Raw genomic sequence first — 72089 nt, forward strand, 5'->3', positions numbered from 1 at the left:
CAGTGATTGGTGTAGCCCCATCGTGCTTGTCAACAAGCCAGATGGGGCTATACGGTTCTGTGTGGATTATAGACGGGTTAATGCGGTCTCCAAGTTCGATGCATATCCGATGCCCCGGGTCGACGAGCTCTTGGACCGGCTTGGTACGGCCAGGTACTTCACGACATTGGATTGCACGAAGGGATACTGGCAGATTCCACTCTCGCCGGTGTCCCGGGAGAAAACGGCATTCTCCACTCCGCTCGGGTTATTCCAGTTCACCGTGCTCCCTTTCGGGTTGTTCGGAGCCCCAGCCACTTTTCAGCGCCTCATGGACCGTATTCTGCGGCCGCACGCCGTCTATGCTGCGGCCTACCTAGATGACATTGTCATTCACAGTGACACCTGGCCGCAGCATGTGCGGAGTGTGGCTGCTGTTCTGCGGTCCCTGAGGCAGGCGGGGCTAACGGCCAACCCGAAAAAGTGCGTGATCGGGCGGAGGGAGATCCGGTATCTGGGGTACCACTTGGGACGGGGGGAGGTGCGACCGCAGATTGAAAAGACTGCGGCCATCGCCGCCTCTCCCCGGCCCAAGACAAAGAAGGAGGTGAGGGCCTTCCTGGGGCTGGCGGGATATTACCGCCAGTTCGTACCAGGGTTTTCAGAGATGGCCAGTCCCTTGACGGACCTCACCCGGAAGGGTGCCCCGGATCCGGTCCAATGGTCGGGCCAGTGCCAGGGGTCGTTCGAGGCCCTTAAGGGGGCTCTTTGTGGAGAAACGGTCCTGTATGCGCCTGATTTTAACCTCCCTTTCTCCCTACAGACGGACGCGTCGGATAGAGGGCTGGGAGCAGTGCTGACCCAGCGCGTGGAGGGGGCCGACCGGCCGGTGCTGTACCTGAGCCGCAAGCTGTCGGAGAGGGAGGGCCGGTACAGCACCGTGGAGAAGGAGTGCCTGGCCATCAAGTGGGCGGTCGGCACCCTCCGCTACTACCTGCTGGGTCGCGCCTTCACCCTCTACTCCGACCATGCCCCCCTCCAGTGGCTCCACCGCATGAAGGATGTAAACGCGAGGATCATCCGGTGGTACCTCGCGTTGCAGCCCTTCAACTTTTCCGTCGTGCACAGACCGGGGGCGCAGATGGTCGTGGCAGACTTCCTCTCCCGTGCAGGGGGGGGGGGAGTAGGTCGTCGGCCGTCGGTTCCCCGGCCTGTGTCGGGCGGTGGGGGTATGTGGGGGGACATGCAGCGTTCGGCCTGTGGAGGGAGCTACAGGACCGTGGCCGGGGTTGTGTCGGCGAGACTTTTGTTGCACACCTGCTGCGAATTAAGTCTCGTCGGCGAATGTTTAAGATGTGTGTGCTTCTGCCATTTCAGTAGGGGAGCTAAGCTGGAGAAGGCGAGGCGAGGAGAGCAGAGCCGAGAACCGAGACAGGAGAGAGAGAGACTTTGAACGAGGCTGGAAAGCCAAACAGTGCCAGCGGAACCCTTTATGAATAAACGGGACCAATTCCCTTATCGATATCCTGCGTCTGCCTCTGTGTATAAACGGACTTTGTTACAGTCTGACTCAAGGAAACTGTTTGCCACATTCTCCTCACTCAACCCACCTTCCCCTCCCTCCTCCCTCTCTGCAGATGACTTTGTCACCTACTTTGTAAAGAAGGCTGTTGACATCATGTGCTCTTTCACACAACCCTGTGCTTTCACTATTACCACTAGTAGATTGTGGTTTATGATCCCTTTCCCCTGATGCCCTAAAACTTGTTTCATCCAATCGGGCAATCATCTGCCCTCTCGATCCCATCCCTTTCACCTCTTCTCCAATCCATCTCGAATGACATCCGTCCTTTCCTTACCACCCTCATCAATTCCTCCCTGACCACTGGCTCTGTCCCGGCTGCCTTTAAGACAGCCAGAGTCAAACCCCTTCTCAAGAAGCCATCACTTGACCTATCTGTTGTCCAAAAATACAGACCGGTATCCCTTCTTTCATTCTTATCTAAAACTCTTGAACGTGCTGTTTGTAACCAACTCTCGCATCTCTTTCAGGACAATCTCCTTGACCCACATCAATACGGCTTCAAAGCAGCTCACTCTACTGAGACTGCTTTCCTTGCTGTCACGAAAGGCCCTCTACACTGCTAGAGCTTCCTCCCTCTCCTCTGTACTCATTCTTCTGGACTTGTCTGCTGTGTTTGACACAGTAAACCACCAGATCCTTCTCTCCACCCTCTCAGAGCTGGGCATCTCAGGCTCTGCACTCTTGTATCTTACCTGGCCAATCCCGCATACCAGGTAACATGGAGAGGGTCGCTGTCCACATCACGCACCCTCACCACTGGTGTCCAGGGCTCTGTCCTAGGACCCTTATTGTTTTCTCTGTATACCAAATTCTTGGCTCTCTTACCACTGCTATGCTGACGACACTCAACTTTTTATCTTACCCCCCCTCCCCCGACACACAGGTGGCGACACGTGTCTCACACATCTCTGCCTGGATGTCCTCTGCGTTCCTGGGAAAGCCTGCCCTCTCCAAGACTTCTCCATTACGGTGGAGAACTTCACTGTGTCCCCCTCCCAGACAGCAAAGAATCTTGGGTTGATCCCAACCAACTGTCCTGTGCGGCTAACATCACAGCGATGGCCGCTCCTGGAGATTCTTCCTCTACAACATTTGAAGGAGATACGCCCATTCTTTGTCATCTCCCGCCTAAACTACTGCAACTCACTTCACCATCAGACCTCTGCAACTCATCCACAACGCTGCAGCCCGCCTGGTGTTCAATCTCCCCATATTCTACCATGTCACCTCCCTCCTACGCACCCTTCACTGGCTCCCAGTAACAGCTTGCATCAGATTCAAGACCCTGGTGCTCGCCTACAGAGCGGCAAAGGGAAAAGCCCCTCCCTATCTGCAAACGATGGTCAGTCCCCAAACCCTGGCCCGATCACACTGTTCTTTCACCTCTGCTGGCCGCTTGGCACTGCTATCTCTACGAGGACGTAGTGGTCGCTCTGCTAGGTCAAGGTTCTTCTCTGTCTTGGCGCCCCAGTGGTGGAATGAGCTTCCCACCACTGTCAGGACGGCAGAGTCACTACCTATAGACGTAGACTAAAGACCCATCTCTTTAAGGTACACCTGGGCTCCTCCTCCTCAGACCTCTGCACCCCCTAACACCCTACATTACCAGAACTTGGAATAAAAAAAGAACTTTCTTCCTTTCTCTAGCACTGTGACTGCCGATGGCACTTGTTCTTATCGTAGGTTTTACTTACGATGACTCTTATATAGTTGATTCGCATGTACAAATGTACTTATTGTAAGTCTCTTTGGATAAAAGCATCTGCTCAATGACTTAATTTATAGTATTACATCTACATTTATCACCCTCGCACTCAAGGAGATCACAACTATTATGGATGCATTAGAACGAGTGGATATATGGAGACTTAAAAACCCTGACTTAGGATATAAATGGAGGATGCTAAATCAAGCTCCTCGACTATTTCCTTGTGTCTTTCTCTTTCGTACCAAAAGTTCAAAAAGTATTGATAGGTGACAGAATGCGGTCGGACCATCATTTAGTTCCCATGTAGATGGGGATACTGGAAATTGAATCAAAACATTTTAAATATATTCCTTTTTTTTTTTTAATATACCTTTTCAGTATATTCTTAACTAAGACAAAATCATTGATAACTGACTTTTTCTTCCATAATATAGGAACAGCTGATCCTGGGACACTTTCAAATGTGCCTTCAGAGGTCATTCAGTTCAATACTCATCATTAAAACAAAAACAATTCCGGTTCAAAGAGATTAGGCTAACAACAGAAATAGAGAAACTGACAGGACAAGTGGATGCAGATGAAAACTGTACTATAGAAAAACAGAACAACTTAGAAAACAAACATAAAGCGAATTGGATGGAAAATTGTGAAACATTTGTATTTTTTTTCTTCAACCTTCAATACAGAAATGCGACCAAAAATAATATACACAAAGTCATTACAAATGACAAAACAATCCATGTACCACCGATTGATATTCTGAAAGAGGAAGCACAATATTTTAAGCATATGTTTTCTTTTCAGTCTCCTCAATCTCCACTCAATGATGATTATTGCAATGTTAAATTATCATCAGTACAAAAACATGTGTGAAGGTCAAATTACAGAAGACACAACAAGTGCCTCACTACAACAAGAGGGTTTGATCTTGCTATTACTAAAACAGGATCCGGGTGGTCAGTATAAAGACCCAGTCTATTTAAAGAACTGGAGGTCCGTCCCTTACCCTACAGTGTTATGATGCAAAAATGTATCACGAACAGAATTAAGAAAGTCTTACCAGATATTATTCATGATGATCAGACAGGATTTTTGTATGGACGATACATTGGAGATATGACAATTAGTTATATAAATAATAGAACATTATGAAACATCAGAGAAATCAGGCCTGGTCTTCATAGCGTATTTCGAAAGGGCTTTTGATAAAGTGCGATTAGAATTTATTGATAAATTCCAATTCCATGACTTTAATTTTGGAGAATCTCTTATAAAATGGGGTAAAGTTATGTATAGCAACCCCAGGTGTAAAATAATTAATAACGGATACTTCTCTGAGAGTATTGAACTGTCGAGGTGTTAAACAAGGTTGTCCGTTGTCCATTCCTCCAGAACAGTCAGATCAAATAGTACAGAAAATAATCTGGTTAAACTAAAATATACTTATTGAAAATCATCAATGAAATTATGAAGGATGGAAATATTATGTCACAAACAACTTTTAAAATAATATGGGGACTGTATGTTCAATCCAAAATTACAATGAACTGATTTGCAGCCTTGCCACAAAATTGGAAGAGGAAAATTGGAAAAGGAGAAGGTAAGGATTTAGTTTGTCTGCCTCATATTCAAAATCACAATGGGCTTTTGACTGGGCTAATAAAAATGAGGAAACATTTATTTTGGTGGCTCACTTTTGGATTCAGGTCCAGGAATGGTTGTTAAGGCATAATCAGTATGCGGATAGGCCTGCAAACTATATTGTTGGGGGATCTGAGGGACGAGGCCCACTCATTGGGAAATATGATTTTATTCTTTGGTCAAATATGTATTTTTAGGGAAATTGCGACAGAATTTATACTAATGGAGAGGTTCAAGGCCTTTGTGAAATACCACAGTAGAACAGAGGGTTTTATTGCAAGGGGGAAATAGTGAAATGGTAATATACAGGGAAAGGTGTGACCTGTGGACATCGAAATGTTGGAATTAGATATGGAATGGATAGTTGATTGGCCGATTCACTTGTGAACCCAGTACAGCCAGTGAATGGGAATTTGTGAGTGTGTGGGTATTATACAGTGCCTACAGAAAGTCATCATCACCTGTGAAATCTTTACCTTTTGTCACATTACACCCTGGAAATTAAAATAAATCAAATCTAACTTTTTTGAGCTGTATGTACACATTATAACCCTCATCATCAGAGTCAAAATAAACATTTTAAAAATTCTGGACAATTATTAAAAATGAATTAGTGAAATACCTGGTTTGGTTAAGTGATCAGCCCCTGAGAGTATACCATTATAAACTTGCTCAGGTGCAACCAATCAACTTCCAGATCAAACACCAGGCTAATTGCCCCCCACCTGACATCAATTGTAGTGGTTTTGATTCCTTCAGAATAAAACCAGCTGTTTCTTGAGGATTCCACTACTAGAAGTGCATGGTTCTGCAAAGAATTCACCATGGTTGGAAAAGTACTTTCAAAAGGCCTCTGGGATAAAGTTGTAGGAAGGCACAAGTTAGGTGAAGGCTACAAAAAGATTTAGAAGGCTTTAGCTATCCCTCTGAGTACCGTTAAGAGCATCATTAAGAAGTGGAAGGTGTATGGCACCACCAACACCTTGCCTAGATCAGGCTGTCCGTCCAAACTAGATGACTGAGCCAGGAGGACATTGATCAGAGAAGCTACCAAGAGGCCAAAGGCAACTTTGAAGGACTTACAAGTCGTTATGGCTGGGACTGGTCTGTCTGTGCATGTGACAACAAGCTCACAAGCTTTACACAAAGCTGGCCTGTATGGCAGGGTAGCAAGAAAGAAGCCTTTTCTGAAAAAGTGCCACAGTCAGTCTCGTTTGTGCTATGCAAAAACACACCTGGAAGATTCTGTTGCCATGTGGAAAAAGGTTTTATGATCAGACGAGACTAAGATTGAACTTTTTGGACTGAACTCCAAGCGCTCCAGCACACCACCCAAAACACACCATACCTACTGTGAAGCATGGTGGTGGCAACATTATGTTGTGGGGATGTTTCTCTTCAGCGGGGACTGGGCAGTTGGTCAGGATTGAAGGGAAAATGGATGCTGTCAAGTACGCCCAAATTCTTGAGGACAACCTGCGTCCCTCTGCTAGACAGCTGAAGATGGGCAGGTCATTCACCTTCCAACATGACAACGATCCTAAACGTACCGCCAAAAGAACAACGCAGTGGCTTAAGGATAGAAAGGTGAATGTCCTTGAGTGGCCAAGTCAGAGCCCTGACTTAAATCCGATCTGTGGATGGACTTGAAGAGAGCAGGCCATCGCCGCTCACCACGGAATTTGACTGAACTCGAACAATTCTGCAAGGAAGAATGGGCAAATACTCTCCAATCTAGGTGTGCAAAGCTCGTAGAGACATATCCAAACAGATTGATGGCTGTAATTGCAGCAAAAGGTGGCTCTACAAAGTATTAAATCAGGGGACTGATGACTTTTCCAACCCTGTTTTTAAGTTTTTATAAATTTTCAGAACTGTCGCCTTTTTTTTCATTAGTTTGATGTTGTATGGCTAAATTTGTCCATTAAGCTGGAAAAAGTTATTTTTTAATGGGTTTTGATTTCAGGCTGTACGACAAATATAGTAACTATTTCAAAGGGGTATGATGACTTTCTATAGGCACTGTATGTACCATACCAAGTGAATAGCTGTACATTAAGTAGAATTGTGGGTGTTATTTTATTTTCATGTCCTCCATGGGATGGGGCAGGGGGAAAAAATAACAAAAGAACATGTCCACTTGCTCCATCTACTGGAGAAAGTCTTAAATTCAAGTCACAGGGAAAAACTACTGACAATCATCCCTCTCCTTATTTAGATGGATAGGTACTTTATTGATCCCAGAAGGGAAATTAAGGCGTTACAGCAGCTCACATCACAAACAACAACAGAATAAAGTGACAATAGAATAATAAAATAAAATAGACATCTGAAACATTATATACAGTCAGAACAGTCCAGTGTGATTTAACATCGAGCCAGCCGGAGGAGGAGTTGTACAGTCTTATTGCGGCAGGCAGAAAAGATCTCCGATAGCGGTCCTTAGTGCAATATGGTTGTAGTAATCTGTTGCTAAAGGAGCTTCTCTGCTCTGTCACAGTGTCATGTAGGGGATGGGAGGGATTGTCCATGATGGCCAGGAGTTTGGTCCTCATTCTCCTATTGGCCACCTCCTCCACACTGTCCAAGGTGACACCGAGGACAGAACCAGCTTTCCTAATAAGCTTGTTCAGCCTCCTGGTGTCCTTGATCAGCCTTCCTTGATGCTGCCCCCCCCACACCCCCCCCCCCCCCCCCCCCCCAGCATACCACCGCGTACAGCACTGCGCTGGCCACCACTGACTGGTAGAACATGTTCAGCAGTCCTGCACACGCCAAAGGACCTGAGCCTCCTCAGGAAATAAAGCCGGCTGTGGCCCCTCTTGTACAGGACGTCTGTGTTACCAGTCCAGTCCAGTTTATTGTCAGAGGTATCTTGCACGTTTGAAATTTGAAAGTCTCCATGCTGACAGTGCAAACGGAGTCGCACTATTTGCCATAAAACACCACTGAAGATGAAGATCTGATTTATCTGATCTGTGTTCTCTGAGCTCAAATAAGGTCCATCTAGCTCCATTAAGACTTCCGGTTTCGCCTTTCGCGACGTCAAAATAAAAGTTAAGACATGAATGAAAAGTGATGTGATCGCAATAATTTCTCTTTGAAAATGAGGACAAATTACCCAACAGAAAGTGTACACAATTTCAAAAAAGTTATTTTGATCTTTACAACTTAAATATTGGTCCAATTACATGTAATTTTACACTATTATATCTGTATAAACTGGACTGTACAGAAACATATAACATACATAATGGATTATACATAAATATGTTTTTAGACCTAAACTCACCTGATCTGCATTGTAGAAGTGGTAGTGAGTAACTTGCAAACAAGAAGATGCACGGATGTCAAAGGAACAGGGACCTGGTTTTAAAGGGTCAGACAGGGTTATAGGGGAATATAACCCTTCACAAGACGTTGGATAGCGACAGTCTGGATTAGTGATACAAATACCAATTTTGCCCTTTAATCAGTTCGGATCTCCAAACCTTTTATTTTCTAATATGTTAAAATGTTATCTTATTCAATGGTGTGCCTTAGCCTATCCCTTGCAAGCATTTTATTTTTCGGTAGGGAAGGCCTAATGGCAACTTCCAATTCCAAAATTCAATCCTCTGCCTCTGACCCAAGGAAACTGTTCTCCACATTTTCCTCACTCCTCAACCCACCTCCTCCCTCTTCCCTGTCTGCGGATGACTTTGTCACCTACTTTGAAAAGAAGGTTGATGACATTAGCAGCTCCTTCCCTCTACCTCTCACCAACAATGCTACCTTTCCTCCCAGACCCACTGTGCAACACCCAGTCTCTGGTTTATCAGATTTCTCCCCCCTCTCCCCTGATGATGTTCTAAAACTGGTCACATCCAAGTGGGCAGCCCCCTTGATCCTATCCCCTCCTCCCTTCTCCAATCCATCTCCAAAGACCTCCTTCCATTCCTTACCACCATAATCAATTCCTCTCTATCCACAGGATCTGTCCCAGCTGACAGCCAAAGTCAAGCCTCTTTTCAAGAAACCAACTCTTTACCCGTCTGCTGTCCACAACTACAGACCGGTATCCCTTCTCTCCTTCTTATCTAAAACCCTTAAACGTGCTGTCTCTCACCAACTGTCTCACTATCTCCTTCAAAACAACCTCCTTGACCCTCACCAATCCGGCTTTAAGGCTGGGCACTCTACTGAGACTGCTCTCCTTGCTGTCACAGAGGCCCTCCACTCTGCTCGAGCTTCCTCCCTCTCCTCTGTTCTCATTCTTCTGGACCTGTCTGCTGCATTCGACACAGTAAAACACCCGATCCTTCTCTCCACCCTCTCAGAACTGGGCATCTCTGGCTCTGTACTCTCCTGGTTTGCATCCTACCTGGCCGATATCTCTTACCAGGTGACGTGGAGAGGATGCTCTCCATGAGCCCTCACCACTGGGGTCCCCCAGGGCTCTGTCCTAGGGCCCTTACTGTTCTCCCTCTATGCCAAATCTCTTGGCTCTGTAATTTCCTCACATGGTTTCTCCTACCACTGCTACGCAGATGACACTCAACTCTTTCTCTCTTTCTCCCCCTCTGACTCACAGGTGGCAACACGTGTCTCTGCGTGTCTTGCAGACATTTCCGCTTGGATGTCAGCCCACCACCTCAAGCTCAACCTTAACAAGACTGAGCTGCTCTTCCTCCCAGTCAAAGCCTGCCCTCTCCAAGACTTCTCCATCACAGTCGAGAACTCCACTGTGACCTCCTCCCAGACAGCCAAGAACCTTGGGGTGATCCTTGACAACCACTTGTGGTGAACATCACAGCGACAGCAAACTCCTGTAGATTTTTCCTCTACAACATCAGAAGGATACGTCCATTCCTCACCAGAGAAGCACAACTCTTGGTCCAGACACTTGTGATCTCTCGCCTTGACTACTGCAACGCACTCTTGGCTGTTGTAAGTTACTTTGGATAAAGGCGTCTGCTAAATGCCATAAATGTAATGTAATGTAACTTCAACATTAGTAGTGACAGAAGTGGCGCCAAATGATGGCTTTGTGTTTAGCCATCAATAGTAAATCTTGTTTTCAAACTACGGGATACTGTAGATCGACTAAATCGTTTGGGAGTGCATTCTTAATGGTGTAATTTCAAAATTTTGAAGAATGTTGCTTTTGTGTGTACTGCATAATCTTGTCAAACAAATTGTAATGTTTAACTTGTGAAATACTTAGATCAATAGTTGGTTTTGATCATGAAATCCATAAAAAGCTGTTTGAAAGAAAAAAATCTGATTTATTCAATTTTGTCATATTATTTATGGGGTTTGTTAAACGTCCATAATACATTGTTTTAAATGCTATAGCCTATGGAAAACTACAAATTGATGTGCATTTAGTTGTAGCTAAATAAGCCAAATAGCCTAACATGGATTTAGAGTCACACTTTTTCCTGTTTATTCCCAAATCAATGTGTGAATTATCAACATATTTTCGAGTAATGTGTCTTCATTGTTAAAAGGATCTAATAACCACTCCCCAAAAGGATCAGCATTAATTCTAAATACCTACTTTCGATCTGTAATTAATTAGGAAGACATTTAGCACATGACTTAAGTCAAATGATGATCAATGTGACATAAGAAAAAGCTGCATCTTATGTTGGATTGTTTAGGTGTGTAAATGTAATTCTTGTTAGACAATTTCATTTCATTTCTCATTGTTTTATTTTTCCAAAATTAATTAAAAGTATTGCGGCCTAGATAAAAAAGGCAAATGGGCTAAATATGCGAGAAAACAAAAAACAATGGCCTATGCATGCTTCTACAATGAATCTCAAACATTAGGGTTTAAATGTGTTAAGGGATAAACATTGATTCAACCTGTTAAGCAACCAAAGTCCTAGTTACATTTCATGTTTGCTTCCAGGAGATAATGCTGACCCATGATAACTTTTCATGGCTGAAACTTTGATTTTAGTCATTCCTTAAGCACGCGGATGGAGAGGGCTCTTCCCAGCTATTTGTCAGCACAAGGCCCAGGGTGCCCTTTTGATAATTTCAATCTCTCCTTGGTCCACTTGTTCTGATTGGCCAAGGGGAAAATCTTTAATTCAGCAGATAATCTCTTGATGAGAGTGGCTCCATTTCAGAGCCCTCCTCGAATCCCACGAGACTCTTAGCAGACCGAGTTAAATTCTGTATGCAGGTAGCTCTGTAGCCTATCCTCCCGACCGCCAGACTCTGTGGCTTTGCTTCGCAACATAGAGCTGCTGCCATTCCTACTCTCCTGTCAGGATGTTGATGCATTTGGAGGTCTTCTATTACATTTTAATTGTGATGGCTCATATGAGGACCTGTTGCAGTTCGAACTTTAAATTTTGATCCTGTTCAATTGCCTCAGTCAATGCATTGGGATGGCAAAAAAAAATAGATTTCTGGAGCATTAATTGGAATAGGAAAATGATAATCCAATGATAATAACAATTTAATTTACTTTCTATTTAATCAATTATTTGAGGATTTTTTTTTGGTCCTCATATATTATTGATACATTGTTTGGAATGTGGATCGCCTGCTGTGAATTTAGCCATGAGAAATGTGATGATGAAGAGATACATTTTTCTTCTTGTTCTTATTTATGACTTGTTAGTTCTCAGTTCTTAATTATTATTATTTTTAAATCAACTTGCAACTCTATCTTTTTCATTGTGTGTTTTGGAGCATGACTAATTTAAGTAGGAATTTTGACAATACAAATGAAATCAGAAGAAAACCACACATACTTTGGTCTTTTTTTCCTCACACAAATTGCAATGTGTGTTTTTCTTTTACAAATGTCTCAAGAAAGGTCACTGTAATGTCATGCTTATTAACCAGACCCTGGGTTTTGTGTAGAAAACATGTACGATTACTGTTGATGACATTATAATATAAGTGTTCTAATGACAGATGAGCAGATTGCGAGGGGCAGGGGTGAGAGAGAGGAATTCCTCTGCCCTGTGAAGGACACATTGGGCCGGTTTCACAGACAAAGCTTAAGCCTAGTCCTAGACTAAAAAGCATCCTCAGTGGCAATTTGCCATTGAAAGTGTGAATTAGTCCAGGACTAGGCTTAAGCCTTGTCTGTGAAACCGGCCCTTAGTTTCTCTGAGTTAATAAACTGTCACCTCTTCCAGGTCAGTGATTAATTTCCTGATGACTGGACCCAAGGTAAGCCAACAGTCTTTTGATCTTGTATCCAGATTCCTTCGCAAAAAAGAGAGCAAAAACCTCCTTTGAAGATGACAAACACGGTCTGAGGGCATGATTCCTATCTCTTCTTACCTAGATCTTCTGTTTTACCCCACTGATTGAAGTATGGCTCCAGGACTCTATATTGTGATTGTTAGGGCTGATTTAGAAGTTATTAGGACTCAAATTGTCATATAATAAGATCGATTTCTGGGACCAGGATTTTGTCATATATCCTTTTGACATGATCCAGCTCATAGAAAATCTATCTTATCAATTACATCTGTTTGCAACAATTTCACTCCTAAATCAGTGCGATTCTGGCCTTCTGGAAATATTCTCACACACTTGACCCCATTCAGAGGCTGTGAATATTCCCGGGACGGGGTTGAGTCTGTATAGAGGCAGGATGAGAGGCAGTGCTGTGGTGGGTGGTCATCATTAGCGAGCCAGACCCCTGTTAGAGAGTGGTGGTAGCTCAATCTCTCCAAAGACCACTTGAGACATACAGTGCATTCGGAAAGTATTCAGACCCCTTAACTTTTTCCACATTTTGTTATGTTACAGCCTTATTCTAAAATGGATTCAATTCATTTTTTCCCTCATCAATCTACACACCCCATAATGGCAAAGCGAAAACAGGTTTTTAAAAATGTTTGCTAATTTATTAAAAATAAAAAACTGAAATATCACATTTACATAAGTATTTAGACCCTTTGCTATGACACTCAAAATTGAGCTTTCATTATGGACAGTATGCACTGTACAGTGGCTTCGGAAAGTATTCAGACCCCTTCACTTTTTCCAAATGTTGTGTTATTGACTCAGTTTAAAATGGATAGCAAGATGGCGCCTCCTACGGCTGCCACGGTGTTGTTGGTGCACACTTGTTTGTTTGTTTTTTGTCTATTGTGATTTCACTCTGAGGGACGAGATACCTAACATCGGGGACTCAACACCATCTGATTTATGTCCCAGCTTTCTCGCCTCATCTGTGGATTTACTGGACATTCTGGTCCTTGGCCAAGCAGTGAGACGGAGACGGAGAGGTAAACGCGCCGGGGCTCTGGTACGCTTCAGGGAGAGAGAAAACGCTCGCCTCTACCGGGAATACTCCTCTCAAATGTCCGCTCACTGTGCAACAAAATGGAAGAATTGCGTCTTCTTATCAGGACAAATAGAGACTTTTCTCTCTCTTCTGTTTCGTGTATCACGGAATCGTGGCTGATTGAATCTATACCGGACTCCGCTGGACAACTGCCCAGCTTCCAGCTGTTACGTGCGGATCGCGACCCGATACTTTCACGCAAAACAAAAGGTGGAGGGATTTGTTTCTATATAAATCAAGGCTGGTGCAACGACGTGAAAGTGATTTTACAAACGTGTTCTCCTGACCTGGAATCATTTTTCATCACCTGCAGACCGTTTTACTCTCCACGTGAATTCACTTCTTTTATTTTGGCTGGCCTTTACATCCCACCGCAAGCTGACGTGCAAGAGGCTCAACGTCAACTCGCCGACCAAATATTAGGAGTGGAGAGAAGGCGATAGAGAACACATATTCCCCAGTTATTGTCCTTGGGGACTTTAACAAGGGCAACTTAACTCACAAACTCCCTAAATATAAACAGTTAATCAAATGCCTGACCAGGGAGGAGAAGATTGTGGATCATTGTTACAGCACCATCAGCAAAGCTTATCACGCAGTTCCCCGCGCGGCTCTGGGACTATCTGACCACGCTCTTATTCATCTGATCCCGGCATACAGGCAGAAACTAAAACTTTCTAAACCTGCTGTGCGGAGATCTAAGAATTGGAGCAGCAGAGAAGCAGTGGAGGAACTGCGTGACTGCCTGGATAACACAGACTGGGACATTCTTAAGACTGCTTCCAACAGCCTGGACGAATACACAGAGAGTCTGTGACGTCATACATCAGCTTCTGTGAGGACAGATGTATTCCAACACGCACCAGGGTGAGTTACAACAATGACAAGCCCTGGTTCACAGCAAGACTCAAACAGCTTTGTTTGGAGAAGGAGAGGGCTTTCAGGAGTGGAGACAAAGAAAGGTTTAGACTGGCTAAGTACACGTTTGGCAAGGAGATTAAGGAGGCTAGACGACAGTACTCAAAGAAGCTGGCACAACAATTTGCAGCCAACGACTCCTCGTCAGTCTGGAAAGGCCTTCGGGAGATCACAGACTGCAAAACCGAATCCCCCCCACTCTATGGATGACCTCAGACTTGCAAATGACCCGAATGACTTCTACTGTAGATGCGACAGACAATGGACCAGTCCTGACTCTGACCCACATTCCCAAACCACAGCTATCACACCTCTTCCGCCTACGCCTACAGGATTATGAAGGACCCTCACCACCCGAAACATGGACTGTTCCAGCCGCTGCGGTCAGGAAAACGCCTCCGCTGTCATGCAGCAAGAACAGAGAGGCTAAGGCTGAGTTTCTTCCCCCACGCCATCAGAATCGTCAACGATGACCCCACCAGTGCCCCCCTCAAGTCACTCACACATGCACTGTCATCTTAACACATATGCACACACATAATCATCCATCTGCTATTTATATTGCATTTACAGTCATGAGAAAAAGTTAGGACACCCCCCAAAATATTAAGTTATTCTCTTAAAAATATGGACATATCAATATGTTATCTTCTTTCTAACAATGTCTATAGATAAAGGGGATGTAATTGAACAAAAAACTATGAAAATGTAACTTTGTAATCATTTATTTAACGAAAAATTAACAATAATGCCAATTCCTACTGAGGAAAAAGTTAGGACACCCTATGCCCTAATAGCTAGTATTGCCCCCCTTGGCTGAAATAACCTCAATTAGACGTTTCTTATAACTGTCTACAGGTCTCTGACATCAATTGGGAGAAAGTTTTTCCCACTCCTCCTTGCAGAATTCTTTCAGCTGTGTGATGTTCGAGGGGTGTCTTGCATGCACAGCCAGTTTCAAATCAATCCACAGCATCTCAATAAGATTAAGATCCGGGCTTTGACTTGACCATTCCAGAACTCTCAATTTATTTTTCTTGAGCCATTCCTTGGTAGATTTACTGAAATGTTTTGGGTCATTGTCATGTTGCATGGTCCACATCTGCTTCAGCTTCAACTTTCGAACAGATGGTCTCACATTTTCCTCAAGCACCCTCTGATACAATACAAAATTCATAGTGGATTCTATGATGGTGAGCTGACCAGGCCCTGCTGCAGAAAAGCAGCCCCAAACCATGACATTTCCACCCCCATGCTTCACAGTTGGTATGTCTTGGTTTTGCGCCAAACATGTCTACTCTTACTGTGCCCAAATAGTTCAACTTTGGATTCATCTGTCCAAAGCACATTGTTCCAGAAGTTCTGGTCTTTCTCTAGGTGTTCTCTGGCAAACTTTAGTCTTGCCCTGATGTTTTTTTTTGACAGCAGGGGTTTCCTCCTTGCACACCTCCCATGTAATGCAAACTTGTTCAGTCTCTTTCTTATGGTGGATGCATGTACTTTGACATCAATTGTGGCAAGAGATACCTGTAGGTCTCGTGATGACATTCTGGGATTGTTGGAGACTTCTTTAAGCATCTTTCGGTCAGCTCTTATGCTGAACTTGCTTGGGCGGCCTGACCTGGCCATGTTGGTGGTGGTTTTAAATGTTCTCCACTTGTAAATTATTTTCCGGACAGTGGAATGGCCAATTTCGAATAGTTTGGAGATCTTTTTATATCCCTTCCCAGACTCATATGCATCTACAATTTTTCTTCTGAAGGCCTCAGAGAGCTCTTTTGATCTCGCCATGGTGATGCAACTCACTTCAACAATCAAGAGCAAACCAAACTAAATATCTGAGGCTTAAATAGGACAGGCTCCTCCAAAATCCTCTGTAACGATGTTCTAATCATTTGCACCTGATGTGGTGCTCTTTATTATTTTAGGCATTTTAAGTGGAACTAAATGTGGGGGTGTCCTAACTTTTTCCTCACAAGAAGATTGCATTTCTATTAATTACATTTTACCAATCATTTTTTAAATAATTAGTTTCAGTTGTATTTGTTTAGTTATATTACCTCAATTTTTCAATATTGTTCAAATGAATATCAAATGTCCATATGTTTGAATATGTTGAAGAAGACAAAGGTTTTCATAGGGTGTCCTAATTTTTTCTCATGACTGTATACTGTGCAGACCAGCTGTCTCCAATGTTCACGGACATCTTTAACACCTCACTGGTTGAATGCATGGTACCTGCCTGCTTCAAAATATCCACTATCATCCCCGTTCCCAAAAATCAGAGGATCACAGGCCTTAATGACTACAGACCAGTCGCCCTGACCTCTGTGGTAATGAAGACCTTTGATCTCCTCGACCCACTGCAGTTCACACTGTGGAGTCATTCAGATTCCTAGGGACAATAATTTCACAGGACCTCAGGTGGGCGGAGAACATCACCTCCACCATCAAGAAGGCCCAGCAGAGGATGTTCTTCCTGCGGCAGCTGAAGAAATTCAACATGCCACAGAAAGTGATGGTCGAGTTTTACACGGCTATCATTGAGTCCATCCTCAGCTCATCAATCACCATCTGGTTCTCACTGCCTCCACTGCCAAGGACAAAGGCAGACTGCAGCGGACCATTCGGTCAGCCGAGAAGGTCATCGGCTGCAACCTGCCGTCTCTCCTGGACCTGTTCCACTCCAGGACCAGTAAGAGAGCAGGAAAGTTAATCGCTGATCCTTCCCATCCTGGTCACCACCTTTTCCATAGACTTCCATCCGGCAAAAGGTTCCGGCCTATCAAGACCAAAACCTTGGCCACCTGAACTGTTTCTTCCCCATGGCAGTGGGGCTCACAAACAAGCTCCCTGCCTCTCACTGAATCTGGGACTTCCACTACCCCACACTGTCTCTCACACACACACAATGCACTGACAGTGTCATTTATATTTATTTAAATGTATTCTAATTTATAGTGTACATGCCCCATACCCATTTCATAACATTACATAAGAATTCAGACCCTTTGCTATGATACTCTTAAAATTTTGCAAATTATGCAGAAAATGTCTTCAACAAGTCACTCAACAAGTTGAATTGAGTGCAAGGATAATAGTTCATGTGATTTTGGAATGAATATCTTTTGTTTTTATTGTCTCTGGTTTGCATAGGAATCAATTACACACTGTGTGGATTAGGCTGTCACTATCAACTCAGCAAATGTCATAATTTTCTCTTAATCCTGACACTCCGCAATCCCTGCGGTGACAAACATAACCATAACATGATGCAGCTACCACTATTCTTCACACGAGGGATGGTGCAGAAACTGCATTGCATGTGCTGGATTTGCACCAAACTTAATGCTTTGTAGTAAAACCAAATAAACACATTTCCAGCCACTTTATTTTCTGTATCACTTGAATTCATTGTTGCAAACACAATTATGGATGGAGATCCCTTCATTTTCCATTAAGGGATTATTTTTGTCCACTTGGTTATAGACCAATTTTGTAGAGTGACTGAGATGATGTTGTCCCATCGACTGTGCTTTTTCCTCTCCGCCATTAAACTTTGTGGATTTTTGTCTCCCCAGGGTAGCATTCCTGAGCAGTTTTGTTCCTCTCGATTTGCTCAGCTTGTAATGACAACCTGATCCACACAGTGTGTAATTGATTCTTATGCAAATCAGAGACCTTATAAAAACAAAGATATTAATTCCAAAATCACATGAACTACGTATTATTCTTGCATTAAGATGGACTCAATTTTTCAATTCAAAGGTTTGAATTCTTGTGTAAATTAGGTATTTCTGTATTTCAATAAATTTGTAAAAATGTGCTTTCGCTTTGTCATTGTGGGGTATTGTGTGTGAATTGATGGTAAAAAAATGCACTTAATCCATTTTAAATTGAGTCTATAACACAACAAATTTGGAAAAAGTGAAGGGAAGTGAACTTGTAAAGAGGGCTTGGGATTTAGATCCAGCATTGTGAATCAGGTTCAGAAAGTGGAACAGTGTTTTGTCTAATGCTCTCAATCATGGTTTAGACTGTCTTTGTCCTTGATTTAATAGTCCATGCAAGTGTAGTTTGATCAGCATTTTCTGGACATTTTTTAAAATTATTATTTATTTTTTTTAAATATATTTGAGGGCATTTCTGCTTTATTGGGATAGAGATAGTAGAGATTGGCAGGAAGGATGGGTGAGAGAGAGGAGGGATGACATGCAGGATATGTCGATGGCCGGAATCGAACCAGGGACCTGTCGATGATATGGTATGCGCCTTAGTGTGCTATGCCACTGAGTGCCCCTTTCTGGACATCTCTAGTTGTAACCCAAACCTTGAAGGTGATTGTCTATACTTTGGCCCACTTTCTGTGCCTCAAAGGCAAGGTTTTAGATGGGATTTTGTGGGTAGTAAAACTGTTACTTCTCCATGATCAAAAATGTGTTTACTTTCCATTGTACAGTATACTGTCTCCCAACCAAAGTTGATGAACCCTTCCAATGTAACCCCTGCTCATAGGTTCTTATTAGTGACAGGTTTTGATGGCTGTTAGAACTGCAAATGATCATGGAAGCTGGTCTTAACCATTGATTGATAAATCTCTTATTCAATTTGATTATCCGCCATTAAAAAACCTCTGTTCCGTCAGAAAAATCGAAAGTGCTTTGAGACATAGTGAAAAGAGCTTTCTAACCATGCTGTTACGTTCCCACTCCTACATGTGCGTTTCCTTGTTGTGTTTTGTGTTTCCTTCTGTTTTTCCCTTGACCTGTCACTCTACATTCAGGTGTCCGTCAGCAATTGGCCATTCGTCCCCATCAGTCATCACCATTCCTGACCAATCAGAGGGCTGTCCGTGTCATTTAAAAGCTCCGCTGGACTTCCCCTCGGGAGTCGACCCATTTGTACCGTAGCTTATGTTTGCTGTTGATTCGCTGTTGCTTAGTCGTTCGAAACCTGCGACGTACTTGTTTACATTTAGTTTTCTTTTGGTATACTTACGTCATTGTTTACGTATAGTTTTTTTCTCAATATTTGTCTGTCTGTTAAATGTACGCCATAGGGGTAAGGTGAATAGGTAAGAGACCCATGGGTTTACATTTCCAACACGTAGGCTCATCTCTGTTACAATTCACCAGGTTAGGAGTGGGTGCCGCCCCATGTATGTTCTAGTCTAGTGTAGCATAGCACTTTAGCATAGCCCTGGTAGTATAGCTTACTATTGCACTAGTTTAGGACATCACCTTTGTTTATGATTTCTTTGCTTTGGCACCGCTCATAGTTCCCTTTTCTCCTTGGCGTGTGTCCTGTGTTGTGTTTTCCCTGAGGAAATAAATAATTGTATATAGTTTACATTGTGGTTTGTGCCTGTTTAATTCCTACAATAAGTCCGATGCACTACCTTTTTGTTGCGACTCCTCTACCGCCCCTAGACGTAGACGAGTTGTCATCTGGAGTCGTAACAATGCAACCCTTTATCATTAGAACCCTTTTGGGGGAGTTTCCTGAACACAGATGAATTCTAATCCTAGACTAAAATGCATCTGCAATGGAGATTTTTCTATTGAAGTGTTTCTATTGAGTGTTTCAACATAGCAGTATAATATTATGTGTCTCCTCTCTCTCAGGCATACCTGATCTACTCCAGCAGTGTGGCAGCCGGGGCCCAGAGTGGCATCGAGGAGTGTAAGCACCAGTTTGCTTGGGACCGCTGAAACTGTCTGGAGAGAGCCCTGCAGCTGTCCACGCACAGATACACTTGAGATGCAGCGGATGGGTTAGACTGGGTTTTTGGGAGTTGTTCAGCTTCTATGTGTCAGAGTGGCATATCTTTTAACTTGTCTGCTATAAAAACAATAAAAACATGATCTCTCAACAATTCTGGCATGGTGCAGGATTGATCACCCAGTGTATCCTGATACATAGCCTACAGTGTATGTGTCCTGAACCAAACAGAATATTTATGACGAAAATACTAAATGACAAATTTGAGCTGTTTTGTTACATTGCTTCGAGATGTGCTGCAACTGTAAAGTGAGAGGTCAGTCACAGAAAGACCTATCTATCTATCCCCAGGGGGGGAGGGGTTTAGTTAGAGAGTGAGCTGGTGTTTGTTTAGTCAGGAGATTCATCACTCTAAAGGGTCGTTATAGTGGCCACGGTCGCCCTGGTCCAAAACAAACACACTAATCCAATTCACAACATCCTACCAAACCTCCCCTCTTGCTCAGGGCTTGTGAAAACACGGAATTGCCAAGGTAATTAGACACAATGTGTTAATTACTGGCACAGGAATAGCAGATAAAAGGATATTGGGAAGAGAGGACGTTGAAATAGAAGCCCACTCTGAAGATAATGGTTTGGGGTCACAGGAGCAGAGGAGGGGCTCCATTCAGAAGGCCCTGGTGCACGTGGCGGTATAATTGTGGGGGGACATGCAGCGTTCGGCCTGTAGAGGGAGCTACAGGACCGTGGCCAAGGTTCGAAAGCGAGGCTGGCTGCGCACCTGTTGCGAATCAAGCCTCGCTCACGAAAGGGTTTAAGATGTGTGTGCCTCTGTGTTCGAGGGACGGAAGGACGGCAACTGGAAAGTTGCCGAGTGCATGGGGGCTGAAAAGCAATAACTAAAAAAGAAAAACAATACTTTATGAATAAACAGGACCTTTCCCTCACCACACCACTGCGTCTGCCTCTCTGTGAACATGGAACTCGTTACAATAATGTTGGGGGTACATGAAAAGGAGTTGCAGACCAGACCTACTCAAGGTCTTCCACGAGTAATAGAGGAGAATGGAAACTCAAACAGACGTAAGGATGGGGTTGATAGCAGTCAAACAGATGGGTTTCTTTTTACAACCCACATGCAATCAGTTCAGCTGGGGTCATGTACACACTGGCTAGGAACTGAAGTCTCTGGGACTTTGACAACTGTGGCTGTGACGACACCAGGAACGGGCAGCGGGGTAAGACAAGCGTGCAAGTCTGTTCATGGTATTAAGAGATATTTGTAGAAATATCAAACACAGATTCTAACCAGAACCACTTTGGAAATAAATGTTTTCATTAACGCTTTCATTTGCTGTCCTCCTACACTGCTGTTGGTGAATGGATTATTTTTTAACACACAAAAATAAATATAACAGCTTGCCTCAGGACTTCAGGACACCGTCAGAGAATGCTCCATGTTGTTAGGTGACCCTGGCAGACAAACTGATGATGGTCCTTGCCTCCTCCAGGGGGTCACAGCTGGCTGTGGGGGGGCTGCAGTGATAACGTGGGCTTTGGAGAGGCCATCTCCAAACAGTTTGTCGATACCTTGGAGACAGGTCAGGACACACAGGCAGCCATGAACCTCCACAACAAGAGGCTGGATGAAAGGTACAGTACCTACCCAAGTCCCCATAGTACTTCTCATCTCTCTACCATTATATAGCTGATGTATTGTGAGCGTCTTTGACACAAAAAATGTGCTTAATAAATGCAATCCATTGTTATTACTATTTTGAATACAGAATTAGGGTCATAGTTAGTAGGATATTGCCATTGCCCCCCAACAGACTGGTCAAAGTAAATTACCTTTTGAATAATTGTTTTCCTTTTCTAGCTCAGATTTACTATGAGCGTACCACCCAAGTGTCCCTTTCACGTCCCCCTGTAAGTGAGGTGCCACTCGTCCCCAATGATAAGTGTGTTCGCTCTACTAGAAGGGTCTATTTAACTAGTACTGAATGTCCTTCATGACAAGATCTCAACTCAAACATCTCAGGATCACTGGTGCAAGCTTAATTAGAGGTCCTGGGAAGCCAATCACTGCACAGGTATTATGCCTTTTTAAAATAAGTGTTTAGTTTTTTTGTTTGGGGGGGGGGGGGGGGGTCATAGGCGTGCAGCTTTGCTTACCCTCTCTGTGCGCCCTCCTGTCGTGCCCTCCTAAGATCACCATGGCACCTGGTACATCATTGTAACTGAAATTTAAAAAAAAAGGGATAGAAAATACCCCTTTTACACTCAGAAGGACAATACAACTCAATGTCTAACTTGGACTCACCTCCAGAGAACGTGCTTCCCCTCCCCGAAAATAAATGTTCCTTTTCAACAACAGCTGTTTGTGTCAGATTAAGTCTGAAAATATTGAGAGGGGCACACACACACACACACAAAAGATTTCCTAAAGATAAACTCTGAGATGAATGTCATTCATACATTATGTGTGCGCAGTACAGTATGTTTCTAAAACATGTCTTGGGATAATATTGCAAATAATTTTACAGTTCTGTATCAGCCTGGTATTTGCCTAGAATTTACAGGACATGACAACAATGGATAATTTCTAGTACTTACAATGTTTCCGGCGTGGTCATTATTGTGTAACCAAAGACTCTCTCTCTCCTCCTTTCTCTCCCTCTCTCCCTCCCTCCCTCCCAACCCCAGGCTGTCAAAGGGACCATGCAGCGGACATGTAAGTGCCACGGCGTCTCCGGGAGCTGCACCACTCAGCCCTGCTGGCTGCAGCTACCAGAGTTCAGGGAGGTGGGCAACTACCTAAAGGAGAAGTGCCACCGCGCCCTGAAGGTGGACCTGCTCATGGGGGCCGGGAACAGCGCCGCCAGCCGGGATGCCATTGCTGACACCTTCAGCTCCATGTTCCGCAAGGAGCTGGTCCACCTGGAGGACTCCCCGGACTACTGCCTGGAGAACAGCACCCTGGGCCTGCCAGGCACAGAGGGACGTGAGTGCCTGAAGAAGGGGAAGAGTCTGAGCAAGTGGGAGAAGCGGAGCTGCAAGAGGCTGTGCGGGAAGTGTGGGCTGGCCGTGGAGGAGCGAAAGGAGGAGTTGGTGTCCAGTTGTAACTGAAAGTTCCATTGGTGCTGCACGGTGAAGTGTGAGCAGTGTCAGAAGACAGTGACCAAGTATTACTGCGTGAAGAGGGGCAAGAACAAGAGTGCCGAAAGCTGGAGGAAGAACCTCATGTTTTTTTTTAATCATCTTCCTCCTTTCCTTCTTCTCATCGTCATCATCACTGCCACTTCCTTTGTCTACTAGCCAGCTGGTCTCAACAGGCCGTCTGTGTGTCCAGAAACTGTGCCCCCTACAAACGTGTTTCCACAACGAGCCTATGCTTGTATTACAAAGATCCAATTGGACACAGGTCAAATTGAATTGGATAAGGTCTTTTTTTTTTTTTTTTTTTAACCTATCAAAATGTGGAGAGAAAGTGCCAGGCCTCACCAGTAGCCGAACCCGGGGATGAGATGGGGATGTGAAAGATCACCATCTTTATTTCTATGCCTTGGCTCAGTGGAGGATCTACTATTTAATGGAAAGGGAGCAATGGTATGTGAATGGTTCTTCACATACTGTAGGGTTTGGTCCCTCCACACCCACATTCTACCGACAAAGCAAGAAAACTGACAAAGCAAAAAGGATGTACAGTGCCCTCCGTAAGTAAAGTTTGGATTTGAAATAAAACAATTACTACAAGGCTAAAGTAGAAATTCTCATCTTTTATTTGATGGGATTTGTGTACATATTGGTTTCACCATTCAGAAATTACAAACAATTTTACGCATCGTCCCCCTTTTTAGGGTACCCAAAAGTGATGGGACAGATTTATCAAATGTTCAAATTAAGTTCTCGTGTTTAGTATTTGGTCGACAATCCTTTACATTCAATAACTGCCTGAAGTCTGTGACCCATTGAACCCATCAGACGCTGGGTATCTTCTCTGGTGATGCTCTGCCAGGCCTGTACTGCAGCCATCTTCAGTTGTTTGTTTTGAGGACGCTTTGCCTCAAGTCTCCTCTTCAGCAAATGAAACACATATTCAATAGGATTTAAATCTGGAGATTGACTTGGCCAGTCAACAACTTTCCACTTGTTGGGCCTGAAAACCTGCCTAGTTGGCATTATGCTTTGGGTCATTGTCCTGCTGTAAGCGCTGTCCAATGGGTTTGGAGCCATTTGCTATTACTTGGGCTGACAAGATGTTTCTGTACACAATTCAAACCGTAAACTGTGACCTGGCCATCCTGTTTTTGTGGCTAACTAGTGGTTTGCACCTTGCAGTGTAGCCTCTGTAGTTTTGTGTAGTCTTCTGCATGATTTTGGTAGGTGTGGGGGGACATGCAGCGTTCGGCCTGTAGAGGGAGCTACAGGACCGTGGCCGGGGTTACGTCGGCGAGGCTCCGTTGCACACCTGTTGCAAATGAAGCCTCGTTGACTAGATGGTTTAAGATGTGTGCCTCTGCGTTCGGGAGAGAGAACGGCAACTGAAAAGTTGCTGGGTGTTTGAGGAGAGGACTGGAAAGTCAACAGACGAAATCATAACTATTTGCATAATAAACGGGACATTCTCCACACTGCGAGGAAATGGAGGCGTTAAGCGCGGCCATCGGAGGGATGGCCTTCATACTGGAGCGGCAGGCCCAACTCCAGCAGGAGCAGCAGTCCGCGTTGGGAGAGATGGCGACGGCGAGGGCTGAGGACCGTGCCTTCCTCCGGGAGCTCGTCGGGGCCATCAAAGTGGGACCGGCGCCCGGGTCGCCACAAGGTCCCCCCAAGGTACACCTCCAGAAGATGGGGGACCTGGACGACCCGGAGGCATTCCTGGCGGTGTTCGAGGGGACGGCGAGGATCTCGGGGTGGCCGGACGGCGAGTGGGTGTACCATCTGCTGCCCCTCCTGTCAGGGGAGGCGCAGCTCGCTGCCCACAGCCTACCAGCGGCCGCCCAGCGGGACTACCCGTCCCTGGCCCGGGCAATTCGAGACCGCCTGGGCCTCACACCGGAGGAACACCGTCGCCGGTTCCGGGCCCTGACGATGGAGGAGGGGAGCCGGCCCTTCGCCTACGCCCAGCGGCTGCGGGACAGCGCGTGGCGGTGGCTGGACCCGAGAAACAGCTCGGCGGAGGAGGTCGGGGACCGGGTGGTGTTGGAACAATTCCTCACGGGGCTCCCGGCCCGAACCGCCGCCTGGGTCCAGTACCACCGACCCCAGGATCTCGCGGCCGCCGTAGGCTTGGCAGAGGACCATCTCTCCCTCCCACCGCGGGAGCAACGAAGACCAACCCCGGCCCCGCGCCAGGGGGCGGGGGGCCAGCGCCCGGGAGGAGCCGAGGGACCGGAAGGAGAGAGGCCAGCGCCCGCCCCGAGGACGAGATGGCAGGGGCGCGCATGTCCAGAGCCAGCCCTGGCCCCGCAGGCAGCACCCCGAGCGACAGGGGGGGTGTGTTGGCGATGCGGACGGCTGGGCCATGGTCAGGCCGAGTGCCCGGTGATGGAGGTGGGGCAGGTCGTCCGCATCGGCGACATACCGGGCCCTCCCCTTGGACCAGGAACGGCGTATCGTGTTCCGGTAAGGATACAGCATGATACGCACCAGGCGTTCTTGGATTCGGGCTGCATGCAGTCCATGATCCAGGAGCGCCTGGTTCGACCGGGGGCATTGTTAAAGGCATCGAGGGTGTTGGTGAAGTGTGTGCATGGGGACATTCACGAATACCCTGTGGTCGCTATCGAAATTCATTATGAGGGAAAAAAACATAGTGTACAGGCGGCGGTTAGCCCGCGCCTCACGTATCCCTTGATTCTAGGTGTAGATTGGGAGGGGTTTCCTCAAGCGGTAAAGCGGGCTACCAGGGTGCGTGCACGACAGAGAGGGAGGTGTGAGGCGTGTAATGTGCTCTATGCTGAGGCGGCGCCTCGCGACACTGCTGAGGAGCCGGAGCCGGCGGGGCGGTCTCAACCCGAGATTTCCCCGCCGAACTATCCGCTGCTAGGCGACTTCCCCCTCGAGCAGTCTCGTGACGAGACCCTACGATCGGCCTATGACCAAGTGATAGCGATTGATGGTACTTTGGTACGGCCAGACACAGTGCACGCCCACCCCTATTTTGCGATTATCAGCGACAGGTTATACAGAGTAAGTCGTGACTCACATAGCCAGGAGGAAGTAACCCAGTTGTTGGTTCCCCGTAGCCGCCGGGAAATGGTCTTCCAGGCGGCTCATTTCAACCCCATGGCGGGCCATTTAGATTATGATAAGACACTAAACTGTATAATGGCTCGATTTTATTGGCCGGGAATTCGGGCAGAGGTGCGTAGGTGATGCGCTTCTTGTCGCGAATGTCAGTTGGTAAATCCCCCGGCCATTCCACGGGCCCCCTTGCTGCCCTTACCATTGGTCGAGAACCCATTCGACCGCATTGCGATGGATATTATCGGGCCATTTGATCGGTGTACACAGGGATATCGATTTGTGTTGGTCTTGATAGATTACGCAACCCGATACCCCGAGGCAATACCGCTGCGCAATATCTCTGCCAGGAGTGTAGCGCAGGCATTGTTTCAAGTAATCTCCAGCGTGGGAATCCCGAAAGAGATTCTCACCGACCAGGGCACAAATTTTATGTCACGCACTCTCAGGGAACTATACGGGTTGTTGAACATCAAGGCGATTCGAACCAGTGTGTACCACCCGGCCACCGATGGCCTTTGTGAGCGGTTCAATCGGACCTTGAAATCCATGATCCGGAAGTTTGTACACAATGATAGTCGGAATTGGCATAGTTGGCTAGATCCCCTGCTGTTTGCGGTACGGGAAGTTCCCCAAGCTTCCACCGGGTTTTCCCCGTTTGAATTACTCTACGGGCGTAAGCCCCGGGGTGTCCTAGACCTTCTTAAAGAAAATTGGGAGGAAGGGTCCACGCCCTAGGGGTTCTCTCACGCGAGCATTTGCAGCAAGCCCAGGAGCGTCAAAAGCGCCTATACGACAGGGGAACTAACCTGCGAGAATTTGCACCGGGAGACAAGGTGCTCGTACTGTTACCCACCTCCAGCACGAAATTACTCGAAGTGGCAAGGGCCGTTTGTGGTCACACGTCGCATGGGGGACGTGGATTATGAGGTAGTACACTCGGACCGGGGGACGGGGGAAAATGGAACGACGTGGTCACTGTTGCTCTAGCTACAATAATTCCAGAGAGAAATGAGTTCGGACTGGAAGTCCCAAAATCAAAAGTTAGCACTCCGGTCGGCATTGATAACCATCTCTCTGCTAGCCAGGCCACGGACGTTGCAGATTTGCAAGCTAGGTTCGCTGACGTGTTCTCTCCCCTGCCCGGTCGGACTACGCTTATCGACCACCGTATAGAAACGCAGCCGGGTTTAATGGTGCGCACACGTCCCTATAGGTTGCCGGTATACAAACGAGACATTGTGTGCAGGGAATTGGAAGCCATGCTGGAGCTGGGTGTGGTCGAGGAGTCCCGCAGTGACTGGTGTAGCCCCATCGTGCTTGTTAACAAGCCGGATGGGTCTATACGGTTCTGTGTGGATTATAGAAGGGTTAATGCGGTCTCCAAATTCGATGCCTACCCGATGCCCCGGGTTGACGAGCTCTTGGACCGGCTTGGCACGGCCAAATATTTTACGACATTGGATTGTACGAAAGGATACTGGCAGATTCCACTCTCGCCGGTATCCCGGGAAAAGACTGCATTCTCCACTCCGCTCGCGCTATACCAGTTCACGGTGCTCCCTTTCGGGTTGTTCGGAGCCCCAGCCACTTTTCAGCGCCTCATGGACCGCATTCTGCGGCCGCACTCTGCCTATGCTGCGGCCTACCTGGATGACATTGTCATTGACACCTGGGTGCAGCATGTGCAGAGTGTGGCTGCTGTTCTGCGGTCCCTGAGGCAGGCGGGGCTGACGGCCAACCCGAAAAAGTGCGTGATCGGGTGGAGGGAGATCCGGTATCTGGGGTACCACTTGGGTCGAGGAGAGGTGCGGCCGCAGGTTGAACCTGCGGCCATCGCCGCCTCCCAAGACTAAGAAGGAGGTGAGGGCCTTCCTGGGGCTGGCTGGCTATTACCGGCAGTTTGTGCCGGGGTTCTCAGAGCTGGCCAGTCCCTTGACGGACCTCACCCGGAAGGGTGCCTCGGATCCGGTCCAATGGTCGGGCCAGTGCCAGGGGTCGTTCGAGGCCCTTAAGGGAGCTCTTTGTGGAGAAACGGTCCTGTATGCGCCTGATTTTAACCTCCCTTTCTCCCTACAGATGGACGCGTCGGATAGAGGCCTGGGAGCAGTGCTGACCCAGCAGGTGGAGGGGGCTGACCGGCCGGTGCTGTACCTGAGCTGCAAACTGTCGGAGAGGGAGGGCCGGTACAGCACGGTGGAGAAGGAGTGCCTGGCCATCAAGTGGGCGGTCGGCGCCCTCCGCTACTACCTGCTGGGTCGCGCTTTCACCCTCTACTCCGAGCATGCTCCCCTCCAGTGGCTCCACTGCACCGTATCTCGCGTTGCAGCCCTTCAACTTTTCGGTCGTGCACAGACCGGGGGCGCAGATGGTCGTGGCAGACTTCCTCTCCCGTGCATGGGGGGGGGGGAGTAGGTTGTCGGCCGTCGTGTCCCCGGCCTGTGTCGGGCGGTGGGGGTATGTGGGGGGACATGCAGCGTTCGGCCTGTAGAGGGAGCTACAGGACCGTGGCCAGGGTTACGGAAGCGAGGCTTTGTTGCGCACCTGTTGCGAATGAAGCCTCGTTAACGAAAGGGTTTAAGATGTGTGTGCCTCTGCTTTCGAGAGGAAGGCTGGAAAGCCAGGACTGAAATGTGAACAAGAGGAATTATAACTATTATCTTAATAAACGGGACCATTCCCTCATCACCACACTGCGTCCGCCTCTCTGTACACAAGGGACTCGTTTCAAGGGCTTCTATGTTGAACTAGGAAAAGGTTATTCATTAACTCATTCATTCATGATGGGATCTCCAAGCATAATGTATGTTTAAATGTTACTTTAGGATGTAGACCAGGCCTTACGCCTTTCCTTGAGCATCAGCTCCACACAGACCTTGAATCTTTGGTTTTGTTTTCCATTAAGTGCCACTATGTACTAAAGAAAGTATATGAAAGACTGGTGGGATTAATTCTTCAGTAAATCCCTCTCTTCCTCACCTTTCCAGTTGTGTGGCTGTAGAGACCAAACAGTCCTTGGAGTGCGTCCTCACTGACGGCCTCTCTTGTTCCCCAGGATGAGAACATTGGAGATGATCTCATCTGTTAAGAGAGCCTGGAGGGGGAACCAGTTTAATGTCCTGCTCATGGGTGAAATACTATGGATGAGAACTGGCTGGCAATACAATAACTTCCATGTACTATTACTGTGTCAACATCATAACCATTAAAACATTTAACAATCTACAATACATGAACTCAACAGAACTCAAAACAGCACCTGAAGTAAGCTAGTAGCGTTGAGTATTTTATTTCATCACATGACCAGAAAGATAATCTAAGGTAATGAATGTAAACTAATCATATTCAACGAGGAATGGGTGAAATACTAGACTTCTTTTGAGCAAGTTGCACTTACATCAAGTTCAACTTTGGCCTCTTCTTGTCCCTCATGGTCTGCACAATCCATAATTGACAGTAGACAATGCTGTTTATGGCTGGGAGGTTGTTTTTCCAGGTTCTCCTGGCTAGAAAAATCAGATCAGTTTCATTGTAATGTTCACAAATGACCCAGTGGCACACAAGCCTCAGCATCACAAACTGAACGTATCAAGGCCTAACCATAAAAACACATCACCCTCTCACTGTTCATTCATATAAATAAATTCAAAAACAAGACACCTGAAACAAAATACAAAACAACCTGTTGTAACATTGTAATAACTATGGGCAGCTTGCATCACAATGTGTACCTTGCGTGTGTCCACCAGGATCAAATGTTGTGAAGGTTATTCCAGCAATGGTCAGCTCCTCAGACACTGAGGAAGAGACAAGAAGACTACTTTAGGAACACTACATCAGAGTCATTCAGGGCACACAATACAGTATGTAGTATTTCAAACTTCCTGTTATATTAGAATAACATTAGATTAAGTCGTTTCTCACAGAAATTTGCTTCACGTCAATAATGTACTGTGTTAAAGCAAAGAAAGAAAGAAAACAAGACATTGCAGGGTTAAGAGTCATCACAGATACAATGAGACCACAACACAGTATTGTAGATTTCCATCCTAGGCCTTCACCTGTATTACAGTCCCTCAGGTGTGTTGGGGTGTGAACTGCAGATTGAACGTCCATCATACTTGGATGTAGTGTTGGCACATGCTGGCCCAGTCTGTCATGAGCATGTGTAGTAGTGTTGTTTTCCCATCATTGTCTCGTCCCAGGAACACCAGCTTCCCAGTCTTTTTATACAAACCTGGAGGGAGAGCAACATGTCATGTTGAGGCATGCGACTGAATATCAGATTAGAAGAGAAGTGTAATGCCAGTAGGCCAAGGCAGAGGACTCAATTGCACGACTCAGGACAAAAGCTTTATTCAAAAGAGTAATCCTTTTAATTCAGAAAATAGTTCGGTACACAGGTAGGCAATAGTGGGGAGACAGATAATCCAGAAAGGGAGTAGGCAAGGTTGGGTTCGGTACATGGGTAGGCAGTTCAAAAATACAGGCAGATAATCCAGGAAGGGACAGGCAAAAAACAAGTCGGAATAATATCAAAGATAAAAAAAACAGGAATACTAAACACTAGAAAAGAATGCTGGACCGCTTGACTCGAGGTACAAAGACGAACTAGCAACGAGACAGGGGAGAAACACAGACTAAATATACAGGGAATGATGAGGAACAGGTGAAATCAATCGGGGCGGGGTAGACAATTACACAAGCGGGAAAATACACAAGAGCAGATAAGGAAGTGACAGAAACGAAAAACAACGCAAGTAAAACAGGAATTAAAAGAATAACAAAAAACAAAGACAAACACCACAAACGCACAGGACGGGACGTTACAGTACCCCCCCCCCCTCTCTCTCTAGGAACGACACCTGACATCCCAGGCAGATCAGGATGGGCTTGGTGGAACTCCCGGATGAGACCTGGATCCATAATGTCCTTGGTGGAGACTCAGGACCTCTCCTCCGGACCGTACCCCTTCCAATCCACCAGGTACTACCGTCCACGACGACGAACTGCCAGGAGCAATGAACTGGGGGGTTGGGGGGATTCTCCTTCACTGGCTTGACCTTGGCCACATGGAAGGTGGGGTGCACCTTCAGGGATCTGGGGAGTCAAAGTCACACAGCCACAGGGTTGATCACCTTGGAGATGGGGAAAAGACCCACAAACCGGGGAGCCAGTTTGCGGGATTCAACCTGCATGGGAAGGTCTCTGGTGGATAGCCAGAAGTGGGGGTTCGCTGGTGGTCTGCCACCTGTTTGTACTGGGCCGAGGTCCTGAGTACCACCTGCTGGGCCCGGCTCCAGACGCTGCGGCACCGTCAAATGAACGCCTGAGCAGATGGGACGCTGACCTCTGCCTCCAGGTCCGGGAACAACAGTGGCTGGTACCCATAGGCACACTGGAAGGGAGAGAGGCCGGAAGCAGAGCCCTGCAGGGTGTTGTGAGCATACTCAACCCATATGAGATGCTTATTCCAGGTGGCCGGATTCTGGGAAACGAGGCATCACAGGCAGGTCTCCAGCTCCTGGTTGAGCTGCTCGCTTTGGCCGTTGAACTAGGGGTGGTACCCAGAGGAGAGGCTGACTGTGGCACCGATGAGGGAACAGAAAGCCCTCCAAAACCGGGAGATGAACTGTGGCCCCCGGTCTGACACGACATCCCTAGGGAAGCCATGAATACGGACGACGGACGACAATTTAGACAGGGGGATGAAGTGTACCATCTTGGAAAATCTGTCCACCAACGTCAAGATTAGATTAGATTAGATTAGATTAGATTCAACTTTATTGTCATTGTGCAGAGTACAAGTACAGAGACAACGAAATGCAGTTAGCGTCTAACCAGAAGTGCAAAATAGCAGAAAGTGCAATGAACAGTATTTACAGGTAGTGCAATATATGATCAGTAGTAGTGCAGTATAATATAGTATAGTATAAGCAGTATATATAGCAGTGCAGTATAGCAGTATGTGAGTAGCAGTAGCATTATAGCAGAATAAATAGTTACAGTATGAGCAGTGTAGCAGCATATGAGCTGTATAGGTAATGCAGTCTAGCAGTATATATGTATTAACAGTAACATGAGGTAGATGCAGAATAAATATAAATATGGAATGCCGTATAAACAGTATAAACAAGTATCTACAGTATGTGCAGTAGTATTAAAGAAAATATAGGATATGTGCATTATGTGCATTATGAACAGTATGAACAGTATGGACAGGTATGTACAGAAGAGCAGTGGTATTGAGTAAGAGTAAGAGCAGGGGAGGGGAGTAATAGTGCAATAGTGCAATTGTCCGGGTGGGGGGGGGGGGGGGGGTTGCGGGGGTAGTAGGTTGTCAGGTAGGTGTAGTGTTCGTGTTCAGCAGGGTGACAGCCGCAGGGAAGAAGCTGCCTCTGAACCTACTGGTTCGGGTGCGGAGAGACCTGTAGCGCCTCCCGGAGGGGAGTGGGGTGAAAAGTCTATGGTTGGGGTGAGAGATGTCCTTGACGATGCTGCGTGCCTTACGCAAGCATCGTTTGCCCTGGACAGCCTCGATGGAGGGGAGTGAGGAACCGGTGATGCGTTGGGCAGTTTTCACCACCCTCTGCAGTGCTTTCCGGTCCGATGCCGAGCAGTTGCCATACCATACTGTGACACAGTTGGTAAGGATACTCTCGATGGTGCAGCGGTAGAAGTTCACCAGGATCTGAGGAGATAGATGGACCTTCTTTAGTCTCCTCAGGAAGAAGAGACGCTGGTGAGCCTTCTTTATCAGGGTGGAGGTGTTGAGGGTCCAGGAGAGGTCCTCAGAGATGTGGACACCCAGAAACTTGAAGCTGGTGACTCGCTCCACCTCAGTCCCGTTGATGAGGATGGGGGTGTGTGCGCCAGCTTTAGACTTCCTGAAGTCCACAATGAGTTCTTTGGTCTTCTTGGTGTTGAGAGCCAGGTTATTGTCGTTGCACCACACTGTTAGGTGCTGGACCTCCTCCCTGTAGGCCGACTCATCGTTGTTGCTGATGAGACCGATCACCGTTGTGTCGTCTGCAAACTTAACAATGGTGTTTGAGCCATGTACAGGTGTGCAGTCGTAGGTGAAGAGGGAGTAAAGGAGGGGGCTCAGCACACAGCCTTGTGGAACGCCGGTGTTCAGGGTGAGGGTTGAGGAGGTGTGGTTGTGAAGCCTAACAGACTGCGGCCTGTTGGTCAGGAAGTCTAGAATCCAGTTGCAGAGGGAGGGGTTGATGCCCAGTTGCCTGAGTTTGGAGATCAGTTTGGAGGGGATGATGGTGTTGAATGCTGAGCTGAAGTCAATAAACAGCATTCTCACATAAGAGTTAGTTTTGTCGAGGTGGGACAGGGCGGAGTGAAGTGCCGTTGAAATGGCATCCTCTGTACTCCTGTTCTGCCGGTAGGCGAATTGAAAGGGGTCCAGTGTGGGTGGTAGGCAGGTCTTGAGTTGAGCTAAGACCAGCCTCTCGAAGCACTTCATGATGATGGGCGTGAGTGCCACTGGTCGGAAGTCATTTAAGCTCGTTGCAGTGGAGTGTTTTGGCACCGGCACGATGGTGGTGGTTTTGAAGCACGCGGGGACAGCTGCTTGGGCTAGGGACAGGTTGAATATGTCAGTCCAAACCTTAGTCAGCTGCACAGCGCAGGCCCTGAGGACACGTCCGGGGATCCCATCAGGACCAGCAGCCTTGCGTGCGTTAGTCCTGCTCAGTGCCGCACACACGTCGGTGGGGGATAGAGTGAGGGGCTGGTGATCCGCAGGGAGCACAGCCTTGATGGCCACCTCCTTGTTGTCCCTGTCAAAGCGGCCGTAGAAGTGGTTCAGCTCATCAGGGAGGGAGGCGTCAACGGAGAGGGGTGAGGTGTTAGATGGTTTGTAGTCAGTGATGGCCTGGATGCCCTGCCACATGCGTCGGGGGTCAGAGTTGTTTCTGAAGTGATCCTCTATCCTCAGCTTGTGGTTGTGCTTGGCCTTTTTGATGCCCCTCTGCAGATTAGCCCTGGATGAGCTATAGGCCCGAGCATCCCCTGATCTGAAGGCAGTGTCACGTGCCTTCAGCAGGAGTCGGACCTCACTGTTCATCCATGGCTTCTGATTAGGGAAAGTGGTGATCCGCTTGAGTGTGGTGACACTGCTGATGTTGGAATTGATGTAGTCCAAAACAGATGAGGCATATGAATTAATGTCCGTGTGGGAGTCATGGGTGGCCTGAGTGGCAAACACACCCCAGTCAGTGTTTCCAAAACGCTGCTGGAGCGCTGAGTCAGCTCCCTCTGGCCAGACCTTGACTGTCCTCACTGTAGGTTTCACTCGTTTGATGAGTGCTGAGTACTTGGGCAGTAGGAACAATGAGAGGTGGTCTGATTGACCTAGGTGGGGGAGGGGAACGGCTTTGTACGCATCAGCCATGCTGGTGTATACTTGGTCCAATGTCCTGTCTCCTCTGGTGGGGCAAGAGACATTTCGGTGGAATTTGGGCAGTACAGTCTTTAAGTTGGAGTGATTGAAGTCACCCGCGACAATGAAGGCTGCCTCGGGATGCAGAGTCTGTTGTTTGCTAATGGCAGCATACAGTTCTTTCATAGCAATCTTAGCATTAGCATCCGGGGGGATATAGGCTGCCGTGATAACAGTAGACGTGAACTCTCTGGGCAGATAGAAAGGTCTACACTTAACCATGAGAAACTCCAGGTTAGCTGAGCAGTGACTCTCGGTGATGGTAGTGTCCGTGCACCACGTCTTGTTAACATAAATGCACAAACCTCCACCTCTGGTCTTACCGGAGTCGCCTGCTGTTCTGTCTGCTCGGAGAACGCAGCGCCCTGCTAGCTCGATAGCGTTGTCGGGAACCTCGCTGTTGAGCCAGGTTTCAGTGAAAACCATGATATTACAGTCCATAATCCATTTGTGGGTGGTGATCCGCAGCCGCAGTTCATCCATCTTGTTTGCCAGGGAACGAACATTTGCAAGGAAAAGGCTAGGTAGTGAGAGTCGGTGTGGAGTTAGCTTTAGCCTAGCTCTCAGCCCACCTCGGCTCCCTCGCCTGATGGTGGTGTTACCTCCTGAGGGGGGTAACCCCGTGACAAAGTCCAGCGAGATGTCAGACCAGGGGCGATGAGTCACAGGAAGCGGGTGCAGGGTGACCTTGTTCTGGGCGCAAACAGGACAGGCAGCCACATATTCCTCAACCTCTCTCTCCATGGATGGCCACCAGAACCGTTGCCTGATCACAAAGAGAGTCCTCTGTATTCCAGGGTGACAGGAAATGAGGGAGGTGTGGGCCTAATGGATCACCTGAGAGCGATGGGAGACAGGGATAAACAACCAGTTCGGGGGACAGCCCTCCGGTACTTGAACATCAACACCCGCCTGTCTGACCTCCTCCTCAATACCCCATGTCACAGCCCCCACCACACAGGAAGATGGCAGAATGTTGGTGGGAGCCCTTGGGGTAGAGTCTGGGTCAAACAGGCGAGACAGAGCATCGAGTTTAATATTTTTGGAACCGATATGATGGGGAGAACACAAATTTATTGAAAAACAGGGCCCACCTGGCTTGCCTGGAGTTGAGCGACGGTCTGGATATACTCCAGGTTTTTATGATCGGTCCAAACCAGAAAAGGATGCGCCGCTCCCTCTAGCCAGTGGCGCCACTCCTCCAACGCCGCCTTAACGGCCAACAGCTCCCTGTTCCCCACATCATAATTCCTCTCGGCAGGAGAGTTCCGGGAGAGGAAGGCACAGGGATGGAGTTTGTTGTCCTCTGAAGACCGCTGGGAGGAAGGCCTGGTCCGCCTGGGGAGACCACTGGAATCTAACAGATGAATAGGTGAGAGCAAGCAAAAGGTGCGCTAATCATACTAAAATTCCTGATAAACCGCCTATAGAAATGAGCAAACCTGAAAAACCGCTGTACCATCTTGCGACTCGTAGGCAGGGGCCACTCAGCAAGCGCACTAAACCTTGGCGGGATCCATCTGAATGTTGTCCTTAGAGATGATAAAACCCAGCAAAGGAACAACGGAGGCATGGAAGTCACACTTTTCCGCTTTTACAAAAAGCCGGTTGTCGAGGAGACGCTGGAGAACTTGGCGGACGTGTTGAACATAGGTCTCCTCTTTGGGGGAGAAGATAAGGATATCATCCAGGTACACAAAAACATACTGATTCAACATATCCCGGAAAACGTCATTAACAAGAGCCTGAAAAACAGCGGGGGTATTAGTCAGCCCAAACAGCATAACAAGGTACTCATAGTGACCATGAGGAGTATTGAATGCTGTCTTCCATTCATCCCCCTCCCTTATCCTAACCAAATGATATGCGTTATGGAGACCCAGCTTTGTGAATATCTTAACCCCTTGTAATAATTCAAAAGCAGATGAAATAAGGGGAAGAGGGTACCTATTGTTAATGGTGATCATTAAAGCCTCGATAGTCAATGCAGGGACGAAGCGTCTTGTCCACAAAAAAAAACCCAATCGTGTGATGGTCAGCAACAATACTCAAATTGGCTGTGGCATTCAAGCGATAATTGATGGTATTAACAGGCCCAAAGTGTGCCAAGAAAACATTCCCCACACCATTACACCACCTCCACCATGAGAAGGTGTACAGGTGTTCCTAATAAAGGGTTTGGTGAGTGTATTTGTCAGTATATCAACTCAACACTTGAATACGAGTGTTACATTTCATGTTCCGCTTGATTCTATTTCATCTTTATATGCTTGTATAGATACAATGCATCAAGACACATACAATGCAACAATGTGTAGGTGAGACATCTGACTACTTAGAAATATCAGGCACTTTTAAATCTACATGAGTTTGTGTACCAATTCCCTATGCGGCCAGGCGTTATTCTGCAAATTGTTTCTGGGATGTCACAATATCTATGAATTTAACCCTCTAGACCCATAAAAATTCAAAATTCTCTTTACAAGAGCTCCCGCGGACAGCTATCACTTTCACTCATACAATAAAGTAATTTAAGCATACAATATTTAAACCATGGAAGGTAAAAATCACTTCAACAAAAACATATGACTATTTTAACATTTGAGTGGAAAAAACATAGGTTGTCATTGGAAAAAAAGTTTTTTTTTCTTCCCCTCATGTAATGACGATACTGCACCAAAATTCAGTGTTTATTTCAGCTATCGCCCCTATCTTCCCGATTTTGAGACATCAGTGTTCAAAACAGAAGTGAGTAACAGATAAGCAAGAGGAAAAGTCAACCTTGCAATTTAAATTGTTGTTGTATGCCTCAGAAATAGCAAAAATGTGTCACTACTCAAAGGCAACTAGCTACCGGCGCTAGCTATCTGGCTGCAGAAATAACCGTGCAATAGTGACTAAAAATGAAACTGTAACTTAGCAAATGAAAGCAAAATGCAGGTGAAAACCATGACAACATTAGTCAAAAACTAATTTGGTGAAAAGTATCATCTGCAGATGAAAACATTAGCTAGCTAGCAAACTGCAGTATGGCTCTCGCCTAAATTACCTGCCTAGGTAATTTAGGCGATACTTTTTTGATACTTTTCACCAAATTAGTTTTATATTAACTGGCAAATCGATTGGTATCAATAATGACTGGACTGCCAGGTTTATTTCTTGTTTTCTTTTAGTAGTAATGCCCTTTGCATTGATAGCCATACTATCTGGTAGTGTGGTTGGATTTATGACAAATTGTGAAGGGGATTGTAATATGAAAATAAAGTTTAGCCTCTCATCTTTAAAGGTAAATGAACTTGTAATTGACATGCATCCTTAGATTTTGAGTTATTCACCATTATTTCAGACATTTGAGAAATAGAATCATTGAAGGCAAAACCCCAGTAAACTGCAGGTATGTTCTAGAATTCTATTGGGGGCTAGAGGGTTAACCACTTTTGCAGTTAAATATTTATATTAACAATACTGTATAGGTTACTACCATCCATTTCATATGGGAGAACATGGTTGCTGCTCACGGGCAGCCCGGTTCAAATTAGGCTACCTCTTGCACTGTCTTTGCTCTTAGAGGATTATGATATGTAGCCCATGTCTATTTAAAAGTTGAGAGAGTTTCATTCAAATTGTTTCAACATCCTCTTAATGTTGACCATTTTATCTACATTCATAATTATGCAGCTTGACCCATGTGTCCGTTCGTCACAGGTTTGTTCTCCCACCACTGGCAATTTTGATGAAACTTGATTGGGTGAATGATGGGTCTTGCCATACAGATTTACATTTACAAAATTACACTGATTGGCTCAATTTTGAGGAAACTATGGTGAAAGATGCCATAGGCGTAGTGTGACATCTGTCCAAAAATGGTACTGCTGGTAGGGAAGTGCTTTCAGGAGAAATGTATGAAGCACAGGCAATTTACACTCACCGGCCACTTTATTAGGTACACCTTGCTAGTACAAGGTGTACTAGCAAGGTTTTAACAAGGTGCTGGAAACATTCGTCAGAGATTTTGGTCCATATTGACATGATAGCATCACGTAGTTGCTGCAGATTTGTCGGCTGCACATCCATGATGCGAATCTCCCGTTCCACCACATCCCAAAGGTGCTCTATTGGATTGAGATCTGGTGACTGTGGAGGCCATTGGAGTACAGTGAACTCATTGTCATGTTCAAGAAACCAGTTTGAGATGATGTGAGCTTTGTGACATGGCGCGTTATCCTGCTGGAAGTAGCCATCAAAAGATGGGTACACTGTGGTCATAAAGGGATGGACATGGTCAGCAACAATACTCAGGTAGGCTGTGGCGATGAAACAATGCTCAATTGGTACTAAGGGGCCCAAAGTGTGCCAAGAAAATATCCCCCACACCATTACACCACCAACCTTTGAGTTACTGTTGCCTTTCCATCATCTCGAACCAGTCTGGCCATTCTCCTCTGACATCAACAAGGCATTTTTACCCAGAGAACTGCCGCTCACTGGATATTTTCTCTTTTTCGGACCATTCTCTGTAAACCCTAGAGATGGTTGTGTGTGAAAATCCCAGTAGATCAGCAGTTTCTGAAATACTCAGACCAGCCCGTCTGGCACCAACAACCATGCCACGTTCAAAGTCACTTAAATCACCTTTATTCCCCATTCTGATGCTCGGTTTGAAAATATTCAGTGAGCGGCAGGTCTCTGGGCGAAAATGCCTTGTTGATGCCAGAGGTCAGGGGAGAATGGCCAGACTGGTTTGAGATGATAGAAAGGCAACAGTAATTCAAATAACCACTCGTTACAACCAAGGTATGCAGAAGACCATCTCTGAACGCACAACACGTCGAACCTTGAAGCAGATGGGCTACAAAAGGGGGTCCAACCCAGTACTAGCAAGGTGTACCTAATACCGTGACCGGTGAGTGTATAACTTATTCACTGCAATTTATTTTCAGATAGCTTCCCTTTATGAATCTATTATAATCTAACGGTACGCTCTCGTTTATGTGTTGGACTCGTGTGGGAATGAAACATTCGATAGGTGTAAGCACTGTGTGTCTACACTTTGCTAGAAGATGGGATGGAATACAATTTTTCATTCACGTAGAGTGTATGGGGTGTGGACCATCCATTGACCTTGTTAGTTATGGGTTGTAACTAACTTTCAGAATAATTTGAGTTGAAAGATGTGAGATGCGCAATCCATTATGAAATGGAATATCTAATATCTTTAAAATGGAATCTCTATACAAGATGTATTTCTAGTTGGGAAATTGTGTTCCCAGTCATAAAAAGCTCACACTTTAACTAATTAAACCAAGCTCAAACAATTCTGAAATGCATAAGATGCGCGTCTTTCCAGAGTCCAAACGCTAAAACTACACCAACATCTAAACGAGAGAGTACCGTTATAGCTCCGTTAACACAGTTCAGGGTGTTGCACCAAGAGCAAGACAAGATGCACTGCCACAAACGTTGATCTGCTGACAAAATAGGCTATATTTCATAAAGGGAAGTTATAGCCTTCGGCAATAACGTATTCACTGCAATCAGGCACATAGGAAGGGGGGGTTGCGGGGGGTGTTTTTTAAATTATTATTATTAATTAAATGTGACAATATGTGGAAGTCAATGTGCGTCACCTAGGCTACGGGTTACATTGTGTGACGGCTGTTGGATTCTACACTTTTCACTTGCACTAACCACTGTTATTATCCCGTCAAAAGTCACCTGAATTGCTTGTTTAACAGGTGATGGGCAACACTTTCACTGGGTACATAAAGGACACACACACACACATCTTCTGCCATTGTCGGAATCGGGACAAATAGCCAAAATGCAAGGTGTTCACCTTACTCCATCTCGCATTACCTTGTGCTCTCTCACTATATGCAATTACTTTGTTGGGGTGCGCGTTGACACAGTATACAAGAGGTATGGGTGGGCCCACATTGGAAGCTAGTACCGCCCCTTCACCAGCATAGAAAATACGAAAACAGAATAAAGTCTATTTTCTTGTCTTTCTATTACTGTTGTTTCATTTTGCAAAACTGAACAAAATAAACAAAAACAAGCTTTGTGTGGGTGGGTGCAGATTGCTGGTTTGGGTGCAGATTGAAAAGATGAAAATTACCCGTTTCTTTTTTTTCCTCCAGCTCTTATTTGATTCCAACATTGGCTCATTTTCCGATTTCTGCCTATTGTCGTTTTCTGACTCCACAAACAAAAAGACGAGAATTTAATTTCCTGATAACATTTTAGGCAAAAATACCTCAAGAACAAACAACTAAAGATGGCTGCAGTACAGGCCTGGCAGAGCATCACCAGAGAATACACCCAGCATCTGGTTGGGTCAATGACTTCAGGCAGTTATTGCATACAAAGGATTGTCGACCAAATACTAAACATGAGTGCTTAATTTGGACATTACATTATATACTTTTGAAGCCCTGAAATAGGGGGAGTATGTTTAAAAAATGGTGTACTTTCTAAATGGTGAACGCATTGGTCGACATTGCCGAATGCAGGACATTGAATAGAGGGGACAAAATGCTGTATTATTTTACGAAATGACGATGGAGTTCCTCTTCTACCAAGGGACGTAGGAAATATTTCGCAAGGGGGTGCTGCCTAAAATGTTGTGATGGGGCTGTTTGTCCCGATTCCGACTGACCGTCCCCTCCCTTTTATGTACCCAGTGAAAATGTTGCCTACAACAAGCAATTCTGGTGACATTTGACAGGAGAATAACAGCGGTTTGTGCAAGTGAAAAGCTTAGAATCCAACAGCAGCCACACAATTTCACCAGTAGCCTAGATGACGCACAAAGACTTCCACATACTGTCACACACTCCATAAGAACACAAGATCTGTATACATAAAAAAGAAAAGAGCCGCACCCCCCCTTCCTATATACCTGCTACTACCTCTCATACTTTGAGTGTTTGAGAGTGATAGTAAACCAATGCTAACCATTTCCAAATCAGAGAGTGAGAGATCATAAGGGTTGAAGATATTAGATAGATAGGTACTTTATTGATCCGAGGGGGAATTAAGGCATTACAGCAGCTCACATCAAACAAAATAAAGTGACAATAGAATAAAATAGGAACATTATCTGGAAACATATCCAGTAAGAACAGTCCAGTATGACATTACCACAAGTAGTGTATTCACCATACCTTAGAAACCCATACAAGTTGTGAGAAACACTGATTCTAACACCTGCTTCTTAGAGAACACCAGCTGTGTACTCGAGGAAGAATCAAGAAAAACCTTTTTTCATTGCCTTAAGGTTGCATTTTCTTTAGTCTGTTGAGGAGGAGACAAAAGGTATTCCTGAAGGAATACTGCAGGAATCATGCACCGAAGCTGAAACAGAAAGCTTGCCACCTGAGCCTTAAAAATAGGAGGGCTGTATTTCTGTTCAAAAACATTGAATATGAAAACGCATAGCATACCCAAGAAATATTAACAGACATGACACCAACTGAAAACACAGTGGAGAAGAGTAATAAAACCAAGCAGAATCGTATGCTTTTACTTGTGATTTTGCCAGCCCCATTCACAAGTACAGCTCAGCCTTGGACACAGGAACTCCAAGCATTTAGTCTAGATAGAATCAACAGCTCAAAAAGAGGCGAAACATGCTGGCTGGCAGGCATCCCGGCACCTTGAGGCAGGATAATAATTCGCACCATGCTCTGAACCATGGTTAAGACCCCCAAAACCATAGAGGAGCTGCATCTGCAATTCGAGGTGGCTGCCATCAAGACAAAGAGATGGGAAGGGAACCAATCCATAAACACACACAGCAAGACTCAGCACATGTTGGATCGTTGGAATTGTACAAATATTCTATGTGCCCCTCACCTTTTACCTAGTAGCAACCCATCAATTCAAGACAACGCAGAGAGACTAAATAACACCAGATGCTAGGGAAAGGGAAAAGGGGGGGGGGGGTCTAGGACCTGTAGCCTCCAAGGCCAAATTCCATTGCAAGTATGTACAGTTAGGTCCATATATATTTAGACTCTGACACAATGTTGTTTTAGCTGTTTACCAAAACATATTCAAGTTACAGTTATATATGAATATGGGCTTAAAGTGCAGACTCCCAGCTTTAATTTGAGGGCATTCACATCCAAATTGGAGGAAGGGTTTAGGAATTACAGCTCTTTTATATGTAGCCCCCTCTTTTTCAAGGGACCAAAAGTAATTGGACAATTGACTCAAAAGCTGTTTCATGGACATGTGTGGGCTATTCCCTCATTATTTCTTTATCAATTAAGCAGGCAAAAGGTCTGAGTTGATTCCAAGTGTGGCATTTGCACTTTTGCTGTGAACTCAACATACGGGCAAAGGAGCAAAGGAGCTCTCAATGCAAGTGAAACAGGCCATCCTTAGGCTGCAAAAACAAAAACAAAATCCATCAGAGAGATAGTGGCAATATTAGGAGTGGTCAAATCAACAGTTTGGTACATTCAGAGAAAAAAAGAACACCCTGGTGAGGTCGGCAACACAAAAAGGCTTGGACATCCACAGAAGACAACAGTGGTGGATGATCGCAGGATCCTTCACATGGTAAAGAAAAACCCCTTCACAACATCCAGCCAAGTGATGAACACTCTCCAGGAGGTAGGCATGTCCAAGTTTACCATAAAGAGAAGACTTCACAAAAGCAAATGCAGAGGGTTCACCACAAGGTGCAAACCATTCATACGCCTCAAGAATACAAATTAGACTTTGCCAAAAAACATCTAAAAAAGCCAGCCCAGTTCTGGAATAGCATTCTTTGGACAGATGAAACTAAGATCAACCTGTGCCCGAATGATGGGAAGAAAAAGGTATGGAGAAGGCTTGGAACGGCTCATGTTCCGAATCATACCACATCTTCTGTAAAACACGGTGGAGGCAGTGTGATGGCATGGGCATGCACGGCTTCCAATGGCACTGGGTCACTTGTGTTTATTGATGTGACAGAAGACAAAAGCAGCCGGATGAATTCTGAAGTTTAGGGATATACTGTCTGCTCAGATTCAGCCAAATTCAGCAAAGTTGATTGTCCATCTGTACTGTGAAGCGATGTCCAATGACCCAAAATACACTGCGAAAGCAACCCAGGAGTTTACAAGTAAAGAAATTGAATATTCTGCAAAAGCCGAGTCAATCACCTGATCTCAACCCGATCAAGCATGCATTTCACTTGCTGAAGTCAAAACTAAAGGCAGAAAGACCCACGAACAAACAACTGAAGACAGCTGCAGTAAATGCCTGGCAAAGCATCACAAAGGAGGAAAGTCAGCATTTGGTGATGTCCATGGGTTCCAGACTCCAGGCAGTCATTGCCTGCAAAGGATTCAACAAAGTATTAAAAATGAACATTTTATTATGATTGTTAATTTGTCCGATTACATTTGAGCCCCTGAAAATAGGGGACTGTGTATAAAAATGGTTGCAATTCCAAAATGTTTCATACAATATTTTTGGTTCAACCCCTTGAATTAAAGCTGAAAGTCTGCACTTCAATTGCATCTCAATTGTTTCATTTCAAATCCATTGTGGTGGCGTACAGAGCAAAAATTATGAAAATTGTGTCACTGTCCAAATATTTCCAGACCTAACTGTATATAGAGATGAGACTCAGAGAGAACCTGCTAGCCTGAAATATAATTTCTTTGTAACATTGAATAAAGTACCCTCTCCAAATAACATCGACCTTCAGATGTCCATTTCATCTCTTTGCAGACCTGAAAACGATTGTGTTGCTGCGGAAGAAATTACACAACTCTCAATATCCCGCATCAAACATGACCATGCAAAAAAGTCAGATTTGGCAGATTCCTCCCAATAATCACCCCTGATAATCATTATACCTATTACATAAACTATTCAACTTCTAAACACCAAAACATTGAACCTCACCTTGAAAGAAAGAACATGTTCCGACAAATTTGGTGACGACCCGACGTGATTTGAAGAGAAGAAATTGGACCGAATTGAACCGACGGCGAAGTCCGGAAGACGGAAGCCTGTGAAAACGTGTTCTTTATTTGAAGGAGAAGACAAACTCCTTCTTACTTTTAGCTATTTATTTATGTAAAAGGCTTGTACAAGGACCACTTTTGGCGAGGAAAATCACAGTCAGCAAGCTGTTAATCTGTAACCAACCTTCCAAAAATGGTGTAAACGGTCTGTGCACGACCGAAAAGTTGAAGGGCTGCAACGCGAGATACCACCGGGTGATCCTCGCGTTCACATCCTTCATGCGGTGGAGCCACTGGAGGGGAGTATGGTCGGAGTAGAGGGTGAAAGCGCGACCCAGCAGGTAGTAGCGGAGGGCGCCGACCGCCCACTTGATGGCCAAGCACTCCTTCTCCACCGTGCTGTACCGGCCCTCCCTCTCCGAAAGCTTGCGGCTCAGGTACAGCACCGGCCGGTCGGCCCCCTCCACGCGCTGGGTCAGCACTGCTCCCAGCCCTCGATCCGACGCGTCCGTCTGTAGGGAGAAAGGGAGGTTAAAATCAGGCGCATACAGGACCGTTTCTCCACAAAGAGCTCCCTTAAGGGCCTAGAACGACCCCTGGCACTGGCCCGACCATTGGACCGGATCCGTGGCACCCTTCCGGGTGAGGTCCGTCAAGGGACTGGCCAGCTCTAAAAACCCCGGCACGAACTGCCGGTAATAGCCAGCCAGCCCCAGGAAGGCCCTCACCTCCTTCTTCGTCTTGGGCCGCGGAGAGGCGGCGATGGCCGCAGTCTTTTCAATCTGCGGCCGCACCTCCCCCCGACCCAAGTGGTACCCCAGATACCGGATCTCCCTCCGCCTGATCACGCACTTTTTCGAGTTGGCCGTCAGCCCCGCCTGCCTCAGGGACGGCAGAACACCAGCCACACTCTGCACATGCCGTGCCCAGGTGTCACTGTGAATGACAATGTCATCTAAGTAGGCCGCAGCATAGGCAGAGTGCGGCCGCAGAATACGGTCCATGAGGCGCTGAAAAGTGGCTGGGGCTCCGAACAACCCGAAAGGGAGCACTGTGAACTGGAATAGCCCGAGCGGAGTGGAGAATGCAGTTTTCTCCCGGGATACCGGCGAGAGTGGAATCTGCCAGTATCCCTTCGTGCAATCCAATGTCGTGAAATACTTGGCCGTACCAAGCCGGTCCAAGAGCTCGTCAACCCGGGGCATCGGATAAGCATCGAACTTGGAGACCACATTAACCCGTCTATAATCCACACAGAACCGTATAGACCCATCCGGCTTGTTGACAAGCACGATGGGGCTACACCAGTCACTGCGGGACTCCTCGACCACACCCAGCTCCAGCATGGCTTCCAACTCCCTGCACACAATGTTTCGTTTGTGCACCGGCAACCTATAGGGACGCGTGCGCACCGTTAAACCCGGCTGCGTTTCTATATGGTGGTCGATGAGCGTAGTCCGACCGGGCAGGGGAGACAACACGTCGGCGAACTTAGCTTGCAAATCTGCAACGTCCATGGCCTGGCTAGCAGAGAGATGGTTATCAATACCGACCGGAGTGCTAACTTTCGATTTTGGGACTTCCGGACAGAACTCCTCTCTCTCTGGAATTATTGTAGCCAGAGCAACAGTGACCACGTCGTTCCATTTTTTTAGGAGATTGACGTGATACACCTGCAAGCTATCCCCCCGGTCCGAGCATACTACCTCATAATCCACGTCCCCCATGCGACGTGTGACCACAAACGGCCCATGCCACTTCGCGAGTAATTTCGTGCTGGAGGTGGGTAACAGCACAAGCACCTTGTCTCCCGGTGCAAATTCTCGTAGGGTAGTTCCCCTGTCGTATAGGTGCTTTTGACGCTCCTGGGTTTGCAGCAAATGCTCGCGTGAGGGCGTGGAGCTTTGTGCGCAATTCCAGGACGTATTGAATCTCACTTTTACCCTTCCTCCCAATTTTCTTTAAGAAGGTCTAGGACACCCCGGGGCTTACGCCCGTAGAGTAATTCAAATGGGGAAAACCCGGTGGAAGCTTGGGGGACTTCCCGTACCGCAAACAACAGGGGATCTAGCCATTTATGCCAATTCCGACTATCCTCGTGTACAAACTTCCGGATCATTGACTGGTTCGAACCGCCTTGATGTTCAACAAGCCATACAGTTCTTTGAGGGTGCGTGACATAAAATTAGTGCCCTGATCGGTGAGAATCTCTTTCGGGATTCCCACGCGGGAGATTACTTGAAACAATGCCTGCGCTACACTCCTGGCAGAGATATTGCGCAGCGGTATTGCCTCGGGGTATCGGGTTGCGTAATCTATCAAGACCAACACAAATCGATATCCCTGTATACACCGATCAAATGGCCCGATAATATCCATCGCAATGCGGTCGAATGGGTTCTCGACCAATGGTAAGGGCCGCAAGGGGGCCCGTGGAATGGCCGGGGGATTTACCAACTGACATTCGCGACAAGAAGTGCACCACCTACGCACCTCTGCCCGAATTCCCGGCCAATAAAATCGAGCCATTATACGGTTCAGTGTCTTATCATACCCTAAATGGCCCGCCATGGGGTTGAAATGAGCTGCCTGGAAGACCATTTCCCGGCGGCTGCGGGGAACCAACAACTGGGTTACTTCCTCCTGACTATGTGAGTCACGACTTACTCTGTATAACCTGTCGCTGATAATCGCAAAATAGGGGTGGGCGCGCACTGTGTCTGGCCGTACCAAAGTACCATCAATTGCTATCACTTGGTCATAGGCCGATCGTAGGGTCTCGTCACGAGACTGCTCGAGGGGGAAGTCGCCTAGCAGCGGATAGTTCGGCGGGGAAATCTCGGGTTGAGACCCCCCCGCCGGCTCCGGCTCCTCGGCAGTGTCGCAAGGCGCCGCCTCAGCACAGAGCACATTACACGCCTCACACCTCCCTCTCTGTGGTGCACGCACCCCGGTAGCCCTCTTTACCGCTTGAGGAAACCCCTCCCAATCTACACCTAGAATCAGGGGGTGCGTGAGGCGCGGGCTAACCGCCGCCTGTACACTATGTTTTTTTCCCTCATAATGAATTTTGATAGCGACCACAGGGTATTCATGGATGTCCCCATGCACACACTTCACCAACACCCTTGACGCCTTCAACAATGCCCCCGGTCGAACCAGTCGCTCCTGAATCATGGACTGCATGCAGCCCGAATCCAAGAACGCCTGGTGCGTATCATGCTGTATCCTTACCGGAACACGATACGCCGCTCCTGGTCCGGGGGGAGGGCCCGGTATGTCGCCGATGCGGACGACCTGCCCCACCTACATCACCGGGCACTCGGCCTGCACATGGCCCGGCCGTCCGCATCGCCAACACCCCCCCCCTGTCGCTCGGGGTGCTGCCTGTGGGGCCAGGGCTGGCTCCGGATGTGCGCGCCCCTGCCATCTAGTCCTCGGGGCGGGCGCCGGCCTTTCCCCTTCCGGTCCTTCAGCTCCTCCCGTGCGCCGGCCTGCCGCCCCCTGGCGCGGGGCCGGGGTTGGTCGACGTAACTCCCGCGGTGGGAGGGAGAGATGGTCCTCTGCCAACCCTACGGCGGCCGCGAGATCCTGGGGTCGGTGGTACTGGACCCAGGCGGCGGTTCGGGCCGGGAGCCCCGTGAGGAATTGTACTAGCACCACCCGGTCCCCGACCTCCTCCGCCGAGCTGTTTCTCGGGTCCAGCCACCGCCACGCGCTGTCCCGCAGCCGCTGGGCGTAGGCAAAGGGCCGGCTCCCTTCCTCCATCGTCAGGGCCCGGAACCGGCGACGGTGTACCTCCGGTGTGAGGCCCCGGCGGTCTCGAATTGCCGGCCCAGGGACGGGTAGTCCCGTTGGGCGACCGCTGGTAGGCTGTGGGCAACGATCTGCGCCTCCCCTGACAGGAGGGGCAGCAGATGGTACGCCCACTCGCCGTCCGGCCACCCCGAGATCCTCGCCGTCCCTTCGAACACCGCGAGGAACGCCTCCGGGTCGTCCAGGTCCCACATTTTCTGGAGGTGGACCGGCCCCGCCTTGATGGCCCTGACGAGCTCCCGGAGGAGGGTACGGTCCTCAGCCCTCGCCGTCGCCATCTCCTCCACCGCGGCCTGGTGCTCCTGCTGCAGGTGGGCCTGCTGTTCGGGGATCCTCGTCATCCCGGCAATGGCCACACTTAGTGTCTCCATTTCCTCTGTGTCCCAGGTTGGGCGCCAATGTAAACAAGTCCTAAACACAGAGGCGGAGTCGGTGTCGGTAATAGGGAAATCTCCCGTTTATTCAGAATGTTTGTTTTCAATGTTTGTTTTCAATGTTCGTTGGGACTTTCCAGTCCCCGCTTTCCAGCCCTTCTTCCGAGGCACACACTACTTAAGCACTAGTCAACGAGGCTTATTTGCAACAGGTGTGCAACGAAGCCTCGCCGACATAACCCTGGCCACGGTCCTGTAGCTCCCTCTACAGGCCGAACGCTGCATGTCCCCCCACAAATGGATACATTCAAAATGTCACACAAAGCATTTACAGTAAAACAAAGTGATTGTGATTGGCTATTTGGTTGGGGAGGAGCCGCGGTTTAGACTTGGCTCTTCCCTCGTTGGTGTTTAGGCTGGTCCCAGCCCCTGACACTCGATCCATTCCAGGTAGAGATATCGCCGGTCCGTTCCCTCTTGGGAACGAGTTGACCTGCTGAAGAAAACATATACCTACTCTGAATTGTCCTTTCCTAGCCTAGTATTTTTCCATTACATCATTCTTGTGTTATGCGTGTGTTGCAACATCCATCTTGATGACTTGACCCTAACCTCTCCATGTATTATTCTAACGTACCATGGGACTAATGCTTGATTCATCTCTCATTTATCAACAGGCCATCACATTAGTAAATTTAACACACTGCAGTAATGTATTTTTTATAGCAATAACAAACAGTTTCTTATAATAATGATTTTTTTTTTTTAGATTAGATTAGATTCAACTTTATTGTCATTGTGCAGAGTACAAGTACAGAGACAACGAAATGCAGTTAGCGTCTAACCAGAAGTGCAAAATAGCAGAAAGTGCAATGAACAGTATTTACAGGTAGTGCAATATATGATCAGTAGTAGTGCAGTATAATATAGTATAATATAAGCAGTATAATATAGCAGTGCAGTATAGCAGTATGTGAGTAGCAGTAGCATTATAGCAGAATAAATAGTTACAGTATGAGCAGTGTAGCAGCATATGAGCTGTATGGGTAATGCAGTCTAGCAGTATATATGTATTAACAGTAACATGAGGTAGATGCAGAATAAATATAAATATGGAATGCCGTATAAACAAGTATGTACAGTATGTGCAGTAGTATGAAAGAAAATATAGGATATGTGCATTATGTGCATTATGAACAGTATGAACAGTATGAACAGGTATGTACAGAAGAGCAGTGGTATTGAGTAAGAGCAGGGGAGGGGAGTAATAGTGCAATTGTCCGGGTGGGGGGGGGGGGGGGGGTGGGGGTTGCGGGGGTAGTAGGTTGTCAGGTAGGTGTAGTGTTCGTGTTCAGCAGGGTGACAGCCGCAGGGAAGAAGCTGCCTCTGAACCTACTGGTTCGGGTGCGGAGAGACCTGTAGCGCCTCCCGGAGGGGAGTGGGGTGAAAAGTCTATGGTTGGGGTGAGAGATGTCCTTGACGATGCTGCGTGCCTTACGCAAGCATCGTTTGCCCTGGACAGCCTCGATGGAGGGGAGTGAGGAACCGGTGATGCGTTGGGCAGTCTTCACCACCCTCTGCAGTGCTTTCCGGTCCGATGCCGAGCAGTTGCCATACCATACTGTGACACAGTTGGTAAGGATACTCTCGATGGTGCAGCGGTAGAAGTTCACCAGGATCTGAGGAGATAGATGGACCTTCTTTAGTCTCCTCAGGAAGAAGAGACGCTGGTGAGCCTTCTTTATCAGGGTGGAGGTGTTGAGGGTCCAGGAGAGGTCCTCAGAGATGTGGACACCCAGAAACTTGAAGCTGGTGACTCGCTCCACCTCAGTCCCGTTGATGAGGATGGGGGTGTGTGCGCCAGCTTTAGACTTCCTGAAGTCCACAATGAGTTCTTTGGTCTTCTTGGTGTTGAGAGCCAGGTTATTGTCGTTGCACCACACTGTTAGGTGCTGGACCTCCTCCCTGTAGGCCGACTCATCGTTGTTGCTGATGAGACCGATCACCGTTGTGTCGTCTGCAAACTTCCAACACTTCTCAATCAAGAGTTAATGATTACCAAACAAATGTTCCCTGTATCAGATGATTAAAAAACATATTTATTCAATTGATTTGCACATGGAATATCAAATACAATTAGTAAATTTCATCACCCTAAATAAAGAACTGAATAGCTTTATTTACTCGTCTGCTATTGAGCATTATAATGCAACTGTTTTTATAAAAATAATTTCTAGACTAAGTTGTTTTCTTGTAACCCCTCACCACTCACAGAGGCGCGCCAAAAACAAAAAGGTAAGCAGAAACCTGTTGTTATAAACCAAATTCTGCATAGTTAATTTTGAATACTGTAGACTGTGAGTGTGGAGGAGGTAAGAGTAAACCAACTACCAAATTTATAAATCTATGTATACGTAATGAAACCGTTAATGAAAATTTAACAATCAAAGCCATATACAGTGGGGGAAATAATTATTTGATCCCCTGCTGATTTTGTTAGTTTGCCCGATTACAAAGAAATGAGCGGTCTATAATTTTTATGGTACTTTTAGTTGAACAAATAGAGACAGAATATCAACAAAGAAGTCCAGAAAAAACACATTATATAAAGTTATAAATTAATTTGCATTTGATCGAAGGAAATAAGTATTTGATCCCCTACAAACCAGCAAGAATTCTGGCTCATACAGACCGGTTATATGCCCATGAGGCACACAGATTAGTCCTGTCACTTTAGGAAAAGTACTCCTAATCTCTGCTTGTTATGGGTATAAAAGACACCTGTCAATAGAATCAATCTCTTCCATTCCAACCTCTCCACCACCATGGGCAAGACCAAAGAACATTCAAAGGACATCAGGGTAAGAGTTGTAGACCTGCACAAGGCTGGAATGGGCTACAAGACCATCAGCAAGAAGCTTGGTGAGAAGGAGACAACTGTTGGTGCAATTATTAGAAAACACACTACACCGTAACGGATTGAAATCCTGCAGTGCCCGCAAGGTCCCCCTGCTCAAGAAGGCACATGTACAGGCCCATCTGAAGTTTGCCAATGAACACCTAAATGATTCAGAGAAGGCTTGGGAGAAGTTGATGTGGTCAGATGAGACCAAAATTGAACTCTTTTGCATAAATTCGACTCTTCGTGTTTGGAGGCAGAGAAATGCTGAATGCTACAATCCCAAGAACACCATCCCCACCGTCAAACACGGAGGTGCAAACATTATGCTTTGGGGTTGTTTCTCTGCTAAGGGTACAGGACGACTTCACTGCATTGAGGGGCCAATGGACGGGGCCATGTACCGTAAGATCTTGGACGAGAACCTCCTTCCCTCAGCCAGAGCACTGAGGATGGGTCGTGGATGGGTCTTCCAGCATGACAATGACCCAAAACATACGGCCAAGGCAACAAAGGAGTGGCTCAAGAAGAAGCACACTAAGGTCATGGAGTGGCCTAGCTAGTCTCCAGACCTTAATCCTATAGAAAATTTGTGGAGGGTGCTGAAGCTTCGAGTTGCCAAGCAAAAGCCTTGAAACCTTCAGGATTTGGAGAGGATCTGTAAAGAGGAGTGGACCAAAATCCCTCCTGAGATGTGTGCAAACCTGGTGACCAACTACAAGAAACGTCTGACTTCTGTGCTTGCCAACAAGGGTTTCTCCACCACGTACTAAGTCATGTTTTGCTTGGGGATCAAATACTTATTTCCTTCGATCAAATGCAAATTAATTTATAACTTTATATAATATGTTTTTCTGGACTTTTTTTTTAATATTCTGTGTCTATTTGTTAAAATAAAAGTACCATAAAAATTATAGACCGCTCATTTCTTTGTAATCGGGCAAACTAACAAAATCAGCAGGGGATCAAATAATTATTTCCCCCACTGTATGTCAGAATTCTATTGTTCTAGGTTAAAGTCCTTTCAGGTTAAAGTCCTGATAAATTCTATTCTTCTGGGTTTAAAGTCCCTTTCAGGTTAAAGTCCTGTAAATTTTGTTGTGTGTTAGAGTTAATCTTGTTATGAGTGGAGAATGTATGGGACCAGGTTGTGTGAATAAGTAAAGCATTGAAGCTGAGGGAGGTGAGAGCGTTCGGAGAGTAATTGTGTATGAAGGTAAAAAAGTGACATACTGATGAAAACATATTGGTGTAAACTGTTATAGAAATTGTGCGAGAGAGTTCGCTCTACTGTTGTTGTGGTTGTTCAGTAAGTGGGAGGCCGGCCCCACCCTGAAAAGTTTTCTTTCTCTCGTTACTTCCTTAAAACAGAGCAACTAGTGGTTGGATCCCTTTAATGTTCAAGCTCAGAAACTAGTGTTTTGACCCCATCTAGTGTTCAACTTTAGCAACTATTGGCTAAGCTCTACTGTTTTGATTCCATCTAGTGTTCAAATTTAGCAACTATTGGCTAGCTCTACTGTTTGGCTCCATCTTGTTTTTATATTTAGCAACTATTGGCTAGCTCTACTGATTGACTCCATCTAGTGTTCAAGTTAAGCAACTATTGGCTAGCTTTATTGATTAGCTCCATCTAGTGTTCAAGTTCAGCAATTATTGATTAGCTCCATCTAGTGTTCAAGTTCAGCAATTATTGATTAGCTCCATCTAGTGTTCAAGTTCAGCTTTATTTATTAGCTCCATCTAGTGTTCAAGTTCAGCAATTATTGATTAGCTCCATCTAGTGTTCAAGTTCGGCTTTATTTATTAGCTCCATCTAGTGTTCATGTTCAGTAATTATTGATTAGCTCCATTTAATGTTCATGTTCAGCAATTATTGATTAGCTCCATCTAGTGTTTAAGTTCACTAATTATTGATTAGCTCCATCTAGTGTTCAAGTTCAGTAATTGCTGATTGGCTCCAATTAATGTTCATGTTCAGCAGTTACTGATTAGCTCCATCTCGTGTTTAAGTTTGGTAATTACTGAATAGCTCCATTTAGTGTTCGAGTTCAGCAATTAACCGTCGTACCACACGTGCACACACACCCTTTGCTCTTCACATACACACCTTAACCACTGATGACAAACATAAACAGAGATGGCTTCACCCGAACCTAAACGTCTGCCTAACATAGGTGAGTTTAAAGCTCAAGTCCTAGATAAACTGACCAAATTCACACTCAGCAAAGACAAAAAAGAAGCAGCCAAAAGATTTGAGAAGCTGTGGAGAAGATGGGAAAACCAAAGTCACCTCCCCAAGGAAACAGATCCCATGCCACCATATTCAGCCGTAAATGTGATTCTAAGGGGGGCCATGGGGGAACACAAAGAAGCTGAAAAAGAATGGGAAAGAGACGGAAGGAAAACATGGGGCCCCCGAAAAACAAACGTGGAAAAGCTACATAACACCATGTTGGTTGCTAAAACTCTCTATTCAGTGTATACACAAGTCAACCCTTGGAAACCAGCTCCAAAGGAAAAGGAGGAGAGAAAACAACCCGAGGAGAAGAAAGCCAGGGCGCAAGACACTACCACGGTCTCCTCATCTACCACAGCCCCACCTAAGCGAACATCAGCCACACCAGGGATCTACCCTGCCCTGCCTATAGAGCCCCCTCCCTACCAGACCGAGGAGACATGTGCTTCTCCAGCTCAGGCATATCCGTCAACCAAGAACCCTTTCACCACAGAGACAAAGACAGACCTTCCTACAGCACCAGTCATACAGGCACCAGTGGCAACAGTGATGGATGGAACCTTGGAGCTCCACATCCCAGAGATAGACGGACTCCACAGACTCAATGACACAACACACCAGATCCTACATCTCATCACCCAAAACATGGAAAAACAAGGAAGGAACATCGAACAGCTCTCCAGGTCTGTCTTGGAAGCGACCGGCAGAGACAGATCAACCACAGAGGCGCCAAGAACATCTACCCCCAACAATCCCAGTATCTCAAGGGCCTCTACCCCTGCTTCCAGCAACCCAACTGCTTCAAGAACTTCTACACCCAGCTCAGGCATGACAACAGCCGACCTACGACAGTCCACTACAAGACCACCCCTACTTGTTGATTGCAATTTCCCCCCTCCTAGACTAGAGATGTCGATGTCCTCCAGAAGCAGAGACTCATAAGACGAGTCAGACGAGGATGATGAAGAACGTGAAGGAAGATCATATCCAAGCTTTAAGACGGAAGGAGGACAGGATCCAGATGGATGGACTCAGCAACGAGACACCCCCATACAAGCAGATATTGTTGGCACTATCACCGATACGCTGATGCCCACAAGTCACAGACCACTATACAACCTCCGCTCCCAGGGTGGACCCGAGACACAGCCACTGCATGGTAACTACCCACTGAGAATTGCACAGGGAGGACAGATGACCTACGTCCCTTTTGGACATAGAGACATGGACGCACTAATAGCCAAGCTGCCACCTATGACTTCTGGGGCTGATCCTTGGATGTCCATGGTAGAGAGTCTTACTGCTGGTGAGGCCCTCTGTGTGGGAGACATCTGAGGGCATGAAAACATCTGAACAAATTATGAAACAAGCGAAGATTCGGTCTCGTCTGCCTCACGAGACGCCATTCAACCAAGTAAGGAACGATGTCTGGGAGGCCTTACGTATGCTGTATCCCACAAACAGGGACCCCACCGCCTTACAAGCCATACAACTGGAAGACGGGGAGAACATATGTCAATACCTGAAGAGAGCAGCGACTTTCTGGGAAGACCAGACTGGTTCAAGACATGACGGCAACAACACCTCCAAGATTCTCTGGAGAGTTCAGTGTGTCAAGGGACTACCCCAGTCCATACAAGACCACCTTGAAGACGTTGTGGGGTTAGGAAACATGACTGACCAAGAGTGGAGAGAGTACATTGTCCATTGGCACAAGCTCTACCTGACCAAGAAGGAAAAAGAAGATGAGGAAGTCAGAGCAATGACTAAAAGACTCCTGAAACACCAGTTAGCTGAGAAAGATAATGAAGCTAATAAAAATAAGCCCAAGATCAAACAGATGATGGCAGTCACGGTAGATGTCAAGGCAGAAATCCAGAAAGCTGTGGAATCGGCTCTAGCCAGCCCACCCTTGACTACTGCTCCTCTACCTGATCACAAAAGGCTCTCAGTAACAACTCCTCCTTTCAACCCCGCCCCACAATACTCAGGTCCTTACATGCCAACGTATAACCCTGACTGGCCTCCCGCTCCAAACTACCGAGGTTATTGTGGACGTGGAAGCCCTAGGGCCAGACCATGCCATGGCTGTGGAGAAATGGGCCATTGGGTACGTACTTGTCCCAATCCCTATCTACTGCCCACTCCAGATTACCAATCAACAGGAGAATACCAGAATAGAAGAGGAGTATTGAGAGGAAGGGGAAGAGGCTACACTCCGTATCAAAACCAGATGCCCCAGACTGCATGGGACCATGACCAATCCCCCTCTGGAGGACCCCTCTGAAGAGGCCCTATGTCCACAGTAAGTTCGGTAACATCACCCATAGAAGAGCCGATGGTGACCTGCTGTATAAATGGTGAGACTTATCAACTGACGGCAGACACAGGAGCAGCAATATCCAGCATAAACACTGCACTACCACTGTCTGAAAAACAACTCACCATTGTTGGATATACGAGAAAACCTCAAACCCAACATTTCACAAAACCATTGGCTATCAAAATTGGGACACAGACCCTAGTACATCAGTTTCTCTACGCCCCACAATGCCCCATCAATCTACTGGGCAGAGACCTTCTCACCAAACTGGGCATCACCATCTATTGCAATACAGCAGGCCTCCGTCTCTGTTCTGCCCCCAGCACACCTGTTATCTCGCCATACAGGATCCTGTATATGGCCCCTGTCAACACCCCTGATGAGAGTCTCACCAAGGTGTTCGGGACAAGACTCATTTCAGAAAAAGAAGCAACTCCCTCTATTCAGTTTGCCTACATGGAATGGAAACCCTGGATGCAGACGCAGTTTCCTATCAGGGAACCGATAGACCCACTGCACTGCACCTACAATTACATTATCAACCCTGATGAAGTGTATGAAGAGGCATGGGAAGAGGAACAAGAGGGCAAGAGAGAACAGATCACAGTCCAAGACATCTACATCGGGCCCCTATGATGTTGGTTTGGTACATGATGAGCCGCTCGTGATCCAAACCCCGCCCGATCAAGCGCCTGTGTGGAGACGCCAGTACAAACTGAAACCAGACCAGGAAGCTGGGATTGAAGAGACAGTTACTGGCCTTCTAGAAGCAGGAGTCCTGACACCCTGCAACTCCCAGTGGAACACACCTATCTTGCCAGTGCCCAAAGCACAGGGCAAGGGTTGGAGAATGGTACAGGACTTCAGAGCTGTCAATGATGCTACTGTTGCTGCAGAGAAGCCTGTTCCAGACCCTTACCTGGCTCTACAAAACCTCAGCCCCTCACACCAATACTTTACTGTCATTGACTTGGCGAATGCTTTCTTCTGCCTACCACTCCATCAAGACTCTCAGCCCATTTTTGCTTTCACCTACAAGGGACAACAGTACACGTACACCCGCATCCCGCAAGGCTACAGAGACAGGCCTGGTCTTTTCAATGCATCTCTGAAAAACACACTGACACAACTCATGTTACCACCAGGTGTTGATGACCTCCTTCTGGCTGCACCTGAAGTCTCTTCTTGCCTCCAGGCCACCTATGACCTCCTCATGGTCCTCTCTGAGACAGGCTACAAGATCAAACAAGAGAAAATCCAAGTCTGCAAAAGACATGTTACCTTCCTGGGCAGGCTCATCTCACCTGAAGGGTGTACTCTCACCTCGACACAGCGCAGTTCCATTCTCAGCCATGGCAAACTGAACACCGTGCAACACATGCTAGCCTTTTTGGGGCTTGCTGGCTACAGCAGAACTCATGTGTCAGGATACGTCAACTTCACTCAACCGCTACGTGACATTGTGTCTGAAGCTGGGAACAGAAACCTCACTGCACCTCTCACGTGGACAAAAGACGCTGAAGATGCCTTTACGGCTACCAAACAGGCTCTTGCTCAGGCTACCGCCCTGGCTTCCCCTGACTACATGTTGCCTTTCTACCTGGATGTTTCTGAAAAAGGAGGGATAGTAAATGGTGTCCTTTTTCAGAAAAAGGAGGGAGAAAGAAGAGTACTAATGTACCACAGTTCAAAACTTGACAACATTGAAACAGGTCAAGCCGGATGCTCACGATACCTGGTGGCCCTAACTAAGGCAGTGGACAAAACAAGCCACATTGTGATGTGCCATCCACTAAAAGTCAACACAGTTCATGGAGTGGTGGCATTTATGTCCTCAAGAGCATTTACCTTTTCACCAACAAGGAAAGTGAAAATCTCAAACACACTCACCCAGCCACACATTACCTTTGTTACAGAAGGAGTCAACATGGCATCAGGAATGACAACTGAAACTCCCATACCTCATGACTGTGCCGAAAAAGCTGCCAAAGACATCAAACTCAGGCCAGATCTATACTCAGAACCTCTGAAAAATCCAGACCTAACACTCTACACAGATGGCTGCTGCTACAAAGGAGAACATGGAAATGTTGCCTCATATGCGGTCGTGGAACAAAAAGGGTACACTATCAGCCACGAAACACGCGACTCAGGACAAATACCTCAGCCAGCATCTGCTCAATTGGCAGAAATCATCGCTCTCACCAAGGCACTCCAACTCAGCGAAGGAAAAAAAAGTGAACATCTACACTGACTCTGCCTACGGACATGGGGCAGTTCATGTGGATGGACCACAATGGGTGAGAAGAAATTTCCTGACTACGGCAAACACTCCAGTAAGACACAGAGAGAAATTGGAAGAACTAGTTGAAGCTGTGTTACTACCCAAAGAAATTGCAGTAATGAAATGCAAAGGACACCAGAAAAACACCACCGAAGTGGCCCAAGGAAATGATGCCGCTGACACAGCAGCCAAAGTAGCAGGAGGATACACGGGCCAGATGATGATGATGACAAACACAGAAGACCCTCTTCCAAAACTAACTGAAAAGGACATCCGATACATGCAAAAGGAAGCAGACATCTACGAGCAGAGTGAATGGCTCAGGAAAGGTGCTAAACTAGTGCCAGCCAAAGATGGAGAGTATGGACTCTGGAGATGCCATGATGGAAGAATAGTAGCTCCAGCTAAGCTTTGTCAACTCCTACTGAAGCAAGCTCATGGCCCCACCCATGTGAGCAGAAAAATCACCCAACAGAATCTAGAAGCTCTCTGCTGGCATCCCCACATGACTAGCATAGTGGAAAACTATGTGACAGAATGTGACACATGCAATGACCACAACCCAAAGATGGTCTACAAGTGCCCCATGGGAAAGTTCCCAGTTCCCGATGCACCATTCAAAGACATTACCATTGACTTTACGGACATGGGTGCAGACAACCGAGTCAGAGGCTACAGGTACCTACTGGTAATGGTGGATGGGTTCACAAAGTGGGTGGAAGCTATCCCATGCAAAAAGGAAACTGCCAGCTGCGTCACAAAATGGCTGAAGAATAAACTGATTCCCAGATATGGAGTTCCCAGATCTATCAAATCAGACAATGGCTCGCACTTTAAAAATAAACACCTAGAAGAGGTAGAGAGAGCCCTAGGCATAACACACAAGTCAGTTTATCATCCTGCTTCACAAGGATTGGTAGAAAGAGCTCATCAAACCGTTAAGAGAAAGATTGCCAAGGTGTGCCACGGCACTAACATAAAGTGGTTAGACGCACTCCCACTGGCTCTAATGTCCATGAGAAACTCGCCCAGTAGCAAAACACACCTATCACCACATGAGTTGTTGACCGGCCGCCCAATGCCTGGCCCTCCAAGGGATGGGGGCCACCTGCCGTCCTTTGACGTATGGCAAATTCACTGTGATGAATACATGACTGCACTAACTAACCTGACTCAAGTTCTGTCTAAACAGGTGCGGGAAGTGGAGGCTGAGCCTGAGCCCAAGCCCGAGACAACCACCCCAGAGACTCCTGTGGTGAAGGTAGGGGATTGGGTACGAGTGAAGGTCCACAAAAGAAAGTGGCCGGATCCCAGGTGGACTGGACCTTATGAGGTTGTTGAGTATACAACTCATGCAGTCCAAGTAAAAGGTAAAACAAGAGCAATTTGGCATCACCTGAAACATTGTGTGCCCGCCTCACCACCTTCCCGCACATTAAGAGAAGTTAGAACTGATTTGGCTGAACAGGAGTGTAAAGTGATCCGTTGTACACAGAGGCAGACGCAGTGCTTGCGACAGGGAATATCCAGTTTATTTATTTTGATCGTTCGTGGGGTCGACTTTTCAGTCGTCCTTGTCTCCCTCTCCTCTTAGCTTTTCAGCGTTTTTCTCCTGCTCCGACGTTCCCAGCCCACCTACTGAAAGCAGAGGCACACACCATTTCGTTAAACGAGGCTTCATTCGCACCAGGTGTGCACCAAAGCCTCGCTTCCGTAACCCTGGCCACGGTCCTGTAGCTCCCTCTACAGGCCGAACGCTGCATGTCCCCGCACATACCCCCACCGCCCGACACAGGCCGGGGACACGATGGCCGACAACCTACTCCCCCCCCCCCTGCACGGGAGAGGAAGTCTGCCACGACCATCTGCGCCCCAGATCTGTGCACGACCGAAAAGTTGAAGGGCTGCAACGCGAGATACCACCGGGTGATCCTCGCATTCACATCCTTCATGCGGTGGAACCACTGGAGGGGAGCATGGTCAGAATAGAGGGTGAAAGCGCGACCCAGCAGGTAGTAGCGGAGGGCGCCGACCGGCCACTTGATGGCAGGGCACTCCTTCTCCACCGTGCTGTACCGGCCCTCCCTCTCCGATAGTTTGCAGCTCAGGTACAGCACCGGCCGGTCAGCCTCCTCCACCCGCTGGGTCAGCACTGCTCCCAGGCCTCTATCCGACGCGTCCGTCTGTAGGGAAGAAGGGAGGTTAAAATCAGGCGCATACAGGACCGTTTCTCCACAAAGAGCGCCCTTAAGGGCCTCGAACGACCCCTGGCACTGGCCCGACCATTGGACCGGATCCGGGGCACCCTTCCGGGTGAGGTCCGTCAAGGGACTGGCCAGCTTGGAGAAAAGCGGCACGAACTGCCGGTAATAGCCAGCCAGCCCCAGGAACGCCCTCAGCTCCTTCTTAGTCCTGGCACGCGGAGAGGCGGCGACGGCCGCAGTCTTTTCAATCTGCGGCCGCACCTCTCCTCGACCCAAGTGGTACCCCAGATACCGGATCTTTCTCCGCCCGATCACACACTTCTTCGGGTTGGCCGTCAGCCCCGCCTGCCTCAGGGACCGGAGAACAGCAGCCACACTCTGCACATGCTGCGCCCAGGTGTCACAATGAATGACAATGTCATCCAGGTAGGCAGCAGCATAGGCAGAGTGCGGCCACAGAATGCGGTCCACGAGGCGCTGAAAAGTGGCTGGGGCTCCGAACAACCCGAAAGGGAGCACCGTGAACTGTTATAGCCCGAGCGAAGTGGAGAATGCAGTCTTTTCCCGGGATACCGGCGAGAGTGGAATCTGCCAGTATCCCTTCGTACAATCCAATGTCGTAAAATATTTGGCCGTGCCAAGCCGGTCCAAGAGCTCGTCAACCCGGGGCATCGGGTAGGCATCGAATTTGGAGACCGCATTAACCCTTCTATAATCCACACAGAACCGTATAGACCCATCCGGCTTGTTAACAAGCACGATGGGGCTACACCAGTCACTGCGGGACTCCTCGACCACACCCAGCTCCAGCATGGCTTCCAATTCCCTGCACACAATGTCTCGTTTGTGTACCGGCAACCTATAGGGACGTGTGCGCACCGTTAAACCCGGCTGCGTTTCTATATGGTGGTCGATAAGCGTAGTCCGACCGGGCAAGGGAGAGAACACGTCAGCGAACCTAGCTTGCAAATCTGCAACGTCCGTGGCCTGGCTAGCAGAGAGATGGTTATCAATGCCGACCGGAGTGCTAACTTTTGATTTTGGGACTTCCGGTCCGAACTCATCTCTCTCTGGAATTATTGTAGCCAGAGCAACAGTGACCACGTCGTTCCATTTTTTAAGGAGATTTACGTGATACACCTGCAAGCTATCCCCCCGGTCCGAGCGTACTACTTCATAATCCACGTCCCCCATGCGACGTGTGACCACAAACGGCCCTTGCCACTTCGCGAGTAATTTTGTGCTGGAGGTGGGTAACAGTACAAGCACCTTGTCTCCCGGTGTAAATTCTCGCAGGTTAGTTCCCCTGTCGTATAGGTGCTTTTGACGTTCCTGGGCTTGCTGCAAATGCTCGCGTGAGAGAACCCCTAGGGCGTGGAGCTTTGTGCGCAAGTCCAGGACGTATTGAATCTCACTTTTACTGTCGCTAGACCCTTCCTCCCAATTTTCTTTAAGAAGGTCTAAGACACCCCGGGGCTTACGCCCGTAGAGTAATTCAAACGGGGAAAACCCGGTGGGAGCTTGGGGGACTTCCCGTACCACAAACAGCAGGGGATCTAGCCATTTATGCCAATTCCGACTATCCTTGTGTACAAACTTCCGGATCATTGACTTCAAGGTCCGATTGAACCTCTCACAAAGGCCATCAGTGGCCGGGTGGTAGACACTGGTTCGAACCGCCTTGATGTTCAACAAGCCATACAGTTCTTTGAGGGTGCGTGACATAAAATTAGTGCCCTGATCGGTGAGAATCTCTTTCGGGATTCCCACGCGGGAGATTACTTGAAACAATGCCTGCGCTACACTCCTGGCAGAGATATTGCCTCGGGGTATCGGGTTGCATAATCTATCAAGACCAACACAAATCGATATCCCTGTGTACACCAATCAAATGGCCCGATAATATCCATGGCAATGCGGTCGAATGGGTTCTCGACCAATAGTAAGGGCCGCAAGGGGGCCCGTGGAATGGCCGGGGGATTTACCAACTGACATTCGTGACAAGAAGCGCACCACCTACGCACCTCTGCCCGAATTCCCGGCCAATAAAATCGAGCCATTATACGGTTTAGTGTCTTATCATAACCTAAATGGCCCGCCATGGGGTTGAAATGAGCCGCCTGGAAGACCATTTCCCGGCGGCTACGGGGAACCAACAACTGGGTTACTTCCTCCTGGCTATGTGAGTCACGACTTACTCTGTATAACCTGTCGCTGATAATCGCAAAATAGGGGTGGGCGTGCACTGTGTCTGTACCATCAATCGCTATCACTTGGTCATAGGCCGATCGTAGGGTCTCGTCACGAGACTGCTCGAGGGGGAAGTCGCCTAGCAGCGGATAGTTCGGCGGGGAAATCTCGGGTTGAGACCCCCCCGCCGGCTCCAGCTCCTCGGCAGTGTCGCGAGGCACCGCCTCAGCACAGAGCACATTACACGCCTCACACCTCCCTCTCTGTCGCGCACGCACCCCGGTAGCCCGCTTTACCGCTTGAGGAAACCCCTCCCAATCAACACCCAGAATAAGGGGATGCGTGAGGCGCGGGCTAACCGCCGGCTGTACACTATGCTTTTTTCCCTCAAAATGAATCTCGATCGCGACCACAGGATATTCGTGAATGTCCCCATGCACACACTTCACCAACACCCTCGATGCCTTTAACAATGCCCCCGGTCAAACCAGGCGCTCCTGGATCATAGACTGCATGCAGCCCGAATCCAAGAACACCTGGTGCGTATCGTGTTGTATCCTTACGTCGTCAGGGCCCGGAACCGGCGACGGTGTTCTTCCAGCGTGAGGCCCAGGCGGTCTCGAATCGCCCGGGCTAGGGAGGGATAATCCCGCTGGGCGGCAGTTGGCAGGCTGTGGGCAGCGAGTTGTTCCTCGCCTGACAGGAGAGGCAGCAGATGGTACGCCCACTCGCCGTCCGGCCACCCCGAGATCCTCGCCGTCCCCTGGAACGCCTCCGGGTCGTCCAGGTCCCCCATCTTCTGGAGGTGTACCTTGGGGTGACCTTGTGTCGACCCGGGCGCCGGTCCCGCTTTGATGGCCCTGACGAGCTCCCGGAGGAGGGCACGGTCCTCAGCCCTCGCCATCTCTCCCCTCGCGGACTCCTGCTCCTGCTGGAGTTGGGCCTGCCGCTCTAGTATGAGGGCCATCCCTCCGATGGCCGCGCTTAACGCCTCCATTTCCCTCTTTCTCTCTGTGGCCCTACGTTGGGCGCCACTGTAACGATGTCCGTGACACGGAGTCGAGGTTGCTTGTATGGGAAAATCCCGTTTATTTTATAAAGTCTTTCTCAGGACTTTCCAGTCCTTGCTTTCCAGCACTCCCCCTTGAAAGCAGAGGCACACACATCTTAAACCCTTTCGTTAACGAGGCTTCATTCGCAACAGGTGCGCAACGAAGCCTCGCTTCCGTAACCCTTGCCACGGTCCTGTAGCTCCCTCTACAGGCCGAACGTTGCATGTTCCCCCACAGTAAAATGTGTAGGTTGCTCATTGTCAGTACATGAAAGACACGCATCGAAAGCGATTTATGCCTTAAGTCCGAGTATGTACATCCTCAACTTGTGGGCTGAGTTGTTCAGGCCGATCTCACGCAGCGTATTGTAGATGGTTTCCACACACATCACCATATCGTCTTTCACATGCGCGATGAGTACTTTTACAAGTTCGAGGGCATTGTTGATACCTTCAGACCTGCTCCTTGGTAGCTGCAATGTCCATATGAACCTTTTCAGCTCTTGTCCGCTGAGGTCGTGGAGTACATTAAACATATTATGCCTCACATCAGCTTTATTTACATTGATGGCTTCACAGGATCCAGCGAAAGTTAAAGGTTTTGGCTTACTTTAAGTCTGATTGTGACCGCGCTCATTGATGGTATTCACCAGATCATTACGGTTGATTTTCTTCAGCAGGATTGTCAACGCTTCTCGTGTATCATATTTGTTATGCAAAGCGATAGCGTCTGCCATCTGTGTTCTATTGGTCATAGAATCCAAGTCAGCCTCACTCACAGGTTCTCGACCGTTGACATCTATATCGCTCATATAAAACTTGAGCATCTGTAACAAGTCCCTTGCTCACAGATAGGCGGACGCAGTTGTGGTGGTAAAGGAATGTCCCGTTTATTATAAAAATGGTTATCATATAGTCCTTTTGCTTTCGAAAGTCCTCCAAACACTCGGCGACTTTCCAGTCGCCGTTTCTCCCTCCAACGCCGAGGCACACACATCTTAAACCATCTAGTCAACGAGGCTTCATTTGCAACAGGTGTGCAACGGAGCCTCGCTGACGTAACCCTGGCCACGGTCCTGTAGCTCCCTCTACAGGCCGAACGCTGCATGTCCCCCCACAGCATCTCAATATCGCCAAACGTGAGATTGTCCAAGATGCGAAGTATCTCATCAGCTGGGACACGATTACGGGATGTCGAAGATGGGAGGCTAACTGGGAGGCTAACTGTTAGGGGTTTGTAGTTCTCCCAGGTTGTCATCTGTCACGAGACTGTCGAACCAGCAGATGGCAACAGAGAGCACTTCCAGGGGGACCAAGAGGAAGTAACTAGGAGATGCCCTTATTTGGTCCTTCCTGCCCTAGGGACTCACCTGCTACTAATGACAGGAGTGATTATGTTTTGTGTTTATGTTTCTCACCTGTGTTTTACTCATTAGACCTTATTAGTTGTAGTATATTAAGACCTCTGTTAGCAGTGCCTCCTTGTTGAGTTATGAACGTTTATGCCTAAGACTGTTTTGCTGCCTATTGTAAAGATCCCTAAGTTTTCGAGTAAAAGCCTTGGACCTCCCTACTGCCTCTGACTCTGCATGTTTGGGGTTTTGCCTGGTTACCATCAGCCTTGGCTAAGGTGTATAGAGCCACTGGTGGTCAACTCTCAATCCACCGTGACAGCATAACTCGACCATCAACATGAACCCCGCGGAGTCACCAGCACCCCTCTCAGAGGCCGAGCAAATCCGATCGGCACTGACGAACCAAGGAGCGCTGCTGGGTACGCACCAGGACCAGCTCCGGCACCTCACCGACTCGGTGGGAATACTTCTTGACTCTGTGCGCCGCCTGGAGAATCGATTGTCAGGACCCTCACCAGCCCCAACGCCGACTGCTCTGCCAGGGCCACAACGAAACCCCCAGACACCAGGCCCTGAACCCAGGATCCTTGCCCCTCAACGCTATGATGGTCGCTCGGGTGGGTGCAAACCATTTTTGACCCAGTGCTCACTGATTTTTAAACTCCAGCCCTATTCCTTTGCCACAGAAGCCTCCAAGGTCGCCTATATCATCACCTTGCTGTCTGATCGGGCCCAACACTGGGCCACAGCCCTAGTGGAGAAGGATTCCCCGATCTGCGACAGTCTGGATGGGTTCACCCATACACTCCGTCAAGTCTTCGACCATCCCGTAAGGGGGCGTGAGGCCGCCAGACGACTCCTAGACCTACGTCAGGGATCACAGACGGTGGTCGACTACGCCATTCAGTTCAGGACCCTAGCTGAGGAGACTGGATGGGAAGAAGAGGCCATGATCACAACCTTTTACCATGGACTAGCAGAAGACATCAAGGATGAGCTGTCTACTCGAGACTGGGGCGATGGCCTGGAGGCACTTATCACCCTTGCCATCCGTATTGACAACCGCCGACTGGAACGCTTAAGAGAACGAGGTAGCAAGAACCTGGCGTCCAGCGGCCTGTATCCCCCAATCCTGTCACCCGCAGTTCCTCAGACGCCTCCAATGCCTAGGGCTGCAGGGAAAAGCCAGGCCTCCTCAGGGAGCTGGGAAACCCTGAGGAGCGGAGCCGTACTCCCGTCCAGGTCAGTGTCTGGCCTACATTTGCATGTGACACTTAGATGGAGGGATCCTCAGACCGGGCAAGCACAGGTTAACGCCCTTGTTGATTCTGGGGCTGCAGAGAACTTTTTAGACTTGTCGTGGGCCTTAAAATTACAATTACCCATTGAGTTAAACCCTTCTCCACGAATGGTGCAGGCCATCGATGGGAAACCGATTGGCACTGGCAAACTAACCTACCGTACTAAGCCTGTTCAGCTATGTATTGAGGACCACTGTGAGACTATCCAATTTCAGTTACTTGACTCACCAATGGATCCTGTGATTCTGGGCTACCCCTGGTTGTGTAAGCATGAACCTCAGTTCTCTTGGTCCACAGGCTCTTTAACTCTCTGGGGTCCTAACTGTGTCCTCTCTTGTCTCAGAGCTCAGAAGGTGTGTTACGCTCAAATAGAGGAATTCCCTGTGTCCGATCAGCTCCAGAGTAGCGTGGATCCCAGACCCCGGTTAGAGATACCGGGATTACCAGAGCAATACAGAGACCTGTCTATGGTTTTCAGCAAGGCCAAAGCCTCAGTGCTACCACCACATCGACCCTATGACTGTGCCATCGATCTGCTGCCTGGTACTATGCCACCTAGGGGCAGACTATACTCCCTCTCTCCCCCTGAGAAACTGGCCATGGATGAGTACATCAGGGATGCACCAAAGACTGGCTTTATCAGGCCGTCTAGATCTCCTGCAGTGGCAAGTTTCTTTTTCGTAGGTAAGAAGGACGGTGGGCTCCGTCCTTGCATAGACTACAGAGGCCTTAACAAGATCACCATCAAGGATCGATATCCTCTTCCCTTAATGTCGTCCGCCTTTGAGCAGCTGCGCAACGCCACCATCTTCACTAAGCTGGACCTGCGTAGCGCCTACAATCTGGTGCGTATGAGGGAAGGGGATGAATGGAAGACCGCATTCATCACCCCTAGTGGCCACTACGAATACCTGGTGATGCCCTTTGGGTTGGCCAACAGTCCAGCGGTGTTTCAGGCGTTTATAAATGACGTCTTACAAGACATGCTAAACCAATTTGTGTTTGTTTATTTGGACGACATTTTAATCTTTTCTCGTTCCCAGAGTCTCCATGTCCAACACGTTCGAGAGGTCAGCCTGTTTGTGAAATGGGAGAAATGGGAGTTCCATGTCACTCAGGTCTCCTTCCTGGGGTTGGTCATATCGCAGGAGGGTGTTCACATGGACCCCACCAAGGTGCAGGCCGTTTTGGACTGGGCCCAACCAGCGACCCTTAAGCAGGTACAACGTTTTTTAGGCTTTGCTAACTTTTATCGCCGTTTCATTAGGAGCTTCAGTTCGGTGGCGGCGCCACTCACTGCCCTTACCAAGGGGTCCCCAGCAAGGATCAAATGGACAGCAGAGGCACAGATGGCATTCAACACCTTAAAGAGACACTTTGTGACTGCCCCCATTCTGCGTCATCCAGACCCGGCCCAGCCGTTTGTGGTGGAAGTGGATGCCTCTGATGTCGGAGTAGGAGCTATTCTTTCACAGAGGTCAGTGGAAGATGGTAGAATTCACCCATGTGCCTTTTTCTCACGCCGCTTGACCTCATCCGAAAGGAATTATGCGGTAGGAGACAAGGAACTATTGGCCGTCAAGTTGGCACTTGAGGAATGGCGCCACTGGTTGGAGGGGGCGGAACACCCCTTCCAGGTCTGGACAGACCACAAGAACCTGTCCTACATCCAAGAGGCCAAACGACTGAACCCACGGCAAGCTAGGTGGGCACTATTCTTTAGCCGTTTTAACTTTGTGCTTTCTTACAGACCCGGGTCGAAGAACACAAAAGCATATGCCCTCTCCCGCCAGTTTGACCTCTCTGAAAGGGATTGCACTCCAGAGCCCATCCTCCCAGCCTCCTGCATCGTGGCGCCAGTACAGTTTGCCATTGAGGACACGGTCCGCCGGGCCCTCGAGTCCGAGACTTGCCCCCCTGAGGCCCCTGAAGGCTGTCTCTTCGTACCCAGCTCAACCAGGTCACGGGTCTTACAATGGGGCCATTCCACACGACTGACAGGCCATGCAGGCGTGCAGCGCACCTTTGAGTTTATTCGGCGGAAATTCTGGTGGCCTAAGATGCGAGGGGATGTCAAGACCTTTGTGGACGCGTGTTCAGTCTGCGCACAGCACAAATCCAGAAACCAACGACCTGCAGGTCTCCTACTGCCGCTGCCCATTCCAAGGTGACCATGGTCCCACATCTCCATGGATTTTATAACAGGCCTGCCAACCTCCAGGGGTAATACGGTAATTCTTGTGGTGGTAGACCGGTTCTCTAAGGCAGCACATTTCCTAGCGCTCCCTAAGTTGCCATCTGCTAGCGAGACCGCCGATCTCGTCCTCCAGCATGTGGTGAAGATCCATGGCGTGCCTTCAGATATCGTCTCCGACCGGGGACCTCAGTTCGCGTCTCGTTTTTGGAAGGCCTTTTGGTCTCTCTTTGATGCCTCAGTCAGCCTCTCTTCGGGATTTCACCCTCAGTCCAATGGCCAAACTGAGCGGGTGAATCAGGACCTGGAGAAATATTTAAGATGTTTTGTGTCCTCCAACCCAGACAGATGGAGCCAGTTTCTGATGTGGGCAGAGCTGTCGTACAACACCCTCCAGCGGTCATCTACTGGTATGTCTCCATTCGAGTGTCAATTTGGCTTTAAACCTCCTCTGTTCCCCAATCAGCAGGACTCCGTGGCGGTCCCATCTGCTGAGGCATTCGTGTCCCGCTGCAGGAAGGTCTGGAAACGGGCTCGCACGGCCTTAAGCCAGTCTACATCGCGCCACCCGAGGCAGGCCAACTGACACAGGAGACCGGTTCCACAGTTGAGACCGGGTCAACGAGTATGGTTGTCCACCAAGGACCTCCCATTGAGAGTGGATTCTCGGAAGCTGGCTCCACGTTACATCGGACCGTTCCGCATCATTCGGAGAGTGAATCCGGTCGCTTACCAGCTGGAGCTCCCAAGATCCATGAAGGTGAACCCGGTGTTTCATGTATCCTTGTTGAAGCCAGTGATTACCTCTCCTCTGTCCCCCCCTCCCCCACCCCATCTCATAGGTGGAGGCATGGCTTATTCCGTCAAGCGGCTGTTAGACTCAAGACGTGGGGACTACAATACCTGGTAGACTGGGAAGGCTATGGCCCAGAAGAGAGGAGTTGGGTTCTGTCACGACACGTCCTGCACCGAGGCCTTGTTCACGACTTTGATCGAAGTCGGCCAGATCGCCCTGGGCCGCCGGGAGTCGGCCGTAGAGGAGGGGGTCCTGTCACGAGACTGTCGAACCAGCAGATGGCGACAGAGAGCACTTCCAGGGGGACCAAGAGGAAGTAACTCGGAGATGCCCTTATTTGGTCCTTCCTGCCCTAGGGACTCACCTGCTACTAATGACAGGAGTGATTATGTTTTGTGTTTATGTTTCTCACCTGTGTTTTACTCATTAGACCTTATTAGTTGTAGTATTTTAAGACCTCTGTTAGCAGTGCCTCCTTGTCGAGTTATGAAAGTTTATGCCTAAGACTGTTTTGCTGCCTATTGTAAAGATCCCTAAGTTTTCGAGTAAAAGCCTTGGACCTCCCTACTGCCTCTGACTCTGCATGTTTGGGGTTTTGCCTGGTTACCATCAGCCTTGGCTAAGGTGTATAGAGCCACTGGTGGTCAACTCTCAATCCACCGTGACAGTCATCAACATATTACTAGTAGAGTCTTCCCTCTTTCTCGCAGAATCGATCAAGGTCCGAGCCTTGTCACGAGTTTTATAGAATGGATATACTCCAACTCTCTATCGGTCATCATCCCATGATGAAAGAGAACATCTGCAATATGGTTCAATTGGTCCGTGTCATACGAGTCTTGTATGTAACTGAGTCTTTTTTGGGTAAGGGTATCCATTGTATCAGATGGTCGGTGTGAGCAAAATCTTAAGGTCGTTGAAATGTGTAACATTTGGAATATTGCAGGTCTGTTTAATAGATAAATACCAAGCTGTACTTTTTTAAGGATTTAGGTTGGATGAACAATCTAAGGTTGGACAAGTGAACGTGGTTGGATAAATCGGTGATGACTAAGCCCTCAGTTGTATATAACACCCGCGGTTGGACGAAACGAGATTGTTGATTTTGAGTTCATGTGGACTTATCATTCGTTCATATCCCTTGGTCGGACAATAACTCTGCTGAGGTTGGACTGTCAGTGTCAACATGTCTGTCGTTCTACTATGACGAGACTTTGGTCACAGTAACCTATAAGATCGCAGAGCGAAGTTTACCATTGTGACAGTCAGTTATTTTCCCACTGTTGTCTCGATGTAAGACGTTAAGCATGTTTCTCCAATTGTAGTAAAAAGTGGGCTTGTAGCTACCCACCGAGCCTTGAAAGCTGACAATGTAGCCCTGATAATCATCTATGCACACCTCGGGCACTCCGACGTCAGGGGAAAGTTTTACATTGAAATAATAAACAAGTCCACTCGGATGACACTCTAGGCGTAACCTTTCAGGACTGAACATCTGTGCAATGGCAGCTGACTGATTGAACAGGAGACAGAGGATACAACGACACGGGTTAATCGGCTGAAAGTCTCCAGTTTTCACTCTACTCGCGATGAAATTGTTGTAAGACTCGGGTGAGATTAGAGAGGGTAGCGGCTTGGGATTGTTCTGAGCGTTGACCATCATACCTTTACAAGAGTGTCCGTTTGCACACAGTGGCAAATCCTGTTGATTTAGCATGCTGATCAACAGTGCTCTGTCATAAACGGTGCGAACCAGAGCTCTACCTGGTATAGCGCACTCTGCGAGTGATGCTAACAGAGGACGCAGGTTTTTTGCCAGCAGCTGCATCACTGTCAACACGGGAGTGCAGCTTGCACACATGGGGTTTTGATCAACATCAGACTTGCACGTGCACACTTGCGGCGCGAAGCACTCATGTAACAGGCTTCTGATATCTGAGGTGGACAAATGTCTACTCTGTGAAACCCTGTCAAAAACCTGCGATTTGATCAAATCCCTGTAATCTGCAATCTTCTCCTCGGCACACACGAGATCGGGGCTACTCTCGGTCTCCCCAGACGAACCATCGTTCCATAAGGTGCGAGTCTCAGGTCGGAGGCGGTGATTCAAGCTCCTGGAACACTGGGAACATGAGGACAGTTTGTGACGATCAGATGAGCATCTAGAACACATCCAAACGCAGCACACTTTCTCCTTCACACCTTCGAAGCAGGCGCAGACTGTGCAGATGAACCCTCGTACGGTTGCACACTTTGCGAAGTGAGGCTTTGTCAAGTACCACTCAGGGTTGTGTTTGAAGCAGGTTGAACATACCCTCACATTACACTGACAGCGGAGTTTAATACCGGCCTGTGGGGGGACATGCAGCATTCGGCCTGTAGAGGGAGCTACAGGACCGTGGCCAGGGTGACGTCGGCGAGGCTCCGTTGCACACCTGTTGCAAATGAAGCCTTGTTGACTAGATGGTTTAAGATGTGTGTGCCTCTGCGTTCGAGAAAGAAGGAGGGCGACTGGAAAGTCGCCG

General features: G+C 47.7%; 1 pseudogene across 1 annotated transcript; it reads left to right on the forward strand.

Moving 5' to 3' along the window:
• The first annotated feature begins 11180 nt into the window (after positions 1-11180).
• Positions 11181-23181, forward strand: LOC310823982 (protein Wnt-8b-like; annotated as a pseudogene). Its single transcript has 6 exons — positions 11181-11251; positions 12062-12095; positions 19767-19892; positions 20966-21101; positions 21375-21516; positions 22570-23181. The product of its transcript is annotated as a protein Wnt-8b-like (transcript).
• The last annotated feature ends 48908 nt before the right edge of the window (positions 23182-72089 follow it).

The sequence above is a fragment of the Argentina silus genome, assembly GCF_951799395.1.
Source record: "Argentina silus genome assembly, chromosome: Y".
Lineage (NCBI taxonomy): Eukaryota > Metazoa > Chordata > Actinopteri > Argentiniformes > Argentinidae > Argentina > Argentina silus.